This window comes from Lactuca virosa, chromosome 4, assembly GCF_052849685.1.
Source record: "Lactuca virosa cultivar CGN04683 chromosome 4, Lactuca_virosa_CGN04683_v6, whole genome shotgun sequence".
NCBI classification, from domain to species: Eukaryota; Viridiplantae; Streptophyta; class Magnoliopsida; order Asterales; family Asteraceae; genus Lactuca; species Lactuca virosa.
Window position 1 is genome coordinate 443,742,742 of NC_136429.1, and position 72,089 is coordinate 443,814,830.

The 72,089-nt window shown below is 35.2% G+C and overlaps 3 protein-coding genes across 3 annotated transcripts; 2 read left to right on the plus strand and 1 right to left on the minus strand.

Moving 5' to 3' along the window:
- The first annotated feature begins 13,635 nt into the window (after positions 1-13,635).
- Positions 13,636-18,089, plus strand: LOC145106696 (DUF21 domain-containing protein At2g14520-like). The gene is made up of 11 exons (XM_079043637.1): positions 13,636-13,810; positions 13,911-13,987; positions 14,076-14,159; positions 14,427-14,540; positions 14,624-14,710; positions 15,105-15,244; positions 15,675-15,762; positions 16,159-16,232; positions 16,307-16,434; positions 17,709-17,962; positions 18,051-18,089. The coding sequence occupies exons 1-11, from the start codon at positions 13,636-13,638 to the stop codon at positions 18,087-18,089; spliced, it is 1,260 nt and encodes a 419-aa protein (XP_078899763.1).
- A 237-nt stretch (positions 18,090-18,326) lies between these two features.
- Positions 18,327-21,020, plus strand: LOC145109086 (Tetratricopeptide repeat (TPR)-like superfamily protein). Its single transcript, XM_079046195.1, has one exon. It carries the CDS (start codon positions 18,739-18,741, stop codon positions 20,890-20,892), a length of 2,154 nt encoding a protein of 717 aa, XP_078902321.1. The 5' UTR covers positions 18,327-18,738; the 3' UTR covers positions 20,893-21,020.
- Positions 21,021-22,571: 1,551 nt separating this feature from the next.
- On the minus strand, positions 22,572-28,659 carry LOC145109087 (P-loop containing nucleoside triphosphate hydrolases superfamily protein). The gene is made up of 13 exons (XM_079046196.1): positions 28,394-28,659; positions 28,143-28,307; positions 27,879-27,968; positions 27,647-27,775; positions 27,473-27,573; positions 27,263-27,377; positions 27,005-27,136; positions 26,858-26,923; positions 26,557-26,736; positions 25,326-25,421; positions 25,116-25,253; positions 23,862-24,206; positions 22,572-22,773 (listed from the first exon to the last, which is right to left on the minus strand). Exons 1-13 carry the CDS (start codon positions 28,562-28,564, stop codon positions 22,702-22,704), a joined length of 1,800 nt encoding a protein of 599 aa, XP_078902322.1. The 5' UTR covers positions 28,565-28,659; the 3' UTR covers positions 22,572-22,701.
- Between the last annotated feature and the right edge of the window lie 43,430 nt (positions 28,660-72,089).

Sequence of the window (72,089 nt, forward strand, 5' to 3'; positions counted from 1 at the left end):
CATTCCTAACTCTGGTGGAACGCCTCAGAGGTATAGATTCTTCAGTCGGCTCAACAGGAGTTTCCTCCTCAGGTTGAGGGCTAGGGTTTGAGGTTCCTTCACCACTTGACTCTTGAATTTCCTCAAGGTCAATTTGCCTCCCACTGTCTCCTTGGCTCATGAATTCTCTCTCTCGAAAGAATCCTCTTCTTGCTACAAAGACCACATTATCACTGGGTCTGTAGAAGATGTAACCAAAGGATTTTTGTGGGTAGCCGATGAAAATACACCTTTTGCTTCGGGGTTCGAGCTTATCGTGAGTCTCGCGTCTCACGAAAGCCTCGCAACCCCAAATCTTGATGTGGTCTAGATTGGGAACTTTTCCAGTCCACACCTCGTGAGGTGTTTTGGCAACCTTCTTTGTAGGGACTAGATTAAGGTTATGGGCGGCAGTCTCTAAGGCATACCCCCAAAATGAGATTGGTAGCGAAGCTCGACTCATCATGGAACGAACCATGTCCAACAAGGTCCGATTGCGCCTCTCAGCTACACCATTCAACTGTGGTGTCCTAGGAGGCTACGAACCTTGTAAACATATCTTCCAACTCCGATTTCTTTTCTTGCACCGGCTCCTCCTTTTGATAAAAACCTCTTGCTTTTTGCTTATACCTTTCCTCATTCGCCTTCTTGTACTCATCATAAGGTAGCCATTCTTTCATGGGTTTTCGCCAATTATCATCATATCTATCACCACTTGAATAACACACTTGGGCTTTCCGATTCCCGTTCTCATCAAGATCACAGCCTTTAGTAAGGTGAGGCCCTCTACAATTATCACATCCCACTCTAATGGCATGGATGGATTGGTCCATCTTAGTCATTCTTCGATCCATGTTCTCCAATTTTGCCATCATTGCCGCCATGTCATCGGAAATAGAGTTCACCACCCCTCGACTTGGGTCATTCCTTGGGTTATGATATTCTATAGAGTGCTTAGAGAATTCTTCAATTAGTTATTTTATAGTCACGGATGCTTTCTTCGTGAGTGGTCCTTGCGAGTCAAGGAGCTGCCTAGTTGTCACATTCACTCCATAATAGAAAATGGAGACTTATTGCTGCCACTTTAGATCATTGTGTGGACAGTTCCTCAACAAGCTTTTGTATCTTTCCCACGCCTCATAGAGTGACTCGCCTGGTTGTTGCTCAAAATTTGCAATGGCTTTCTTTAACTTTGCTATTTTTGAGGGAGGGCAAAATTGATCAATAAATTCTTCTCGCATCTTAGCCCAAGTGGTGATGGATCCTGGAGGGAGTGATTTCAGCCAATCTTTCGTGGATCCCTTAAATGTGACTGGTAGCATACGAAGCAGAACAGTCTCCCGAGGCACATTAGGGGTGTTGAAGTAGTCGGCTATGTCGTTTACCTCGTCAAGATGCTTGTACACGTCTTCATGTTCCTTCCCATAGAATGGGATGTCCCTGAGTTGGGTGAGGATGTGACCCTTCAGCTCAAAGTTAGCAGTTGCTGGAATCACAGGTTGCACGAGTCCTGGGCCAGTATCGTCACGCATCCTTTTCTTCCATTCTCCCATGGGCATTTCATCGATGTTAGCCATGGTGTTTCTGAGTTCGCCTTCTATGTCGCTTCCTTCTTCAGTTTCTGTTTCTGATTCGTATTCGGTTTCTTTTAGATTGGGGTTATATCCAAAGCATTCTATCTTGCTTTCTTCGCTCTTTTGGCTGCTAGACTCACCCACTTTCTTGCTTTTCTTCTTTCCAAAAACCGATTTAAGGTCCTTGAAAGGTGATTTCTTTGGCGGGTTAGTCTCTTCAACAGTCTTCTCCTTGTCCTTCCTCAAAGTTGATTCCGGGTTTTCGAGTGGCGGGATCAAGGGTGTGCATGATCCTCAGGTCATAAACACACTGCAAGAAATAGAACAAACACGCGTAAAAAGAACAAAACTAAACTAAAAACGGAATTGAAATATTGCAATGGACTCGTCGAGTAGCTGCGACTGTACTAGACGAGTCAAAGGTAAAACAAAAAAAATAGATCAAAAATCCTAAAAACAGAAAACTATAACTCAAACCTAATAACTAATTTACTAAAACAGTAACTTTGTGCAAGATGGATCTCACACAAAGGATCGATAACACTAGCAATTAAATTTTATTTTAGAACAGATCCCCGGCAACGGCGCCAAAAACTTGATGTGTGTTTATTGCACTAGTTTTAATCCTACTTTTTAAATATAATTTAGACACACAAAAGGCATTGTACCTGTCAGTTGGTGGTATAGTTAAGCAAGCAGGGTATCGAACACAGGGAACGGTAAATAAACTAACTACTATAATTATCTAAAAAACAAATAATAAAAGAAAAGATGTTTTCTCTAGTTTTGCAAGACTAGAAACTTAAGCACTTATCTAACACTCAAACAAAGTAATTAATAGCCAGAACAAATAAAAATCAACTAACTTCAATAATAAAGGAGGCTTCTGTTCAGGTTCGACTTACTTATTCCTAAGGTTGATTTTATGGCACGTGCAATGGATTAATTTGTCATTGGCTACTGATTAATGTGATTAGGTTCATGTTCACTATTACTAATCTTTAGAAAACAAATCAATTCAAACAGTGGCCAATTGATTAAACTAATGAGTTTCCTAGTTTATTAATTCGGGTTTAGTAAGACTTGTAGTTAGATAATTAAATTACTAATTCAATTAACTTCTTGTATGGTTGTTCGTCACACAAGCTCACACATTGACTTACCTATTTTCCAATTAACCCCTAGTTTCATGTTCACTATTCCTAGGCATATAATATTGTTTTCACATAAATTATATGAGACAAGCAATTAAGAGATGTTCATGCAACTTAATAGACTTGATAATTAACAGAAAATAGTTATTGTCAACACATAAGGGTCTTTAACAAGCTTAACAAAACAAAATTTTCGTATATCACTTAAGGGTCTTTAACAAGCTTAACAAAATAGTTATATAGTTTTCTGAAAATAGGGGCGACTCGTCGAGTCCATCACTTAAAATCTGTGTGCGGTAAGGTGCTCGATGGTTCGCAAATTTTCGTATCTACTCATCGAGTAGGTGTCCGACTCGCCGAGTTCTTCAGAATTTTGACTCTTTTTCTTCTTTCTTCAATTCCCGAGCTTCCTTTTGCTATTCCCGCTTCCTTTTGCTTCCGAGCATGTCTTTTAGGCTGAAAATACAATTTAAACATAATTAAGCATATTTTGTTCATTAATTGCAATAAAATAGCCAAAAATTATTAAGATTCTACATAAAATATATAACTAAATATCACATATCATTAATCACATGATGGTTATAGGAAGTTGAGTTGGAGTTGCGCGATGGGACTTATCTGATCCTAACTTATCAGTTCAGCATTATTGAGAGGTGAGCCTCCTCACCATACCAATGGGTCGAAGGTGTTGGATTAGGTGTCTAAGCCCATAACTATAATTGGTATGTACTTGACCCGAGAGTAGCATGGTCCATTTGGGTTGCCTTTACCAGAACAATCTGATAGGATGGATATTTGAGAAAGAGGTTATTTATGATTTACTAATATATTATAAGTATAATATATTAATTGAGAAATCATAATATTTAATTTGTATTGATCAAGAATTAATTTAGTGATCAAAAGAGACTAATTAAATTAACGGGGACTGATTATGTAAATCAGTGACATATATATATTGTTTGGGCTATTGATCCATGATGGGCTAATTTTTTGTAAGTATCCATGAAGAGTTAGCCCACATGAGATATGGATCATAACCTAAGTGTGTGGATTAGGGTTTACCCATGACTCTTGGAATCCTACACTATATAAATGTTACCCCTTAGCCAAAATCGGTTACCCTGAGTATTCTAAGAGAATCATAACCGATTTTAGAGTGCCAAGCCTCTCTCTCAAAGTCCTCCTTTGTTCATGGTGTTTGTGAACCATTTGAGGCATCACACTTGAGGTGCTAAGCTCTTGAAAGGCCAAAACTACAAGCTACAATAAAGAGGTATTCTTCTAACTTGATTTTATGATTTATATGTCAAAATTGTATGCTAGTTGTAGGCTTCATGCTTTGGAAATTTTATTGCATGTATAACTAGAGAAAACTTAGATCCAAAGCTATTATGTGCACCATAGGAGTGTTATAGTACACAAAATCCAACAGTGGGATCAGAGCCATGGGTAGTGTTCTGTTATATAGTTGCATAGTTCATTGTTCAAAGTTGAAGCAAACTGAAAAAGGCCTTCTACCAGGCTGAACTCGCCGAGTCCATTGATGAACTCGACGAGTCCAAAGCCTGGCTCGACGAATTGCACTAGCAGATGGCAAATTTTCGGGATTTTTGTCATGGATTGGATCGGAATCACTACCACAAACTGTTTTGTATCATAAAATCTATTTTTTCTGATTTGGTAGTGATCATACTCATCTAATCAAAAGATAATTGTCAAAGTTTTAAGATAATTGTTGGTTTATATGATAAACAAAGTTACTTGTAAATTTTTGATTTGATATTATCTTGCTTTATGAGTTTAGTTAGATCAATCATGAATTATATGATAATTTTATTTGTTGAAATTGATCTAAATGTTTTTAATGAGTTCCATAACTTGTCCTCAAGTTATGGAACATGAAAAGTCTCATCCATTAAAATAACATTAAACTCATAAGTTATGGAAATGATGAGTTTTGAAGAGTTTCAAAACTTGCCCTCAAGTTTTAGAATTTGAAAAGTTTAATTAAAAAGTTTTAATTTGAAATATTGAATTCTAAAACATCTAGTAATTGAAAGGTTTCAAAAATGCAACTCTTGGGTTCATAACTTAAAAACTAATTAAATAGTTTTAATTTTGAATTTTTAATAACCTAGATGCTTTGAATAGTTCAATTACACCTTATGGACTTTATTAAATTGATTAAAGTGTTTAATTAAAAGAGAACTAATAATTCCATAATGACATGGTTTAAGTTTAATTAAATTAAGAGTATAATTTATTAATAGATTAAACCATCTAGTATTTTAAAAGTTTAAAATACACCCTTATACTATATAAAATTAAAAGTTTAATATATTATATATGTATAAGTAAAAGGTCAGTCTTACCATTAGTAGGCCTCATTCACAAAGCCGGACTATAAGGGGGATTACTGCCTGTAAAATGGTGGTTTAATGGGTGTTCACTCTCACCCACCGCTTCATTGACTGGTGGAGGGTCGTTAGCCGAACAGGTAGGATAGGACATTAATTCTCATTAAAAGTATAATGAAATACCAAGTAACTAAATACTTTTATAAATTCCTAATCTTAGTTACTTAGGAAAAATGTGAATTTGATGCTAACCCATGAAATTGCACATTGCACCTTATTAGTCGTTAGTGGAGCGTGTGTGGTTAACCGGCACACTAATATGGGACTAATAAAGGATGGAAATGGGTAGCTCATAGTTTGTCATAGATCAATGGAGCGTGTGTGGTTAACCGACAGATTGATTAGGTGATAAATGACTTTGAGAGTACCAAGCTAATTTGCATGGTTATTCACACCTTGTTTTTGATCATCGGCATCCCAGTCACAAACTTGAAGGGCATAATCGAGATTAAACATGTCATTGAAAAAGTTCAATGAATCTCAAAGAATCTAGGAATTTTAATTCATTTAAAACTTAATACTCCTTTTCGTTTTTCATGGTGGAAATTGGTAAATCGTCATTTACCTACCTTCAAATATTTTACAATTGGATTACGACATCCCTCTTCCGAATTGTAGAATATTGTGTTGGGTCCTAGCCTTAATATTTCATTTTGGGTGTTATATTAAGGACTTAAATCAACTAACTTGAATTTTTGCCTTGTAGATGTCTAGTTTTGACAACTATGGTCTACCTTATCCTTTTGGAAAAAGCTTTCTTTATAAAGATGATATTCCACAAGACAATCAAGGTGAAAGATTAATCCCTTCTTCGTGTTGTAGTGGAACTTCACTTCCTCCACATCCTCCAATAATTCTCCCTAACCCACAAGTTCAAAGACTTGAAAAGTTCAAGTTCACTCAAACCTTATTGGCTAGCAAAGACCAAGATGGAAGGTCTGTGTGTGCACATGTCTTGGAGATGAATTCACACATTGACAGGCTGGGAATGTTAGGAGTCGTTGTGTCGAGGAAGTTGGTTGTTGACTGGGTTCTTCAATCACTTCCTGAGTCATATGGTGAGTTCATTAAAGATTACTATATGACAGACCGCGACATGTCCTTTATCGATCTTACGTATTTTCTAATTGTTGCTGAATCAGCAATGATTTGGCGCACTGGTAATGTAAATTTGATTGGAAGATCTACTTCCCAAAGTTTCATGGACATTGACAATGGAAACATTGGAAGTCCAGAAAAGATTTCTCTTTCCAAGGAAAAGGGAAAGGCTAAGTCTGAGATTGTCCCGTGTATCATTCCAAAAGAGTCTGTTTGTTTCTATTGCCAAGAGAATGGGCATTGGTTGCGAAGCTGCCCTGACTACCTGAGAGATCTAAGAGATGGTAAAGTCAAAATGTATGACTCTCCTTCAGGTAAGTTCACTATCTAACTCTATTAAGTTCCTACTTAAAGATTCTAAATACATGATGTGATAAAATTGCATTTTGATGTTTTGTAGGATCAAAGAAGAGAAAGGAAGCTTGAAAGAAGAGTAAGTTGATTCTGATCGTGAAGAGATGGATTTCGATAGCATAGTTTGATGTTGAGAATTTTGAGTTGCTACTTAGGAGTTATGATAGATTGCTTAGAGATATGTAGCGACATAGTTTTTATATGTACTTGCATTGTAAGGACAAGATTTTCCGTGTTTTATAAATAAAGAAAGAATTTTGATTTTATCTTATTTATATTTCCTTGCAATGGCATTTGTGAAAATTTATGTTTGTATGTTTCTATTTTTAGCGATATGGATTTGATTCTTTCGTGTGTGGTAGTGTCTAAATTTACCAAATAAGAAAAGATTCTCATCACCAAGTCTCAATTGGATAGAAACTTGGAATCATGCAACTTGTACTGTATGATGAATGAGAACCTTCGTCTTTGGGAAATTAAGACTAATTCCTTGTTCACATGTATATGTGAGTCAAGGGAAGGACTAGGGGATCGGGTACACTTGGTTGTGCGCTGGTCAGGTCCACCACAAAGAACGATAAGACTATTCGTCATGATTTACTAAAGTTTAGTAAATATGGTTATGCTTACAAGATTAAGTATAATTCTGAGTCATTGGAAAAGTTTCAATGTATAGCAGAACGAATAAGAAGAATCAAATTAGGCAGAAAGATAAAAGTTTCTCCAATCTGAAAGGAAGGGAGACTACTTTAGTATCGTGTTTTATGATCATCTTAATGATTATGAAAACCATATTGCAATTGATCCTCTAAGAACACCTTAGTGCACTTGTATGGCTAAGAAGAGGAATCGTGAATTGTTGAAATGGTTAAATCAATTAAGGTGAGTCATACTTCGTTCCAAAATCGAATCTTAGAGTCATAATCCAAGATTATGACTTGAGTGACATATCTTAAGTAGGTTATAACACATTCAAATTGGTAGTTGTGATGTTTTGGATAAGACAAAGACCAACTAAGACCAATTATGTGAAGTGCTATTCTTGATAAGAATCCACACTAACTCATGAATATTTATTTGTCAAGAAAAGTTTCTTGACAGAAAATCTTATATGTCAAGAGGTCAGTAGGAGTCTTAAAAGATCTTGAAAAGTTCAAGAACTAATCAAGAGTAAACCTATTGTTAATCACTAGCACATGACATGAAGTTTGTAACCTATCGTGTTGACATATTCTTATTTTTTGTGCCCTTTCCAGTTGGTTGACTATGCATGTGAGTTCTATGAGTACTCAATTGTTTGCATAACAACTTGGAAGCAATGGTAGGCCTTCGTGTTACCAAGTGGCAAGAAATTAAGATTGAACAAGTTCAGTCCATATGAGTTTAGATTTGTCACTAACATTGTCTTATGATTATGGTTATGACAAATTCACATGGATAGGAACACATACACCATAAAATCTAAGTGTCATAAGGTTTCTCTCCGCTTCACGAAAATGATTGTGAGGAAACACTTTCACTAAATAGATTTTAAAGAGTTAGCAATTGTGATATTTGCATTCTCAAATTCGATTATGATTACGGCATCCCTCTTCATAGTTCGAATTGTAAGAAATGGAAAAAGGTCTAAACATTTGGGACTTATTACTGTAAGTTCTAAAATTGTTTAGACATACATGTGAGCTATCTAAGGAAAGGTGTATGAGTTTGAGAAGCCTAGATAAAGTCTTATCGAAGCGTCTTGTATCAGAAATCTGAAATTTGGTAAGAAAGTCAACAAGTATTGATTTCTAGAAGTCCAGCTTATTTCTGGGTACATGTCAAATCTAGTGGTAGCATAAGTGTTATGCTAGTAAGATAATAATTGTCATGCTAGTGGGAGCATAATTATTATGGTAAGTGTTGCGAGTTAGCAATGTTAATTATAGAAAACAAAGGTTTCAATTCGCAAAGTTGCAGGGTTTGAAAAGTTGTTTTGCTATAATTAAGGGAGAGGAACTTATACTTCATTTCAATTCTAAAAGTTTAGATTGAGATTTTAATCAAATTTAGTCAAGGACATATATGAATGTTATGATGAAAAGATTCGATATAAGGAAATTCTATATATGGAAATGTTATAGCAAGAGACTGGTAAAGTATCGCGTCTTTATGTAAAACATTATGTATCGTATCCCATATGCTTCGGGTATAGGATCGATTGCATGTGCTATAATATTTATGTGTTCTGGATTTTCCAAATGCCTTGGGCATTAAGTGGGAAAATGGATCAGAACTGTATATGACTAAAGTTATTAAACAACTGTCAATGACGATTTGAGGTTCCCTAATGATTGGTTGCTTAAGGACAGTTGGAAGTATAGTAATGAATGGACCATATTGATATGATTTTGAATAGATATAATTCTATTAAGAATGGATAGTCATATGGAAATTATGGAAAAGTTTCCATAATGTGAGTTGGATATCAAGAATCTATGAGTAAGTTAGAAACTTTTATGTAAGAAGGATGTTCAAAGGAATGTGCTTTGAATATGAGACTTCGTATCTATGGAATTTTTTTGTAACAATCTCCAATGGAAAGTTTTGTAATTGGCAAAGTCTCTGTGACTTGTGTACATAGTCATTACAAAAGGATCACTGCATATAAGCTTAGAATCTAACAGATTAAAGTAAGTGGCAAGGACTTGGTGTTCTCACACTTATGATAAGGATTTGGAATTGTGAAATGAGTGTCATTGGAAATGTTTAAAATTGATTTATTTCACAAAGTAAGGACCATAGGTAAACATAGTGTGCATGCTTGGAGCATGGGATAACTATTGTTTTAATTCAAGTATAAAGTTGATAAATCGAAACATTATACAATGAATAATGTGTAATCAATATGGTGATTAAATAAAAGGTGTTTTATTTATATTCAAAAGTTTTGAGACCATATTGGATTCGATTATTCTCGTGTTTCACTTTGCATGTTTTGACTTCCCGAATTACTAGATTATTCAAATTATCCACAGTCGATCATACTTTGGAAGTAGGTATTGAAGCTAGACTGTCATGAATCCGTCTGTAGATTGTCTAAAGTGTTAGACATAGCATAAGTTTGCTGCAGTATTCATGAGTACTCATGAAATAAGATTTGAGTATTGGATTAAACCCACGCTCATCTGAATCACTTCATGGATTTCATAACGAGTGATTGTGAGACGATAATATCTTATATTCTTGAAACAGAGAGATATGAGTTGCAATTTACAAGTCGGTTGCACATTGATGATATGAAAACGCGCCAGTAACTTGGTGTTATAAAACGTATTGTTGTGTGTGATTTGATGAGTAAATAGAGCAAGCATATGAGTCGAAGTTTATCCGTTCCTTTTACCCTAAGAGGGATAAAAGCGATATTTGTGCGCCCTCGATGATTTATTAATGACAACCCTAAGCGCTTGGCAAAGCTTCGACTGATTTGATTTGTTCAATTATTCGGTCGTCATAAATCGGAAATCGGGAAGCAACACATGAACAGAGAGAATAATTATAATCCATGTCTCAGTTCATACGATATCTAGAATGGAGGAATATATGATCCCTTATCTAATGGACGCATCATTGACTAGGTCAGAGTTCGACAACGGCTTTTAAGAGCTACGATTGCTAGTCGGGTTTTGAAGTCGTACCTGCAATTATAGTTATTAGACTTATCCAAGTGGGAAACTGTTAGATTAGGTGTCTAAGCTCATAACTATAATTGGTATGTACTTGACCCGAGAGTAGCATGGTCCATTTGGGTTGCCTTTACCAGAACAATCTGATAGGATGGATATTTGAGAAAGAGGTTATTTATGATTTACTAATATATTATAAGTATAATATATTAATTAAGAAATCATAATATTTAATTAGTATTGATCAAGAATTAATTTGGAATTAATTTAGTGATTAAAAGAGACTAATTAAATTAACGGGGACTGATTATGTAAATCAGTGACATATATATTGTTTGGGCTATTGATCTATGATGGGCTAAGTTTATGTAAGTATCCATGAAGAGTTAGCCCATTTGAGATATGGATCATAACCTAAGTGTGTGGATTAGGGTTTACCCATGACTCTTGGAATCCTACACTATATAAATGTTACCCCTTAGCCAAAATCGGTTACCCTAAGTATTCTAAGAGAATCATAATCGATTTTAGAGTGCCTAGCCTCTCTCTCAAAGTCCTCCATTGTTCATGGTGTTTGTGAACCATTTGAGGCATCACAATTGAGGTGTTAAGCTCTTGAAAGGCCAAAACTACAAGCTACACTAAAGAGGTATTCTTCTAACTTGATTTTATGATTTATATGTCAAATTTGTATGCTAGTTGTAGGCTTCATGCTTTGGAAATTTTATTGCATGTATAACTAGAGAAAACTTAGATCCAAAGCTATTATGGTTGTATGTGCACCATAGGAGTGTTATAGTACACAAAACCAAACAGAAGGCACCAAGGCCGACCCATTATTTGTTATGTGACATGCTAGTTGGTTATGGGATGTGTGGTATGCTAGTTGTAATTGCAGTACTTGCATGAAAGACCTCGGGGGGTTCCCGAGGCACTTGGGTGTAAGACCTTGGAGGGTTTCCATGGCATCCTTAGTAAAGACCTCGGGGGGTTCCCGAGACACTTGGGTGTAAGACCTTGGAGGGTTTCCATGGCATCCTTGGGCTAAGACCATGTGGGGGTTCCCATGGCTCCCGGAGTAAGACCCTGGAGGGTTTCCAGGGCATCCTTATATGTTTGTATGTCTGATTTATATGGTAGTGGGCTAAGACCATGTGGGGGTTCCCATGGCACCCGGAGTAAGACCCTGGAGGGTTTCCAGGGGATCCATATATGTTGTATGCATGGCTTATATGGTTTATGTAGCTTTTATAGCTAATATGGATTGTGTGATTATGTGGATTGTGTAGGGTATGCTCTGGGGAACTCACTAAGCATTAGCTTACAGTTTGTTGATTTGTTTCAGGTACTTCTGAGCCTAAGGGCAAGGGCAAGGCTTGATGGTGCGGCATGCACTCTCTGACATTTGATTTAATGGGACACTCTGATGTTTGAAATAAAATGTTAATGTTATGAATTTTGAAAACAATGGTCAATGTTACTTCATATTTTATGGGAATGTTTGGTTAATTAAAAATGAAAATTTTATTTGAAAATTTAGGTCGTTACATATTGATTTATTATATGAGTAATTGTCACACCCCGTTAAAAGCGGAAATACAAAGGGTGACATGCTAAGGTCTCATAACACAAGGTAAATAGGAGTACCAACCATAATCCTTGATCATTTTAAGTTTACATCATATTCGAAACAGTATTACATTTTAGTTTAATACTACATAGTCTAATACAAATCATAACATCAAGCATAAATCATTGTGGCGTCTTAAATTGGCGCACTGATCGTTTCCCGAAATGCATGCAAAAATGAGGGTCAACTATAAAATAGTTGGTGAGTTCACATTTCATGAAAATAGTTTTGTTCAATGAAAAGTTCGAACTCGTAAAAATAATGAATGCCAATGCATTCCTGTTCACAACCAAGCCTAACGACCGCTCTTTCCCCGTCCTATCATGTCCATGGTTTTCATGATATTTGTTCACGAAAATATGCACTCGCAGTTCTCAGCGAGTGGGGGTTGTCTACCCCAAATAGTGTTATCTATATGCACTCTTCGGCATTTGATTTGATGGGACACTCTGTCGTTTGAAATAAAATGTTAATGTTATGAATTTTGAAAACAATGATCAATGTTACTTCATATTTTATGGGAATGTTTGGTATTTATGGTTATAAAGGTTAAGATTTTCTGAAAATTTTGGGCTGTTACAATATTCCCCCAAGTACAATACACTAAAAAAAATTCAAACAACTAAGTTGGCTTCGGTATCGCTTCACTTAGCTCCATCTTCATGTTGGATTCAATAGTCAAGTCACATTCTTCACTTAGCTCCATCTTCATGTTGGATTCAATAGTCAAGTCACATTTATTTTCATGGAAATATCATGAGAATCCATTTGTATATTAAGTTGTTATGATCAAAAGAATATATATAGATAAATATGAGGTGCGTGTAGATCAAACGAAGAGGCCTAATTAATATTTTTAGTTTTGCACACTTTTTATTGTTTAAAAAATAACCAAACATGTGAAAATTAATAATCTTTATACTTTATAATTAGAGATTAATATCGATATATTCATACAAAACAAAGTTCTATTATAGTATTCATAGTTTAATCATCATATTTTTTATTAAATAGTGGTTGCTGTAATATAGTATTTTGTCTGAAAAAATAGATTGATGTTGATGTGAAACTATTAAGATTACAAAATTAATAAATTTTATGTATTTTTAGATAATAGACAAGTGCTAAAAACTAAAAAAAAAATGATTATCAAATGAAAAAGGTATGAAAAGGATCGAACTTTGTATAGTGTTTTAAAAATACCATTGAACTAAAAAGATATAAAAATATAATAATGTATAACTTTTGTTTTTAAAATATTATTATGACCGTTAGAAAAAACTATTCTAGGTCACAATGGTATTTGAAAAACAAATATTAAAGTTTGTTTTTTTTAGTTTAAAGGTATCTATAAAACACTTTATATAGTTGTTGGCCTATTATAACATTAACCCTAAAATTTATGGGATCAAATTTTTGTTTTTCATTGACTTCCATAACAAAACATCCAAACTTAACTCATTTGGAATATTAAAACATCCAAGTCAGCCGGCATAAGTTTATCATCACAATTCCTTCCAAAGTTTTGCACTTGGAAAAAAACAAATCATAACACAAATGACAAAACCTTTGATGAAAAAGAGTGTAATTCCCTTTGGAATATGCTCAAAATCCGATTACTTTGTTGGCAACCTTCTAGTAGCCTTCCTTACAAGCCCAAATCTATATAAAAACATACGATGAAAGATCAAAAAAAGGGTTATCGACTTCAAAACAGGAATGAAGTACTTATCATGTTGCAGCCCAGACTTCTTCTTTCATGTAGCAGTCATCTCCATGATCGTCTTGTTTGCAGGCATGATGTCTGGACTCACACTTGGACTCATGTCAATGAGCCTCGTTGACCTTGAAGTTCTTGCAAAATCAGGAAAACCCATGGATCGTGTTCGTGCATGTAGCCATTTAATCTTTATTTTTTTATTTTTATTTTCCCAAATTAATCTAAAATCTTATAAAACTTATGGAAATTTAGCATAAATCTTGTCTCACTGCAGCAAAGATTTTGTCGGTTGTGAAAAGGCATCATTTAGTTCTTTGCACACTCTTAATTAGCAATGCCACGGCCATGGAGGTATATAATTAATTACACATGAACTAAAAAAAAATCATAATTTTTATGATTTTTTAAACGTTGTTAAAATGTGGTATTATTATTTCAGGCACTTCCTATATTCTTGAACAATTTGGTCCCAGAATCGGGTGCTATTATTATTTCCGTGACGTTGATTCTTCTGTTTGGTGAGGTTAGCATTTTATCTGTAGTAATAGTCAAGGGCTCAATTATCAAAAGTTGCAGTGTGAAAGTTTCAGTTTCAAAGTGAATTTGGACTTTCTTTTGGACACTGGGCATTTATGTCAGCTCCTTAATAGGACAGTGTGGGCTTTTATGTCAGCTCCTAGGACAGTGTGGGTCAGCTCAAAGTTGTTAAAAGAATACATATTGTATTTTAACAAAGTCAAAATATAAAAAAAAATGGTCAATTGAAGTGTTGGTTTCCACGTTTGAGCAGATAATACCACAGTCTATTTGCACGCGTTATGGCCTAGCGATCGGTGCAGCCGTGACTCCACTAGTTCGTGTTCTAGTTTGGATTTGGTTTCCAGTTGCATATCCGATAAGCAAGGTGAGTTTTTTTTTCTTATTAAGCCATTATACTTTGAATAATTACAGTTTAGCCCCGATTGATAATTTTTACTATTGAATTAGGTGCTAGATTGCATATTGGGGAAGGGACACGTGAGTCTTTTTCGTCGAGCTGAGTTAAAGACGTTAGTTGATTTTCATGGTAATAAGGTAAAATATTTACTTTTTTTAATAGTTAAATACAAGGAACGGCAACGTACCTTCATTTATTTTTTGTATTTCTTTATGTTATAACAATATAATTCCAATCTTCTTTTATTAACGTGTTCTATTTTAAGAAATCTACTCGATCACAACGTTGTGGTTTTAATTTTTTAACTTTTTATTATTATAACGTTATTCTTTGAAAAAACTTTACCCAATTATAGCAGTGGAAATTGTTATGTACTTGGATGACATTTATATAACTGCATAGATTTTTCATAATACAATGTTGTAATACGATGAAACGAAAGTAGAATCTTATAATTAACAAATCACCAAAAATACATTGCTATTTCTTGAAGATTAATATATATGATGAAAATTCATGGTGTTTATAAAGGCGGGGAAAGGTGGAAGTTTGTCACTTCATGAGACAACAATCATTGGAGGAGCACTTGAACTTACCGCAAAAACAGCACGTGATGCAATGACTCCTTTATCTCAAAATTTTTCGGTTGATATCAATGCCAAACTTGATAGGTACCACACATTAACCATTAACACCTCAAGCCCAAAGCTACAAAGTTACAAAGTTACAACTAGTCCAATAACCTCTAATCATATTAAGGTCATCTTTGCATGTAAATGTGAATTTCTCAACAAAAAAATATATGGTATTTATTATTACATTTAAACATAATGGTAAAGTGGTCATGTTATCATTGAGTACAATCATTCAGATAACTAAATAAACAACATGTTTTTTGTCAGAGGCAAATTTTTCAAAGTCTCTATCTAATTCATACATTGATTCAAATTCTGCGAAACAACCCCTAGACCTTGGTAGAAGTTATTGGACCCACAACTTAATTATCACTTTTTATCCATGTGGGACGAGTCATTAAGTATCAATAATGTAACGAGATCTAGTTTCATTTTCAATTATATTAAATAATTTGTTATGTCTCAGGAATTTGATGAATAAGATAATCGAGAAGGGGTATAGCAGAGTGCCAGTATATTATGATCAACCGGGAAACATAATCGGAGCCCTTTTGGTAATTAGTGGGTTAAAGTAAATATTAGGGATAATCGCATAAAAGATCAACATATGATATATATGAGATGTAATAAATTAACCAACTTTTTTATAAATACTTCAAATTACCACCAATTTTATAGATTTTGAGTCACGAAACTCTAAAAATAGATTTGTGAAATTGTATTTTGCTGACGAAAAAAAAAATTGCTAACAATATTGTAACTTTATTGCAAAATATGAATATATTTTTCTAATAGAATAATTTCACAACCGATCAATTGCAAATTGGTAGTCCTTTTGTGTTATTGGTTAAAAAGATGGTTAATAGTTTATGATTATTATCTTCGGGTAATTACTGGAATTATTTTCTTGAGGTTATCTATGAATAAATTTGTTCATCATGAACTTGTAGGTGAAGAATCTAATGACTATAAATCCAGCCGATTGTGTACCAATAAAAAATATCACTCTTCGCCTGATTCCAAGGTATATTTCAATATTGAGTTTAATAGCTTATGCAATGTAACAAAATATTATACATTTTTGTTGGTGTTTTATAGAGTTTCAGACACAATGCCATTATATGACATTTTAAACGAGTTCCAAAAGGGGCTTAGTCATATAGCTGTAGTCATAAAACTGCCAAGTGGAAGAATCGAGCAACTAACCAACAAGGGCCCGAGTGAAGGTATTGTCTAGATAAATGATGTTTAAAAACTATTTAAGAAAACAATAATTCTTTTCGAAAAACATAAGGAAATATTAAATAATAGTTAGAACTTAATTGGAAAAACAATTTCCCTGAATTTCTCTATTAAAATAGACAGACGTTTTTTCTTTCGTGTATATTATTTCGTATGAACTAACGTAAATGGTCATTTTACCCTTGAAACATATTTAATCAATTAAAAATATCAAACATCAATAACCAAGAAAATCACTTTTTTCTTGAATATGTCATCATTAAATCCATTATGTAGAACAAATTGTTTCTTTATTGAACCGAATAAACCCTATAAACAAATGTAAATCACCATTTTACACTTAGAACATTCTTAACTGATCAAAAAGATCATACATCGATAACCCTAACCCAAAAAAATTCACTTTTTCTTGAACATGTACTCACTAAACCCATTAAGTTGAATAAAGATTGTCTCTTCATTGGACCGAATAAACCATATGAACGAACGTTAATGACCATTTTACCCCTTGGAACATTCTTAACCGATCAAAAAAACCAAACATCAATAACCCAGTAAAATTCGCTTTTTTTTCTTGAAAATGTACTCATTAAATCCATTAAGTTGAACAAAAATTGTCTCTTTATTGGACCGAATAAACCATATGAACGAACGTAAATGACCATTTTACCCTTTGAAACATTCTTAACCGATCAAAAAGATCAGACATCAATAACCTAGTAAAATTCACTTTTTTCTTGAACATGTCCTCATTAAATCCATTAAGTTGAACAAAAATTGTCTCTCTATTGGACCGAATAAACCATATGAACGAACGTAAATGACCATTTTACCCCTTGAAACATTCTCAACAGATCAAAAAGATCAAACATCGATAACCTAGTAAAATTCACTTTTTTCTTGAACATGTCCTTATTAAATCCATTAAGTAGAACAAAGATTGTTTCTTTAGTGGATGAGTAAACCGTATTAAGGAACGTAAATGACCATTTTACCCCTTGGAACATTCTCAACAGATCAAAATAATCAAACATCAATAACCTAGTAAAATTCACTTTTTCCTTGAACATGTCCTCATTAAATCCATTAAGTAGAACAAAGATCGTTTCTTTATTGGACGAGTAAACCATATTAAGGAATGTAAATGACCATTTTACCCCTTGGAAGATCTTTAACCGATCAAAAAGATCAAAACTCCATTAAGATACAATCTTCTTTCCTTCATATAGCCAAGTATTGAAAGGGAATATATTTGCAGTGAGAGTAGATATTTTGAACGAAAGGTGTCAAAGCTATGGAGGTTCAAGAAGCAGGAGAGCATTTAACAAATTTAAGACGATTTCTGGTAGTGGTAATGTGTCAAGGGCAGAATCGTCAAAGAGCAGAAGGTGGTCTGATAAGTTCCTTCCTGAAGTACTTAATATAATGGAAAAACCATTTTCTTCTTTTAGACAAGAAGGGGAAGTCGTAGGCATCATTACAATGGAAGATGTTATGGAGGAGCTTCTAAATGTATGATCACTTTAATCTTTTCAAAGATTCTAACCACTTTGAATATTGATTTTTATTTTTTAATTTTGGGTTTTGATTTATTGTGTAGGATGAGATATTCGATGAAACAGATCATCATAAGGAGTAATAAGGTGGAAACAAGGCCATATAGAGGAAACTTGGTGATCTTGCAACTGTATAATTGTAGTTGCAAATGAATCTTTGATGAAAATAGTATTGAATTTGTTTAATTTATATTAATAAAATGATTGCCTTCTTCACATAAATTACACAACAGTAAATCAGAAGCCTTTTTTATACGAGTACATTGTATTTTGATCTCGAATAGTGAAGGAGCTACAATGTAATTGAAAACCCGTAAACACAATGCTCACTTAAGCATTTCATCGAACACCTACACTGCGTTGTTTTCCATTGTAGCAAGATGAAACCTTTGTCATTAATGCAACAAACAATGTGCGATTAGAAGTGGGTTCTCTCTCCTCATTCCCTCGATAAGCGTTCATTGTCTCATTTTCCAAAAATTTTCTAATCGTGGATTTGTGCACCTCATGACAACGGATTCTTGCGAAACAAGTTTCAATTTTAACACCTCTGAATGTAATTTCCTTAAACTCCTGTAAGTCTTTACATCATCACAAGGAAGTTCATTGTAGGGTGGATGATTGGAGCGTCGGCGACATCAAGAAACATGGGTTTGATGTAAATGATTCTACAATAGTGAAATTCCAGTGGGTGTTTCTTCTGAAAATCGGATCTTTGACATAAGAACGTAAATGAACAGTGAACTCATCAAGGTGAACTGCTTGCTTGCTAAGCTCACCAAATCACAACAATACACAAAAACCCTTCAATTGTTCCACAAAATTCAGTCTTCCCACTATCTAAAACCAGATCAATATACCCTCTCTACAACCCTCACCGCTAGCGCCAATCTCCGTGATGACGCCGCCGGAAACCAGGTCCACGCGCACGTTATCAAAACCGGCTATAAAATCTACTCACACGTAGCCAACACTCTGCTCTTCCTCTACTCAAAATCAGAAGACTTGGCTTCAGTAAAACGAGTTTTCGCAGAGATTAAAGTCCCGGATGTGTATTCATGGACAACACTATTGTCTGCGTGCACAAACCTCGGGGAAGTTGATTATGCATGCCACCTGCTCAATCAAATACCCCACAGAAACGAAGCTGTCTGGAACGCCGTAATCACAGGTTGCGCAGATAATGGGTATCCATCCATCGCATTGGACATGTTTAATCGAATGCACTTGTTGGGAATTAGACATGATAACTATAGTTACGCTAGCGTTTTGAGCATGTGTTCTTCAGAATTAATCGACTATGGTGTACAAGTTCACTCACTGGTTATCAAGACTGGTTTTTTAGTCAAACCTTCAGTTACAAATGCTCTTATCACAATGTATTTCAACTTCGGAAACGCTAATGACGCACACCAAGTGTTTGATGAAACAGAACATGATCAGATCACTTATAATGCAATGATTTCCGGTTTAGTAAGTCTCGGAAAAGACGAAAATGCCCTCATGATGTTCAAAAACATGCAAGAAATCGGTCTCAACCCAACTGAACGAACTTACGTGAGTCTTATGAGCTCAAGTCCTTGTAAAAACTCATCTACACAACTACACGCCCATTCCATCAAGACCGGATTCCACGATTCCAATTCCGTAAATAACGCAGCAATCACCATGTATTCCAATAACTCCGACTTTCATTCCGCGGAATTGGTGTTCATGGAATTGGAACAAAAAGATCGTGTCTCATGGAACACCATGATAACAATCCATGCTCAATCCAATTCCAATTCCGGAGACGCGATTCCGACCTACTTACAAATGCAACACCACGGAATCAAACCAGATGAATTCACGATCGGAAGCTTGCTTTCAACTATGGAATCCATACAAAGCATCATGACAATTCTCGCGATTGTGATTAAAAACAATCTTATTTCAAAAACCGAAGTATCAAACGCATTGATTTCAAATCTTTCCAAACGGAATGGAATCAAAGAGGCTTACATTATCTTTAACGAAACGAATTCCAAGAATTTTATATCATGGAATTCAATGATTTCCGGGTTTCATTCAAACGAGTATTCCTTACACGCGTTAAATCTATTCTCCATCATGATCGTATCACGTTTGACTCCCGATGTCTACACGTTGACCATGGTTTTAAACATATGTGCCACCATTTCATCCTTAACATATGGAAAAGGAATCCATGGATACATAATCAAATCTAGTTATTTCCACGACACATCATTAGGGAATTCCCTAATCGCTTTATATTCAAAATGTGGGGATTTAAATTGGTCTTCTAGGGTTTTCGATTCGATAATCCACAAAGATGTAATCTCATGGAATTCAATGATTTCCGCATACGGTCAACACGGGAAAGGGGAAAAGGCAATCTCATGTTTCGAATCAATGCAAGATTCAGATTCAGTCAAAGTCAAACCAGATCATACGACTTTTATTGTGATTCTCACGGCATGTAGCCATGCAGGACTTGTTGAAGATGGGGTCAAGATTTTCAAGTCAATGGTCAACGAGTATGGTTTAGAGCCGGGAGTTGACCATTTTTCTTGTGTGGTTGACCTTTTGGGACGTGCGGGGTATCTTGATGAGGTGGAGAAGATGGTGAAGAGTGATTGGTGTAATGTGGATTGTAGTGTGTGGTGGAGTTTGTTTAGTTCATGTGCTTCTCATGGGGATTTGAGACTTGGGAGGATTGTTGGTGGGATTCTTTTGGAAATGGAAGAAGATAAGTCGAGTGTTTATGTGGTTTTGGCGAATATGCTTGCGGATGGTGGATTTTGGGAAGAGGCGGAGGGTGTGAGGAAGATGATGAGGGGTCATGGGGTTGTGAAGCAACCGGGGTATAGTTGGATTAGATTATAGAACCATAGAAACTTAGGGGTTAATTCTTTTTGACTTGATGATAGAATGACTTAATGTGTTCAGCCAAAAGCATGGCTTAATGTATTACGACATCAAGCATTTACTGTCTTTCTTTTTGTTTGCTCCGAACTCGCATTAAAATTAATAAATATTGTTAAAAGTGACGAAAAAGAAACAAATGTTGTGTATAAAACACTTTATCCATACAATTATATGAAGGGCTATCTTTGGCATGTTATAGTCATATGTTTTTGAACTTTCTTATGTTGTCATGCCAAACCAAAAAGTAGCTTATACACTTTTTAAAACCTACTCAAACTAACATTTCAATGAGCTTATTTAGTTTTTTTAAATTCTCTTATATATATATATATATATATATATATATATATATATATATATATATATATACTAATAATTAAAAAAACTCAATTTTCTACATGCCCATATGCTATTTTCTATCGGTTTATATTATCTTAACTAACTTATCAGTTGGTTTTATAAAATGTCATTTTTATCAGCTTTTCAGATAACTTTTAAGCTAATTTGCATAGTCTATTTCAGCCCTTTTACTAACACAAAACTTTATGGGGAAAACATAAACAACTCCTTAGGCTGGTGGGAGTGGTGTCATATTTGTTATGATCCACGTAGGCGTCACGTCAGCTTTGTCACACTCTTTACAATTTTTGTCATTTTCATGATATGGATTGTCACACTTGCCATGGTATTTTGTTTTAATTAATTAATTTAAAAAACTAAACATTTCAAAAATACTATCTTTTTTAAAACTAAAATTTCATTAACTTCAAAAAAAAAGCACACACTTACACTTAAAAAACAAAACACATTTAAAATTAAAATAATACACACTTAAACTTAAAAAAACATAACATGCTTAAAATTAAACTAAACTTAAAAAACATATCACACTAGGGAAAAAAAAAAGACGAGTTTAAATTTGAGCAAATTTTGGGGACTGCATCACAATTTTGCCAAAACTCAACAAGCCGAAAATGTTTGTTAGCTTCAACATGGTAAGCCTCAAGAGCATTCGCTAGCAAAATATTTTCATTTTCGGCTTCATGCATCACCCTACGAAACGCATCAAAATGAGTTGCAAGTGCATTTGCATGTCTTCATTTGGAGAAGAGTTGATTTAACTTCGAGGAACATGGGCTTGACTATTGTATGTTTCGGCAACTCTCCCCCAAAAACTACGTGGATTGTCGTTAATGTGGATTGAATCTTCTATTACATCAATCCATAAACAAACAAGTAACATCTCTTCTTCACGACACCAAACACGAACAATTTTTAGTGATGATGTTTAGAAGATGAAAAATAAGAAAGTTAAAAGGATTGAATTAAGAATATTTGAATCGGAAGAAGAATAAATAAGGATAATGGTATTTATAGATGAAGATTGATGGTTTAAATTTTGAAAGAAAAAAAAAAGCAGTTATATTTTTGTAAAGAAGTTATTTTTTGAAAAAAGGAATGAGTTAATTGGTAAAAAAATAAAAAAATCTTCCCTCTCATCAGTGAAATATCACCGAGTTGCAGAGCTGATTGTTTGCCGAGAATGCCACTCCAAGTGGCCTTATGTGCATTAATTTTGTATTTTTGGTTTGATTCACTTTCAATTCATTCAACAAAATCAAATAAGTAAAATGAAATGTACAACAAAACCATGGTTTAAAATCTCATATCTTGTAATAAACAAATTATCCCTCAAAACAAAAAAATCATGATTAATAATGCTACAAAACTGTTGTGTGGCTTCAACACCAATCTTTACAATTCCCATTACACATCTTGCTTCTTTTTCTGTTTTGGCCCAAACTCCTTCGCTTTTGCTTTCCTCTTCATCCCTTTACCCTAAAATCACATAAAAAATCACAAACACATAAACCAACAAATTATGAAATAACAATCCCCAAAAAAATAGGTTATCATAAATGATAACTAACCATTTCCTTTTTCACAAATGGAATTTTGTGAAAATTAAAAAAAGGTTATTATCATAATTGTCTCATTATTTTGTCCTAGTTTATGGAAAAGTCTCGCCTTTTATTTTTTTTAACAGAAAAGTCTCAATTACTTAATTTTACATGATAATCTGTCATTCTCTCTTTAAAAAAATGACTTTCCCGTTAATTTGGGCAAAATATTAAATAATCGGGATTTTTCTATTCAAAAAATAAAAGTTGAGACTTTTCCATAAACTATGACAAAATAATTGAACTTTTCTAACAATAACCCAAAAAAAAACCACTTATAACATTAACCCAAAAAAACAAAAGCAAAATCTCTTATAAAGTCTCAATATTTTGGGTCAGTATACAGTTTAATCCCAACTTTTATTTTTCGAACAAAAAAGTCCCAAATTAACGAAACAATCTTTTTTTTTTCAACAGATTATCGTATAAATTAGATAATCAGGACTTTTCTATTCAAAAAAATAAATATTGGGATTAAAAACCGTAAACTGACCCAAAACATTAGGATTTTATCAGAGATTTCCCAAAATAAAAGAGTAAATTACACGAATGGTCCCTATGGTTTAGGGTAATTTGCGCGTTTGGTCCCTAACTTATTTTTTTAACTCGGAAGGTCCCTACTGTTTGTTTTTGTTACGCGCTTGGTCCCTATCTTACCTAAAAATACTATTTTGCCCTTCATTTTTTAATTTATTTAAATAAACATACCCCAAACCCCACCCTCCTCACCTTACCTTATCTATCCCACCATTTTTCCCTATTCAAATAATAGTCTTTTTAGGTAAGATAGGAACCAAATGCGTAACAAAAACAAACTGTAGGGACCAAGTGCGTAACAAAAACAAACATTAGGGACCTTCCGAGTTAAAAAAATAAGTTAGGGACCAAACGCGCAAATTACCCCAAACCATAGGGTCCATTCGTGTAATTTACTCAAAATAAAAAGACAAATAAAATTTTACATACTTGTGAAGAAAAAGTCTTGAGAGGATCTCCAGCCTTTTTATTAACTCTCCCCCCCTTAAACCCTCTACTACTTCCATTGTTGTTATTTCTTCCGAAAGCAGCTCTTGTGAGTTTAACAAATTTGGAAGCTTGTAGGGTTGTGGGGTCCACCAGGTATTCAGGGACATCGCGTAGGTGAGGAGCAGGTGGTTTTTTGCTTAGAAGTTTATCATGTTTCAAAAGATCTAAATCCCTTGGATTTTCTTGAAAATGAGCTTTTAATTTTTCTGAATTTAGGATTTCATTGCGTAGATCTTGTGCTCTTGCTTCTTTTACAGCAATTTTTGTCACACTCCTTGCAACATCCTGTTTTGTTTTTTCAGATATGTAAATAATTAGCTGGAAGCTGGTATTTGTTATATGAGTACTTAAAATTACATGAAAGTACAATTGTTTAATATATATATATATATATATATATATATATATATATATATATATATATACACACACACACAAGGGTTAAATCCCATAGAAGAAGACCTTATGTTTTTTTTTCCGGATTAAGCCTAAGATTTATTTTTTGCGAAAAAAAAAAACTTCAACTTTGTAATTTTTCCCGAAAAAACGCTTCAACCTTCTAAATGCGTCCAAATAAACCATCAACTTTTTTAGTTTTTCTCAAAAAAAAAACACATTTTACAACTTTTTTAAAAAAGATTGACTAAAAGGGCCAGATCGGAAAAAAAAAAAAAAAAAATACAAGGTCTTTTTCAGACAAAATAAACTTGAGGTTTAATCTGGAAAAAACACAAAATATAAGGTCTTTTTTGAGATTAACCCTTTTTCTGGGGAAAAAAATGACTACAAGGGCCAGATTGGAAAAAAAAACACAAAAAATAAATTTGAGGTTTGGCAAAAGGTACTTTTTATTTATCATACAAGTGTTTGGCAAAAGGTAGCTGGAAGCTTTTGAAATGTGTAAAATTACATAAAAGTACAACTGTTTAAAAAAGATAAATATATAAATATATTTTTGAAGACAATTCTGGAAATTGATTTAAAAAGCTCAATACCTTTTTCTTAAACCCTACATGGATGAGTAGCTTTTAGATTTGGAATTTTTTGTTTAAACAAAAAAAAAAGTACAATGGATGGATTTTTAAAAGTACAATGCTATAAAATAGAGTTTTGATATTTCTTGCATTTAGGCATGTTATAAAATATAAATATTAAATAATAACAATAAAGAAAAAATGGATTTAGGTGAATTACCTCAGCCCTATATCTAAGAAACTCCACAGCATTCTTTTCAAGAAGTGGAAAAGGAGCAATATATGTCAAGTCTTTATCTTCATTTTCTCCCAAAAACAATCTAATTTCTTCAAATATCTCCATTTCTTCAGGGGAAACCTATCCAAAAATCACAAAAGTCAATTAAAAAAGAATCAAGAAAAAGAAAAAAGAAATAAAAAAATTACTTACAATTGAGACAGATTGACCCGTATTATACGCTCTTCCTGTACGCCCAATTCGATGTACATATCCAGCAGCAGTTGTAGGCATATCAAAATTTATCACCTGTTACAAAAAAAAAATTATAAAACTTTACTTTTATTATTTGTATAATAATATTCTATAGGGTTAATCTCTCATAAATGACCTTATATTTTATGTTTTTTTTCCAGATTAAATTTCAACTTTATTTTTTTTCTGAAAAAGGCCTTGTGATTTTTCATTTTTTCGATCTGGCCCTTTTAGTTATTTCTTTTTCCAAAAAAAATTGTAAAATGTGAGTTTTTTCGAGAAAAACTTAGAAAGTAGAGGGTTTATTTGGAAGCATTTAGAAGGTTGAGGGTTTTTTTCGGAAAAAAAAAATACAAAGTTGAGAGCTTTTTTGGAAAAAAATGAAAAAATATAAGGTCCTTTTTAGGGAAAAAATAAATTTGAGGTTTAATCCGGAAAAAAAAAATAATATAAGGTCTTTTAAGAGATTAACCCTCCAAAAAACTTGTGAATGTGAGGGCTTTTTTGGAAAAAACTAAAAAAGTTGAGGTTTTTTTCGGAAACAGTTAGAAGGGTGAGGGGTCTTTTACGGAAAATAAAAAAAATAAATAAATAAAAAAAAGACAAAGTTGAGGGTTTTTTCAGAAAAAATGAAAAATACAAGATTTTTTTCATGAAAAAAATAAAATTGAGGTTAAATCCGGGAAAAACACAAAATATAATAAGGCCTTTTATGAGATTAACACTTTTATATGTAATATGGTTATTCATGATGTTAAATTATATATTACATTCATATTAATTTATTATGTAGAATAAATTCAAATACTATGTTTCAAAATTATATAAAAAATATCTCATGTTTTTTATCTTTTTATGTTTCAAACTTATTTACATGCTTGTTTTAATATTACCATAATATAATTATATACAAATTCTTTCTTTCGTTCATAATTGTCTGAAAATATAACTTATTAACTTCTTTTAATAAAAAACTGCTGCTCAAATTTGTCAAAAGGATAACAAATACAAGGATTTTTTTAATCTATAAAAGATAGAAAAAAAAAGGAATCAAACAAAAAGTAAAAAACTTTAATCAAGACAATTTTAAGTTGGATATATACTCTATAACTTATAAGATAATCAAACAAAAAGTATATATATATATATATATATATATATATATAAAATTAAGAAATGTTTTTTTTACCGTGTGAACATTTTTGAAGTCTATGCCTCTAACAACACCAAATTCCAAATCCACCTTTCTTTTCTTATTTTTCTTGAATTTTTTCTTCACAATTTGCTTATTTTCATCAGTTTGATCCTTCTCTTTTGAATCACTATCATCAGTTGCAATCAAATAATCAAAAAGTCCCGCATTAAATCCCTGAAAAAAATACATAAAAATCCCATGAAACTTGTTTTCTTTATCCATTTAAGAACCAAAACCCTAAAAAAACATTATATAGAATTATAAAAACTTCAAGAAAAGTCAAAGGGAATAATACCTCAAGAATATGTAGACGTGAATTCACAGGCAATTCAGCATTTAACACAGCAGATTTTATACCAAACTGTAAAAATATATAAAAAAGTTTTATAAAAATCTATAATAGGTACAAAAAAAAAGATTAATTTAATGGGAAAAATAATACCTGTTCAAGATAAAGTTTTAATCTAAAACTTGTGTCAATTGTATTTGTAAATATCAAAACTTTCTTTTGAACAAGATCCAGCTTCAAAATTGCAAGAATGTAAAGAAGCTTATCTCGGTAGCTGCATTGTATCTAAATACACAAATAAAAAATAATAACAATAAATAAAGATTCAAGAAACTATAAAATGTATGAAAGAAATACCCTAAAAGAAGTTTGTTAATAAAGTATACAAGATTTTAGCTCTTAAGCTCTTACCCAAAATTGCTGAACATTTTTGGGGACAATTTCGTCCTTTCCATCACCAACTTCTGGTAAAGTAAGAATATAGGGATTGTGTAGATAAAGCTTCTTCAAACTTTCAACATCATCACTACAAAATTTTTATCAGAATTAATTGAATGAAGAAATTGCAGGGGTAGAATTGGAAATAGCATCTTATAAGAAGTGATAATGACACAAACAAACCTTGAGGTAGCAGACATGAGAAGGCATTGACATTTTTTAGGAATGTGAGTTTTGAGATCTTTGAGATTCTTTTCATATCCATATGTAAAAAGAAGATCTGCCTGATTTACTAACATGAATCAGTAATTTAAACAAAGACTATTATAAATTTTATAGAAAGAAAAGAATCCATACCTCATCAAGAATAAGAATTGAAAGAGAATCATGAACAGATTTTGCTTGAAGAACACCTGATGAAAGACATCTTTGGACACAAGCTGGAGTAGAAACAAAGATATGAGGAGGCCCTGACAATGCTGTCGCCTGTAAATTGGAAAACAAAAGCAAAAATTACCAATTTACCATTGAACTTTATCAAATTGAAGAACAGAATTGGATTTTATATAAAGGATTTACAAAAACTAACCATTTCTGAGAAACTTGGTTCACCCGTTAACTGAACTACTTTCAGCTGCACTCTGCATAACTCAATTAGCGATAACACCTCTGAATAAACCTGTTAATACCAAATAAAGATTAAAAACGTCAAAAAAAGAAATAGCCTATGAAACGCATTGTTGCAAAATTTTAGTTGGGGTTCTTGTTGGCGATGTTTATAATCGATTGAAAAGTTTAACCCATTTGAAATTTAAAGTAAAATTTTACAGATTTTTGGAATAAGGGTTTATACTTGTTGGCAGAGTTCTCGTGAGGGAACAAGAATCATAGCTGTGGGAGGTAGGGCTTTTGAGGGTGAAGTATTGTTATCGGATAAGAGCTTCTGAAGCAATGGAAGCAAGTAAGCGAATGTTTTTCCGGAACCAGTCTTCGCTCGAGCGACGACATCCTTCCCCTCCTGATGTTTTACACAGAGATATTAATTACTCGATTGAAAGAAACTGTGTTTGTTTAATGGGGAATAATGTCAGGAAACGAACTTACGAGGATTAGTGGGATTCCAGTTTGCTGGATTGGAGTGGGTTTTTCGATGTTTTTCTTCGTGAGGGCACGAATTAGACGAGGGTCTAATCCTAGCTCTTCGAAGCTAAGTTCTTGCACTTCTTCTCCTTCTTGATTTTCTTCATGGAGATCATTTTCGTCGACATTCGACATTTTTGTATGCAGGGTGAAGCTTTTGGAAGAAGAAGACGGCGGCGGGAGAGGGTATCGGTGGTTTTAGTTTCAACTGAACATGCGATGCGAGGAGGCGGAGGTAAATTTGATTTGCGGTCTCTTCGCCCTATAACAGGAATTGAGTTTTCCTTTTAAGTTATTTGCACTTGAGTCCCTATGTTAGTATTTTATTTCATTTCAGTCCCTTGAAAGTTGAAAATAATATGCCATTTTTTGTAATTTGTGGTCTTGTAGAAAGTTGGTTGTTATGGTTATTGAATGATTTTAACATAATTTTTTTGGTAATTCTGATCGGGGTTTATATCAATATGACCATCAAAGTAGAATTAACTGTTTGGTCAAAGTTTCTTAGGAAGCACAAGTCACTTAAGTTAACAGTCTATATCTTTTAAATTATTGTAATCAGTATCGTTAGTTTATCAGGATTTGTCTTGATATTACACCGACACTATGTGGCATCTTATATGGTAGCCTATGTAAATTAAAAAAATATTTAGAAAATTAGTTATGTTGATATAAATAGTGTTGTATAATTACAAATTTAGAATTAATCTAATATTTTAACCTATACCAAGGATTTAAAGAAGATGCACAAGGGAAAAATGAAACAACGATCAACAAGTACAACATCATCTTCTTACCATTTCATACGCCAAATTGAAGGTCGTTATAAGATAAGCTCCTCGTTTAGATATGATTGTCGTATGGCATCAAAAATAGGAATCGTGGATTTGATTGAACCCTGAAAGACACTATCTGTTAGATGTCATTTTATGCATCTTTTAGTGTAGTTTTATTATCATTTAATATCATATTTTGTATATTTGCATGTCATTTGTTTAAATAATGTTCAGCTCATGTTTTTTTATCTGAATCCACGTATTGCTAGCATTTTTGTGTCATTTTTAGATATTTCGAGTGGAGCAGTACTTCGGGAGCAGCTGTATGTATATCTGGAGCTTAAATGGGGCTGGAATTGAAGAATGATGCTAAGGAATAACATGGAGTGCTTACACAAATATCGCGTCCGAAACGAGCCAGAAATCAATATCTGCGATCGCATTTTTTATTTCTGCGATCACATAAATGGGACAAAGTTTTCCAGGGTCGAAATAAGTCATTTGAAAGCCATCTGAGAAGAAAAAGTTAAAATATGCGATCACATATAGCCATTCTGCGATCGCATTTTTGACACGCAACCCTAGAAACTTCAGATATGGCATTGTACTTCATTTAAACGCAATTCTGGAAAAAAACTGAAAAACTGCGATCGCATGATCCTTATATGTGATTGCATTTTAGACGGTTCCAGACGACGGAAAGCACTTCTGAAGGCGATTTTTGATCCCTTTCAGCGATTTTTGAAGATCTGAAGGTTGTGAATCATCTCACACACTTAGTTTAGAATATTATTTGTTTAATGTTTCTTTTTACTAGTTTAGATTCGTTTTTAGCCATGTCTTGCTAAAACCATAGTTTTAGTTCTGCATAGACTAGTATTAATCATGTGATTAGATTTCATATATGGTTTTCTTTTTGTGTTTCTATCTAGATTTTTTAGTTTTGAACTTAATGAATGTTTGATTTTAATTCTTGTTAGTCTGATCACCTAGCCAGGGTTTTATCATTCCAGTTAATCAGTTAATTGAATCCGTAATTGTTCTTGTCAATTGGTAAGTAATAAGTATTAGATTGGTTCCGTGGTTGGGATTTAACTCTGATATAAACTAGAAAAATCATATATTTATACTTTCGAGCTTGTGAGAAGTATTGGGTATTGTTGGGAATTTTACACAGATCATAAAGCTACTTTTCTGATTTAATTAAGAACTTGTTTAATTAGACAATAAAAATTTAGGGTTAATTCAAAGAGCTTGTTTTGGTTAACTAATTAAGGTAAAAGAGATCATACCAGAGCTTATTAGTTTTTCTTAGTACCAGCTTAGATAGAACACATTCTGAATAATCAGATCTGGATTGATTACATTATTAGGAAAGTCGCAGCAGAACTGAAATCGTTTTTATTATTGAGTTTCGTTTAATTTATTTTCACTGCAATTTTTAGTTTTAGTTTTTATTCAAAAACCCATTTTTTATCATTTCTGTTTTATTGACTAGAATGTGTCTGATGCAAAAAGGTATTAACTGTTAGATTGTGTCTCTAAAGATTCGACCCTGTTTCTTTTCGTTATATTATTAGTGCAACCAGCAGTGAAATTTTATTTGCTTAATACGCCCGCGGCAACATGTTAACACTATAATACATGCCTAATTATTTAATAAAAATTGTGTTGATGTTGTATGATAATAGTATCATGTTAACCTAATTAATTATATGAAGAAAGGGGAGATGTAAATTATTTCGATGTATTGATCATGATCTGTCTATTAAAGAGTATAAAACCATCATGTACGATGTGCACATGAAGTTGAAGTTAACAAAAAAAAAACTAATAGCTTGGAACTTGGGAATCAATAAAAAAAAATGAACGAGATAATATAAATGTGAGGTTAATGATGTAACATCTTCAATTTGGGCTTAGAACTTTTTTCTTTTTTGGTATATGTTTGATTTATGTTGAAATTGAGTTTGTACCCTTTGAGTACCATTGGTAGTGAGTTAGAAACAACAAAGAATGAAGCAAATTGATTTGTAACATCCTGTTTATTAAATAAATAAATAGATAAAATTGATGAACGAATAGTCGCCCTAAATCCTTATTATTTAGTGGGGTGTTGGTTTTGGGGAGCCAAATGTTATAAATCGGATTATTCAGGGGTTAAAAAGTAATTTTGGGATTTATTTTGAAAAGATTTTGGAGGCTAAGGGGATACTTGGTAAACTAGGGATCGAATTTGAGAGGAATTATGGAAGCATGGGCTGATTGGTAAGATTCGGACTTGATTTGTAAGGGTTTTCAGAAGGAGGGGTTAAAAGGGTAAATTTAGGACTCGTTTTGAAAGAAAATAGAGAAGGGAGGACCATTGTTGTTATTATGGGGAGAACTTTCATGGGGATCGGGGTATAAGACCCTAACCCTAGTAGCATTGCAGCCGCCACCTCCTTCCTCCATTCTCCAGCCGCTGTTACCACTCCAACTCCCTATTGTCTTTTCGATCGGTCGAAGTCCCAAGCCACCAGACGAACATCTCGTGTCCATCTTGCTGCCGGATGTCGTGGACGGTCGAGAGAGAACCGTTGAAGACCGTTTGGAGCTGTGAACGCCGACGTCGGACGCCACGACTGCCATTTCCGGAGCCTTCTCGGTCGCCTCCTTACCAGTAGATGATCAGAGACGCCACCCCGTTGCGGAGGTCGAAACCACCAGCCATTGCCGCCGCGGGTGCTGCTGTTGGAGACGAGGACCACCAGCGGGTCCGTTCCTCTGCTATTGTTGCTATCGTTCAAGGTAGCCATCGATGTGGGGGGGAGTTTTGCCGCCTTTAGCCACTACTGTTGCTACTAGAGCTACTGCCGCCATGTTACCCCTTTGTTGTCGCCACCAACCACCGTGGGAGGTGGCTGTGTGCGTGTTGCGATGTTTGTGCACGAGTGTTGTGATGGTTTAAAGCTGCAGAAGCGTTTCTTGGTCGGAGAACCGAAGAAAACCCCACCGCCACCATCATTAGGTGGTGGCTGCCACTCTCTACCGCCGCCTGCCGCCACAAGTTCGGGAATCTGTCAACCAGCCGCTAGAGTTTTATCCGCGGGACTTTAGCAGTGTCAGGTGAGTCTCATCACCATATCAATGGGTCTAAGGCACTAAGGTCGGCCCATTTAATGATATGTGATATGCTAGTTGATTATTTGTTATGTTAGTATGACATTTACATGGAAGACCTCGGGGGGTTCCCGAGGTAGTAGACTAAGACCATGTGGGGGTTCCCATGGCAATTAGTTATATGTGTTATGCGGTATGCTAGCTATTATGTGATATGTGGTATGCTAGATATTTCTGTGATATGCGGTGTGGTAGTTGACTCCGTGTTGCTTGCATGGAAGACCTCGGGGGTCCCGAGGCAGTGGGATATAAGACCATGTAGGGGTTCCCATGGCATCCCAGGCCAAGACCATGTGGGGGGTTCCTATGGCAGTGATCTAAGACCATGTGGGGGTTCCCATGGCTTTCCTAGTTAAGACCATGCGGGGGTTCCCATAGCAGTGGGCTAAGACCACGTGGGGGTTTCAGTGGCACCCGGTGTAAGACCTTAGAGGGTTTCCATGGCTTCCCTATATGTTTACATGCATGGCTTGTGTAGCTGATATGATTTATGTGAGTATGTGAATAAGACCTTGGAGGGTTTCCATGGCATCTTCATATGTGTATATGCATGCTTATGCAATTGTTATGGTTTATGTAGCTGTTATAGTTGATATGGATTATGTGGTTATGTGGATTGTGTGGGGTATGCTCTGGGGAACTCACTAAGCTTCGTGCTTACGGTTTACAATTTTGGTTTCAGGTATCATTGATTTGGAAAGGAAGGGCTCGGATTGATCGCAGTGCACACACCTATGATTTCCGCAATGAATGATTTTGGGATGAACTCTGATAAATGTTTTACTTAATGATGATTTGAAATGTTTGAAATAAATAGTATCAATGTTTTAGCTATATTAAAAATGAAATTTTTACCCTTAATTTTTCGGTCGTTACACGTTGGTTGGTTTGAGGGGTTCGGACATACTTTCGGGTGTGTCTGAACTCAAACTGAGGATCTGCTAAGTTTTCAAAAGGAAAATGTTTTAAGGAAAGAATTTATAAGACAAGAAAGGGTGTGGTGCATGCAATCAACCGAGCTCAAGTAAATTTCCCCAGAATACCCACATTTGTTATATGTTATGATTTGATTATGAATCTGTGAATCGCATGCTAGTTGGGGGGTGTTGTTAAACACACCCGATTTAGAGATAAATACCACTCTAAAGGTCAATACCATATTGACTTGGTTAAATAACCCGAATTGATAGGACTTGAGGTAATAATTCCTTATTAACATAATTCTTACAATTTTTTTATTTACGATGTTATTTAATGGGAACAATCATTTTATCAAATACTCTGTATTAAATAACTTTTACAACATTAACCCTTCTAGTTATAATTTATTTTCAATTTATATCCTTTTTTATTTTGAAAAATTACTTTCAATCCATGTTATTCAATTGAATATATATATATATATATATATATATATATATATATATATATAGGTAAAAGTTCATTTGAGACAAATATAATTTTGTAAGACCGTGAGACCAAATTTTTCTAATGAAATATTCTAATATTTTGTTGATCGTAAAAATATAATATGTAATATACTCAAACATTATATACAACAATGAGCAAGACAAACACCAAATGCTAGCTTGATTTCGGCCGAGAAGTGATTTCGGTTCTTCAAAACCGAAATCTCTATGTTTTTGGGTTTCAAAACCGAAACTCCAAATGCAAAGGTGTAAAATGTTTTGCTTTAACTATTTGACTTTTGTTGATTTAATTGACTTTTGTTGACTCAAAATTTACAATTGTCACAGGAACTTACTAAGTTTTATGTTTATCCGTAGTTTACAAATGTTTTTCAGGTTGTTCTAGTGATCGAGGCAAGAGCGCGACATGAATATACACTCGTATCAATGGGTTTTGAAATATATTTAAGATTATCGGTTTAAACTTATCCAATATAAATTTTAAGATTATCGACATATATTTATATTTATATATTTCAAATAAATAATCAAGTTGTTGGATTTAGAAATGAAAATAAAAACTAAGAGGATGTGTTTTAAAACTTATATATAAGTTAAAGGAGTTAAAATAAAATATAAAAAAGGTGTAGGAAGTATTGAAATCGTAAGCAACGCATAAAGGTGATTGATTGTTACGATATCAAATCAATTTTTTAATAATTGTTTATATATGAAAGAGTCACAGATTCTATGTCATAATAATTAAAGGTGGTTTTGACTTATATGGTGCAATTAAAATCCTCCTAGTTGGGGCTAGGAAAGATGTCTTTATATGTTATATGAGCTGGTAGACTTGCATGCTAGTGCTGAGTAGTCAGTGATAGATTTGACATGATATGTGATGCTTGCAGCCTTGGAGATATTGGATGCCATGCGGGAATGAGAATGATTATTGGTATTAGTAACTGCTACGTGTATGCTTTTAAAATTGTATACGGTTAGGATCTTATAGCCTTAGAATAATTGATTTGGCCTTATTTCCTGTTCCTTGTCTGGTTGTGATCCTAGGGTAGAGTCTATTATTCAACAGTCTATTAGATCATGTTCTGTGTATAATTTGCATGCATAAGGCAGCCGACAGTGAGGATGGATGGATGTGGATAGCGCGAGTTGTGATATGTGGGCTGAATGTTCTATGATAGTCCTTTGGATCGGAGTGCAACTGCACGAATGTTGCTTGCTTTGTGCTTTGTGGAACTCCTGAGTGATGGGAGTCAGCTACTAAGTGGATATGACGATATCTAGAAGGTGGATGGCTGCCATCATGGGGAGTTCTTCAGAAGTTGATGGCAGGGCGAGGTTGGAAACCTAGGAAAGCCTAGGATATGCTCCAGTGAGTTAGTTGTTGGATTAGGTGTCTAGCCCATAACTATTTTGGTATGTACTTGACCCGATTACGAGCATGGTCCTTTTGGGTTGCCTTCACCATAGCAATTGATAGGAAGAATTAAGGAGAAAGATGATTAGTTATGATTTATTATATGAATAATATATTAAAAGAGAAATCATATTGTTTAATTAATATTAGTCAAGAATTAATTAAGAATTAATTTTGTGGCTAAAAGAGATTGATTAAATAAATGAAACGGATACTGTAATTATAAGATAGTTGCATAAATTGGGCTAATGGACTCCATAGAAGTTGGAGTGGACGAAATCTATGGGGAAACCCATTAGAATTCGTCCAAGGCCTCTAAGGAGGAAGTCCATGGGCTGCTTAAGGCCTAAGCAGTCAGATTAGGGTTTCCTGGTTGAAAACCCTAATAGCCTAACTATATAAGGAACCCCTAAGGCCCCAAAAACATGTGGAAGTAATCCTTAAGGGTTCTTAGACATTTTTGTGCCTCCTTCTCCTTCTCCTTGTTCATCTTGTTGCTCATGGTGTTTGTGACTCCATTAGAGGTGCAACATTTGAGGCACTAAGCTTTCAGAATTCAAGATCAAGAAGGTTTTGAGATTGTTATTGCTATATAACAATCAAGGTAAGATCTAACCCTAATCATATGTCAATTTCAGATTTGTATGCTAGTCAATTAGGGTTTATTGCTTTGGTATTCAATGTTGTATGTTTACTTAGAAAAACCTAGATCAAAGCAATTATGGTTGCATGAACACCTTAGGAATGATGTTATGCTAATAATCCATTAGTGGTATCAGAGACTATGTCGTTTTTCTAGTGAATAGATGCAAAAGTGAGCTGCCAAATGATAAAAAAAAATTGAATTTTTTTGTTGTCTGCGACGCCGAATCGGCGAGTCCGTCAGTGGACTCGGCGAGTAGCCTGAACTCGGCGAGTCCGTCAGTGGACTCGGCGAGTCCAGTGTCCTGTTGCCAGGATTTTCGATTTTTTGAGCAGATTTTGTTAAGGATAATTACCAAAACTCGTTTTTATTGTCTAAAATCGTTTTTTTATGTTTGGAATGATTATCCTTATCAAAAAAATTTGGATTTGGTTAAATATAGATAATATAGGATTATTATGAGTCGAATATTTGACCTACTAAGGTTTACACCCTTTAGGTTTTATAGTTTAAATTTGAACTTAAAAGTTTTAGTTTTTGAAATTTAATTAGTTAAACCCTAATGTTTTGAAAGGTTTCAAAACTTGTCCTCAAGTTTTGGAATTTAATTTTAACTAGATGGAATTAGATGCGCCTTTGGCGCTGTGTACCTTTTTTTTCGTTATTTGAAACTGTAGCAGATAAGATTCACAAATATTGTGAATTCATTTTTCCGGTATTTTTAATTTTATGACCAACATGCCCTAAACCCAACGGAATTAAAGCATCGGATGGCCTTAAATACTCCACTTGATCCACTAATGATCTCGATCGTTGATGCCTAAACAACCAATGGGAATATGATTAGGCCAAAGTGAAGGAAATAACAACATACCTTACTCTTTCTACCAATATATAGACAACATACTTTATTTTTCTATCATAATAACAATGTACTTATATTTTTACCAATAACAATGTGTTTAGTATTTACATTGTGCTATTACATGAAATTATGGGTCATATTTAGTAGATGTAAGAGAAAAACTTACCAATCTCGATAGCACTTGAAGCACAAAGAATGGTTGCAATCCGGCAACACAACTCTACTATTTGTTTCCATGCAGATCCCGCATTCTATTTCTCTTTCTACATCAACATCCAAGAGTTTTCCTTTGTCAAAACCTTCTTTTCGTGAATATGTTTTTGACTATATTTCTTTTTGTTACACAATTAACAATAGACCCGACCTCCTAATACTAATACGGGTTGTATCGGCGTCCTCCTCGACCTCCACTGTCGCTACCCCGCCTATGACCACCACCCCACCTGCCTCCACCACTCCGACCACCACCACAACCACCATCTCTTGGATAGAGGATATGAGGATAGTTACTTATCGATGCTATCTTTTTTGAAAAAAAATTAACTTTTTGCCCCTGAGAGAAAGTACGCATTATTGTCCCTGATATTAGCTCTATTTTCAAACATCAGGTAATTATCAGACATGAAAGGAACAGTTGGTTTAAGTAAAAAAAAATTAATGTAACAAATAACAATGTATTTTTTTTGTGAATTATGACATACTAAACATATATACTTTCCTTACCTAAAACCTTGAAATTTTTGTCCACCTACTGAGAAGAAAAAAAAAACCCTGCATAATGATAAAAGTAAAATAATAAAATATAAGAAAATATTGTGCATTAGTAAAATAGAGTTTTAGATATAAGTTTGTAAAAAAATGAAAGTAGGATGCATAAATAAATACAAATAGATGAAAAAAAATTGTGGAATTTACCGACCTTATAAAAACATGCTACAACTTTAAATTAATGGAAACTGATAACGACCGAATTTCAGTACTTTATGATTCACAACAAACGTAGCTGATTTTTTGTTAGGTTAAAATATAAGCAATTTTAGATAATAACTAATTTTATTCATCCAAACTTGTAGCACATTGTTATATTGTAATTTTGTGAGAATATTGTTTTATTTTCAACAAAATAAAAATAATTTGAATTAAAAAGCATTTGCAGATTGATTTGTAATATTAAAAGAGGTACTTACATTGTCAAAATGGTTTATAAAAGTATCAAAAAGGAGGTAAAGCTAAAACATTACGTGTTTGTGATTATACCTGTTTGTAACACATATTCCTATATCTCTTTCTAAAAAAAACGTATATCCCTATATAGGCCTCATCCCAAATCTCCATTCGCTGGCAAATAAAGCTAAATGCAAAATAAATAAATAAATAAATAAATAAATTTTAAAAAATTTAAAAATAAATAAATGAATGATCATTTCCATAGTAAACTATGATATTCTTATATATTCCAATATGCTTATCAAAATGTAGGTGTATAATTCAATAATGCCTATATATGCAAAGAAAACATTACATCAATTTGGTGAAATGGTAACTTGGAAAAAGCAACTTACATCATCTGCCACTATCTTATTCTTTGTAAGTTTCAACCACCAATCTTTCTTCCAATAAGAAATTATAGTCCTTATATAACATGAAAAAACAAAAATATTTATATAATTACATCAGCATAGCCCTTCAGGTAACAGTTCATAAAGGTTAAAATAAACGTTTATGCTTAAAATTCCTAGTAATTGAAATAAGCATTTAACATGAACACATGGAAGTATGTTAATCCATAATTACCCAAACCTAAACAAAACCATTGGAAAAACCCAATGATAGCATGAATCTAGTCAAGTAAGTAATGAACACATCATTAGAGATGGGTCCAAATACCGGTAATTGACGATTAATAAATAAAAAAATAAAAAACAGAATTTTTTTAGACATGCATTCAACATAGAGATAGTATTGCACTTCAGCTTTTAAAGTGAAATAGTTGATAATTTAAGTTAAAGTATGAGCTAAAAACTAAACAGTAAAACAACTACAAGAACATAAAAAATAATGAATTCAAGTGCAAAAGAAACTGCATATTAGTTTGGCAATTCAAAGATATTGCTTTTGAAAGAACAAAAATCAAATCAATAATCCTTTAGTTATAATCACAGAAGAATATAATTTCAATTAAGTAGAAGAGACCTCACCCTCGTAGATTGAGAGGTTAACACCATCAAGAAGCGTCAGTGGTCAACCTTCCATGTCAGTTTAATACGCTAAACTATCTTTGAGGCGTTCTATCAAACACTTGGGGTGCATCAGTTGACCGAAACTTAAATAGGGCAAGAAAGTGACCATCTTAAGGTAGATTCTATCGACAACGAGATAGAAATAGTTTTGTGGGTTGTAGTATAGACAACATGATTCATCCCAAATGACACAGAAACTTAATAATAATAATAATAATAAAAGGCCTTGTTTTTATACCTGAAGAAGCTTTAACATTGGCAGTGAAGATGGCCATAAGAGCAGATCCAATTTTGAGTCGGTGAGATGAACAGATATCGGTCAAGGGTTCAACCACTGGAGTGATGGCGGTGCAGACGTGATCTGATCCCTGAACATTGGTTTCAGAATTCTCTGTTTGAGAAGAGTCGATGGAGGAATAAGGCGGTGGAGCAGAAACTGACCTCCGACCGCCGCCACTAATAAAACGTCTCCGTCCTTCAGCGACTCCAACGTCGTATCTGCTTGGATTGTCGACTCCATGAAATAAAATTGATTGTAGAAACTGTATTGGAAGGTGAAGTCGGTACTGAAAGCAGATATAAAACGAAAAAGAAGAAGGTGCCCTTAAAATGAGGAAGAAAACTTTGGTGACAAAATAGGAAAGAGAAAAAAGTATACTGTTCCCCAACTTTTTAAGCTTTTATGTATATATAAATTAAAAAGTATTAATTTTGAAATATTAAATTCTAAAACCTTATAGTTTTGAAAAATTCAAATTACACCCTTATGGTTTTATTAACTTAATTAAGTGTATAATTAAAAGATGGTTAATAATTCCATAATGATTTGGTTTATATTTAATTAAATTAAAAGTATAATTTATTAAATCAGACCACCTAGTATTTTAAAAGTATAAAATACACCTTATACTATATAACATTTAAAAGTTTAACATATTATATATGTATGAGAAAAAAGTCAGTCTTACCGTTAGTCGGCCTCATTCACGAAGTTGGTATCTAAGGAGTGTTTAAGGAAATTGCCTATAAAATGACGATTGAATGGGTATCCACTCTTACCCACCGCACTCTTGACTAGTGGAGGGTCGTTAGCCGAACGGATAGGATAGGACACAACCTTCCATTATAAGTATAATGAAATACGAAGTAACTAAACGCTTTTATAAATTCCCAAATCTTAGTTACTTTAGGAAAAAGTGAATTTGATGCAATTCCATGGAATTACACTTTGTACCCTTGCCTAGACAATTAGTGGAGCGTGTGTTGTTAACGGGCACACTAAGTTGGGATTGGCATTGGTGGCAAAGGGTGGCTCGATGTTTGTCATAGATCGATGGAGCGTGTGTGGTTAACCGGCACGTCGATTAGGTGACTGTAACATTGAGGGCACCACGTACATTCGCATGGTTACTCTCACCTTATTTGTGGTCCTCGGCATCCCAGTCACAAATGAAGGGCATAATCGAGATTAAACATGCCATTGAAAAGTTCAATGAATCTAAAAAGATCTAGGAATTTCAATTCATTTAAAACTTAAACCTTCAATTTTCGTTTTTCATGGTGGAAATTGGTAAATCGTCATTTACCTGCCTTCAAATGTTCTGCAATTTGAATTACGGCATCCCTCTTTCAAGTTGTAGAATATTGTGTTGGGTCCTAGCCTTAATATCTCATTTGGGTGTTTTATTAAGGACCCCATCAACTAACTTGAATTTCTCCCGTTTTGTAGATGTCAAAGTCTGACAACTCCCCTGAATCCGTTGGAAAAAGTTTTCCACATGAAGATGATGTTCCACGATTGGATTGTGGAAATGGAAATCATACTTCACTTCCTCCACCTCCTCCAATAATTCTCCCTAACCTACGTGTTCGAAGACTTGAAAAGTTCAAGGTCACTCAAGCCCTATTGGCAAAAATACACAAAGATGGAAAGTCTGTATGTGCTTATGTCTTGGATATGAAGTTGCATATTGATAAATTGGGTATGTTGGATGTCGATGTCTCAAGGAAGTTGGCTATTGACTTGGTTCTTCAGTCACTTCCCGAATCATATAGTAAGTTCATTAGAGAGTACTATGTGATGGACCACGACGTAACCCTCATTGATTTGACTTATTTGCTTGTTGCTGCTGAATCATAAATGATTTGGCGGACTGGTCAAACAGATTTGTCTGGTAAATCAATGTCCCAACCTTTTGTAGAAAATGGATACATTGGAAGTCCAGAAAAGTTTTCTCTACGCAAGAGAAAGGCTAAGTATGAGATATTCCCTTGTGCCATTCCCAAAGAATATGTATGTTTCTACTGCCAAGAGAAGGGGCATCGGTTGTGAAGCTGCCCTGACTACCTGAGAGACCTAAGAGATGGGAGAGTCAAGGTGTATGACTCTGCTTCAGGTAAAATCCACTATCTAACTATGTTAAGTTCCTTTTTAGATTCTTAATACATGATGTGATAAGATTACATTTGGTGTTTTGTAGGATCGAAGAAAAAGGAAGCTTAAAAGAAAGAAGTGAGTTGAATCTGGTCATGAAGAAATGGATTTCGATCGCATGATTCAAAGATCGGATTTTTGAGCTACTTCTTTAGAGTTAGGATAGATTGCTAAATAATATTTACATAGTTTTTATTTGTAATCACATTGTAAGGACAAGATTTTTCCGCAATAAAATAAATTTTGATTTTGTCTTATTTATGTTTCCTTGCGATGGATTTTTATGAAAATTGGTGTTTGAATATTTCTATTGTCAGTAATATTGTGAATGGATTTGATTATTAGTTATGTTATTTGTGGTAATGTCAGAAATTTACCAAATAAGAAAAGATTCTCATCGCCCAAGTTTCAATTGGACAGAAACCTGGAATCATGCAACTGGTATTGTATGATGAATGAGAAACTTCGTATTTGGAAAATTAAGACTAACTCCTTGTTCTCATAAGTATGTGAGTCAAATAAAGGACTAAAAGAGCTGGTACACAATGTTGTGCACTAGGTCAAGTCCACCACAAAGAACGACAAAATATTCGTCATGATTTGCTAAAAGATTAGTAAATGTGATTATACTTAAAAGATTAAGTGTGATTATGAATCATTGGAAAAGTTTCAATGAATAGCAGAACGAATAAGAAGAATCAATTAAGTAGAAAGATAAAAGTTTCTCCAATCTGAAAATATGGGAGAGTACTTAAGTATCTGTTTTATGATTAACTTAGTGATTATATAACCGTGTCACAAATTGATCCTCTAAGGACACCTTAGTACACTAGTATGGCTAAGAAGAGGAATCATAAATTATTGAAATGGTTAAATCAAAAGGTGAATCATACTTCGTTCCAAAATCAAGTCTTAGAGTCATACTCCAAGATTGTAACTTGAGTGACACATCTTAAAAAGTTTTAACACACTCATCAAATGTGGAGTAGAAGAAAATGTTTTTCTTAATCTTGCACGTTTGAAATTGGTAAGTTGTGATGTCTTGGATAAGACAAAGACCAACTAAGACCAATTGTGTGTAGTGTTTGCCTTGATAAGGACCTACACTAACTCTTGAATATTTGTTTTGTCAAGAAATGTTTCTTGACAAGAGAATCTTATATGTCAAGAGGTCAGTGGGAGTCTAAATGATCTTGAAAAGTTTCAAGAACTAATCAAGGGTAAACCTATTGTTAAACACTAGCACACGACTCGAGGTTTGTAACCTATCGTGTTGACACATTTTTGTTTCTGTGTCATTCCAGTTTAAGTCAAGTATGCATATGAGTTCTATGAGTTCTCAAGTGATTGCATAGAGGCAAGGAATCTTGATCAATGGAAAGTACATTGATAGGTAGGGGCGAGCTGCTAAAAGACTTGGAAGCAATGGTGGGACCCTTGATGGCAAGAAATAAAGAATGAACAAGTTCTGTCCATAAGAGTTTGGATTTGTCATAAACATTATCTTATGATTATGGTTATGACATATTCATGTGGATAGGAACACATACACCATAAAATCTAAGTGTCATAAGGTTTCTCTCCTTCATGAAAATGATTGTGAGGAAACGCTTTCACTAGGAAGATTTTAATGAGATAGCGATTATGTAAATTGCATTCTGAAATTCGATTATGAATACGGCATCCCTCTTCATAGTTCGAATTGTGAGATTTGGAAATTAGTTTGAACAGTCGAGACTTATTGCTATAAGTTCTAGAATTGTTTAGACACACATGTGAGCTATCTAAGGAAAGGTGTATGAGTTGTTTTCTAGAAGATTAGATAAAAGATTGTCGAAGCGTATCGTATTAGAAATATGATCTTTGGAAATCAATAAGTATTGTTTTCTAGAAATTTAGCAGATTTCTGAATACATGTCAAAGCTAGTGGGAGCATAAGTGTTATGCTGATAAGGATATAATCATCATGTTAGTGGGAGCATGATTATTATTTTAAGTATTGCAAGTTAGCAATATTAATTATAGAAAACAAAAGTTTCACTTTGCAAAGTTGCAGGGGTTGAAAATTTGTTTTGCTATAATTAAAGGAGAGAATATTATACTTCGTTTCAAAATCTAAAAGCTTAGATCGAGAATTTTAATCAAATTTAGTCAAAGGACATATATGGATGTTATGTTGAAAAGATTCAACATAAAGGAATTATATATATGGAAATATTATAGCAGAAGACTGGTAAAGTATCACGTTTTTCATTATGAATCGTGTCCCATACGCTTCGGGTATAGGTTCGATTGCATATGCTATAATATTTGACTGTTCTAAAATTTTCCAAATGCCTAGGGCATCAAGAGGGAAAAAGGACTACAACCGGATTTGACTAAAATAATTAAACAACTGTCAAGGACAATCTAAGGTTCGCTAAGGATTGGTCGTTTGTGAGCAGTTGGAAGTATAGTAATGAATGGACCATAATGAAATTTTTATGATTAGATATGATTCTAATAATGAGTTGTCATATGGAAAATATGGAAATGTTTCCATATTGGGAGTTGGACGTTAACAATTTATGTCTAGATTAGAAACTTTTATGCAAGAAGGATGTTCAAAGGAATGTACTTTGAATGTGAGACTTCATATCTATGGAATTGTCTTGTAACAATCTCCAATAGAACACCTTGTAATTTCATTGGCAAAAGTCTTGGTGACTTTTGTGCAATAAGATTACAAAAGGATAATTGCATAAAATGTTAGAATCTAACATATTCTAGTAGTGGCGAGAATTTTATGTTCTTACACTAACGATAGGGATTAGAAGTTGTGAAATGAGCATCATTGGAAATGTTTTCAATGGATCTATTTCACAAAGTATGGACCATAGGTAAACAGAGTGTGCATGTTTGGTACATGGGACAACTGCTGTTATAATTCAAGTAATAAGTTGATTATCCGAAACATTATACAATGAATAATGTGTAATCAATATGGTGACTAAATAAAAGGGGTTTTGTTTATACTCAAAAGTTTGGGGCCATATTGGATTCAATTATTATTGTGTTTCACTTTGCATGTTTTGACTTCCCAAATAATAAGATTATTCAAACCATCCACAATCGCTCATACTTTGGAAATAGGTATGAAAGAAGACTGTCATGAATTGGCTTGTAGATTGCCTAAAATGTATTAGACATAGAAAAAGTTTGCTACAAAGTTCATGAGTGCTTATGAATTAAGATTTGAGCATTGGATTAAACCCACGCTCACTTGGATCGCTTCATAGATTTTATCACGAGTGATTGGTGAGACGATAATATCTTACATTCTTGAAACCGAGACGTGTGAGTTGTAATTTACAAGTCGGTTGCACATTGATAATATGTAAACGCACCAGTAACTTGGTTTTATAAAACATATTGTTGTGTGTGATTTGATTAGTAGGTACAAGCGAGCATTGAGTCGAAGTTTATCCGTTCCTTTTACCCAATGTGGGATAAAAGCGATATATGTGAGCCCCTCGATGATTTAGTGATGACACCCTAAGTGCTTGGCCAAGCCTGGACTAAGTTGATGTGTTCAATGTAGTCTGTTGTCAGTCGTCATAAATTGGAAATCGGGAACAACACATGAAAAGATAGTATGATTAAAATCCATGTCTCAGTTCATACGATATCTAGAATGGAGGAATATATGATCCCTTATCTAAAGGACACGTTTCTGATAAGATCAGAGTTCGACATCGGCTTTTGAAAGCTACGATTGCTGATCAGGTTCTGAAATCATACGCAGAATAGTTATTAGACTTATCCAAGTGGGAGACTATTGAATTAGGTGTCTAAGCCTATAACTATTTTGGTATGTACTTGACCCGATTACGAGCATTGTCCTTTTGGGTTGCCTTCACCATAGCAACTGATAGGATGAATTAATGAGAAATATGATTAGTTATGATTTATTATATGAATAATATATTAAAAGAGAAATCATATTGTTTAATTAATATTAGTCAATAATTAATTAAGAATTAATTTTGTGGCTAAAAGAGATTAATTAAATAAAGGGGAATGATACTGTAATTATAAGATAATTGCATAAATTGGGCTAATGGACTCCATAGAAGTTGGAGTGGACGAAATCTATGGGGAAACCCATTAGAATTCGTCCAAGGCCTCTAAGGATGAATTCCATGGGCTGCTTAGGGCCTAAGCAGTCAAATTAGGGTTTCCTGGTTGAAAACCCTAATAGCCTAACTATATAAGGAACCCCTAAGGCCCCAAAAACGTGTAGAAGTAATCCCTAAGGGTTCTTAGACGTTTTTGTGCCTCCTTCTCCTTCTCCTTGTTCATCTTGTTGCTTATGGTGTTTGTGACTCCATTAGAGGTGCAACATTTGAGGCACTAAGCTTTCAGAAGTCAAGATCAAGAAGGTTTTGAGATTGTTATTGCTATATAACAATCAAGGTAAGATCTAAACCCTATTCTTATGTTAATATCGTTTATCATATGCTTGATCTAGGGTTTATGAGTTTTGGATAATTATTGCATGTTCATTAGACAAACTAGATCCAAAGCTTTAGGGTTTGCATGTACACCATAGGATTGATGTAGTGCTCAAAACCCATCATTAGTGGGGCGATTCATTGAGGTTGGGAACCTAGGGGGAGCCTAGGAAGTGCTTCGGTGGATATTGTGTCGATGTTTAGCAAACATTTAGTGCATCATGGGAGTAGGTGACTTAGAGGATTCGAGATGATTCCGGAGGAAAGTATGGATAGGTGTGGAAGGTAGTATTGGGCCCGTACTACTGAAAGCACAAGATCCATACTCGAATTAGGGAAAGTCTTGGAGAATCTAAGAAGCCTGGGAAGGAGAATTCTTGGTTATGATTGGACCGTGGGGATAGCTGCTGTGCAGAATGCGGATGAGCACGCAAAGGGAAGGACCAGGGTTTGGTCCCGACTCATGTGGAGAGCCAGTTAGCAGAAGGATTGCCAGGATTTTGAGTTCACATTGGATCTCTTGTATCAGGCGGCAAGGATTGATTGTGCGATCTATTGCACTTTCGGGATTAGAGACTATGTCTTGGGGGTTGTTTGTAGCTCGGTTTAGGGCAGAGATTGCTTCAGCTATTGCAGTTCAGCCATTGACGATTAAGCTGGTGAGTGTGTCAGGGTGCGAGACCCTGTATGATATGATGTCTAGAGTCAAGAGTTCGGGTCACCTTTTGAGAGGTCAGCAGGGCCGGATACAGTGCAGTACTTGCAGGAAACTACATGAGGGAGTTTTCCGTTTCAAGGGTTTCAGTAAGTGTATCTCTGGGTTTGTTTCCCCGCTTGTGTTTGGGCTATACCCTCGAACATTGTCATATGCCATTTGCATACCGTGAGTTACAGGGTGATTAGTGAAAAGTCGTTTCTCTCCTTGTTGGTTCGGAAGTGTTCGACTGATTATTAGGAGTTGTGTGGTCTTTTGGGGTTTGGGCCAGTAATAGAACACTAGCACGGGAAAGCAGCAGGTTGTCAACAGTTTGGTTATTTAAGAGTAAGAAGGATTCAGAATCCTTCAAATCTCACGTAGGGCAAAGACTTAGTCGAATCTAAGTGGGGGAGAATCGCGCAGGTATTCAGGACAGGGACAGGTATGAGACCGGTGTGACAACCGTCAAAATTCGAGTTAGTTCTAGATTTGAATAAACTTAGTTGCACATATAGGCACGACACATACTAGACTTAGTAACTAGAAGCTAAGTTATGACCTACTAGAAACTTGGAAACAATTAGAAACAATGGATAATGTGCTTAGATTTCACATTGATATGTGAATTCTGCATCTACTGAACGGTAGTGACTATCCTTATTCGGGCCACTCTTTGACTCGAACACCTTTTCATGAATCATATACACACATTATGCACTTGACCTAGTAGTAGAAATTAGGTCGGAGTCTCATAGAAACTTAAGTCAAAGTTGTAGACTAGGACTAGTATACTTGATTCCTCAATTTCGCTTGAATCTCGGAGTCACTACATAGAATGCCAATAAACCGATAAAAATAAATTACAAACATTATTTATAACTATAAAAGAGTTATAATACCATAAAATAATTTAAAGTCTCAAATATTCTATTTATTTTGATATTCAAAGTTTATTAAACTCCAAAACCCTAAAAGCCATAAAAACTCATATTTATAAACTTTAACCTTAAAAATTTCTATAAAAATAATTATGAAACTTATAATATGATCTTATAATAATAAAAATTATGAGAATGCATTTAAAAAAAAATAAAATTTAAGTCATTAGTATTTAACCTTATTTTCTATGCAAAAAAAAATCAAGGTTTTGTGAATGAAAATTAAAATAAGGTGCATATTTTATAAAAACTTGATATTTTTATAAAATAAAGTTATAATTTTATAAAATTTAAGAGAGGGAGACCCTCTCTCCACTCCAAAGTCGGACTCCCTCCTCCCAAGATGCCTCTCCTCTTCCCAACACAAAATGATTCTTCTTCTCTCTCACACTCCATATTCCCTCATTTTCTCTCATTTCTCTCTCACACTCTCACACACATTTTCTCTCTTCCTCCCACTATGAACCACAAAATTTTACAGCCAACTTGTCCAAGAACACTCAAGATACTCAAAATCTTCATCATCTAATGGTGTTCATTAAGGTAGAACACGATTTCCTTTCATTTTCCTTCAAGTTTTCATGGATTTTCTTGCATTTCTTTGTTCTTCTACACCATTCTAATGAAAGATCATGAACACATAAACATACACACACACAAACTCGTGGTTTTGATGATGATGGTGGTAGGATTTCAACCAAAAACAACATGCATGTTGTAAATGGTGAAATCCAAGGACCAAAACCTATGTCAAACACTAAAATACGGATTTTTACAAGTTTTGAAGGTTCATATACCTTATGCATTCAAGTATTTCCTTTGAAAACATCACTATGACCAACATATCTCCATGCATGGTCTTCAAACCGTGATGCATGTGATGAACACCAAGCTAAAGAGCTTGATGATTAAAGTACATTGTTAATAGTGCATGTAAATGATTTTATTTATAAAAAATATCTAAAAGTTCTTTCTGTTCGAAATAAAAATTTTCCCAGATTCCCATTAAGATAATATGAATATCTGGAAAATCCCAAGAGTTTTTACCATTTCTTTGATTTATTAAATTTGTTACAAGAAAACAAGGGCATAAATCACATAAAATACTTTCTGAGGTCTATAAATCCTAGAAAAATTCTTGGATGACCCTTATGGTGAATAATGACCCCTCATAAAATTTCATCGATTTTTGTTACTGTTTGATGTGTCTTTTCATTTTCTTTTTGTGTGGTTCCAATAAATCACAAAACCACTTTAGAAAGTGTGAAAATACCATCTAGCAATTTTCGCACCTCTTACCAGAGGTGGAAGACTCAGAAAAATAATTTCAAGATTTTTCATAATACATTTCTATTTTTCCCCAATTTTTGTAATTATAATGGCCTAAAAATAGAAAAAAATATTTCTGATCATCCAAAATTCATGCAAATTTACCAGAACACCTTGTAGTACATTAGGAGGCTACATAAAAATTTTGATGATTTTTCTCTTCTGTATACTATTTTTCCCCTATTTTCTAAGATTAACTACACTTAAATACACAAAATCGGATTTCAGTATATAAAAACCACATTTTGTATTTTTCCCAGATTATTTACTTTGAAAATGAAGTGTACAAAATTTTTGGTAATTTACTTTAACTGTTTAATAATTATTCTCCAATTAATGATTATTTAAGAGGATAAAACAAAGAAAAATAGAAAGACTAATTGAAAAATATCTTTTATATTTTTCACAGCTTCTAAATGTATAATAAAAGTGTTACAAAAATTTTGGGCAATTTTGGAAACTGTTTTCTATTTATTTCAATTTTTATTGGAATAAATGCTCAAAAATCATAAAATTGGGTTAAACAGTTTAGAAATCAATTTTTATATTTTTCCCAGCTTAATAATGTTTAATAACAGTAATACAAAAAGTTTGGGTAATTTTGGAAACTGATTTCTATTTTTCATGAATTTGTATCTATTTAGAGAATTAAATATATGAAAAATGGTTATACATATTCATACTCCATGAAAATTTATCTAGAAGTCTTTTAGTACATTTAGAACCATAATCTGAAGTTTGGTAATTTTTATTAACTGTTTAGTATTTTTCAAGATTTTATGGTTATTCAAGAAACTAAAATCGTGAAAAATAGTCAGACAAATCAAAAATTCAGGAAAATTTATCTTGAGGTCTTTCACTTCAATTAAAACTGAAATGCGGCTTTGGGAAATTTTAGAACTAAATTAATTTAGTTTTTGAATATTTAATCATTGGAACACCTCTTAAATTGTTAAATATTAGCATTTCAATAATGGGAAATTTCCACTTAAATTGTTATATAACAATTGATTCATTGAAATTTAATTTTCACAGAAAAATGTTTGTAACTTATCAATATTAAATTTTGACACAATATTGGCATAATTCTATTGTAGTAGTAAGTATACTAGTGTTAGATTTCGATTAGAGACTCACTAGCGAATACCATTATTGTAGGAATCGATAGTGGTACAAGTGGAACTTAGCTCAAGGCATCATTTGCATCATCTCAATGCATATTGTGAGTATTCACGCACTCCCCTATTTTCAGTTTTTATGTTTTGGGGTGGAAAAGCATGTCCCGAAAAACTATTATTTGAATGTTGTATTTAAATTGATTTGTATCAAACATGATTGCTATTTTATTGCTATGTCTCTCTATGTATGTCTATGCAACACGGAACATGAGAACTTATCGTACTAAGGCCCTTCCCTTATCTCTAACCATTAACTCTTTGAGCCAATGGTCATTATGGATAGCGCTATTAGGAATTGACAACTCCTCACTCGCCCTATTGCTGGAGTGCATGATACCATATTCATCTATGGAACGATAAGCATAGATCTTGATAGGGCTTCAGTCATAGGTTTGGTTGAGACTCATTGTTTGCTCATACACATACAAACTCGTTTCTCGTTATAGCAATAAACTTGTTTATTAATTATAGCAATGAACTTTGTTTCTCATTACAACAACGAACTTTTATTACTGAAAACTTATATACATGTTTCAGCAATGAAATTGTTTGCTCCTTGTAGCAACAAAATTGATTGCTCATTTTAGCAATGAAACTTGTTTACTCATTTGAGTAACGAACTTTATCTTCCATGAGAATATGAATGTTGCATCTTATTCGGGCAACATACTTTATCTCTCATGATGACAAAGAACTTTGTTTTTACAAACTTATTTACTCCTTTTAGCAATATACTTTTATTATTGGAAACTTTTATCAAAACTTTGATTTCAATTCATGAACCAATATTATTTTGTTAAACTTGTGAGTACTCACCAACTATTTTTATAGTTGACGCTCGTTTTACATGCTTTTTCAGGAATCATCGAGTAAGTGGCACTTAGGGACACTTCACTTTTAGGAGCATTCGCATGTGTTGTATTTCAATTTACATTGTAATTTCTTTTAAAAGTTGTTCAAACCCATTGTGAATTTGTAATGATTTTTAATACTATGGTTGGTGTTGTCTTTTAACTTTTGTGATGAAACCCTTTGTACTGCCACGCCCTGTGTTTCTGCTTTAGCGGGGTGTGACAACCGGGATGGGTTTCTCGTCCTCATCGAGGAAAATGGTGGCCCAAGTGGTTATTTGGTTTGAGGGTTGTGTGAGTTTGGAGTTCAGTAAAACTTCCCGTCATATGGATCGCGTCTTCTTGGGGGCTTAATAACAGAATTTGGGAAAGCAGGTCGGAACTCCAGTTATGAATTGAGTTCAGTTCGGGTGTTCATTCGAGTGTGTGATTGATTCTGCATGCGTTTCGAATTAATAGATTAGGGGTAAGGTATTGGGGTACGGTTGTGTTAGGGCAAAAGTGTTGTAAGACTACGGGGGAGTCGTAGCATTCACTCATGGTCAGTTGGGATGAAAGTGTTGTAAGACTGTGGGGGAGTCGTAACATTCACTAATGGTCAGTGGGAGTGAAAGTGTTGTAAGACTACGGGGGAGCCGTAGCATTCACTAATGGTTAGTTATGATGAAAGTGTTGTAAGATTACGGGGGAGCCTTTGTTGGGTTTTGAGCATTCTAACACTCCTATGGTGTACATGCAACCCTAGAAACCTTGGATCTATGTTTTACTATGATACATGCAAATTTGATTTTTCCAAGGTTCTTAAGCTATCTAGCATAGTATGGGGAACTTTTAAACATAAATGCTAGAAGAAGAACATACCTTTTGTAGTTTGGATTTCTTGAGAACCTTGTGAGCCTAGCACCTCAAGTGTGATGCCTCAAATGTCTCACACAACACTACAACACTTGGAATAACCGTGAGAGAAGTTTCACTTAACCTCAAAATCGGATTGCCCTCTTGTACAAGTAGTAGTCATAGTGCCGATTTTGCTTGCATAGGGTTCTTTATATAGTTGTGACACAAGTAGGGTTACACCATGTAAACCCTAATTGTCACGACTTTCCATATTCCATGATCCATGGGTTTGTAACCTCCATGGATTATCCATGGAGCATCTTATGGGTTTTAACCCAGTTCATACAAACCATGGATCATTAGCCCACTATACAAGAATAGATGATTTACACAATCAACCCCATATATTTAATTAGTCTCCTTTTGATCACTTAATTAATTCCAAATTAATTCTTTGATCAATACTAATTAAATAATATTATTAATATATTAGAACTTATAATATATTAATAATCCTTAAGTGTCATTTTCTCTCATTTAGTCTATCCAAGTGTTGCAATGTCATGCAACCCAAATGGACCATGCCAACTGGGTCAAGTACATTCCAGGAATAGTTATGAACTTAGACACCTAATCCAACAGCCTTAGCATTCACTAGTAGTCAGATAGTGTGGAAAGTGTTGTAAGACTACGGGGGAGCCGTAACATTCACAACGGCCAGATAGTGTGGGAGATACAAACAGGCTGCAGGGTAGCTGTGGCATTCACGGATTCGTTCGGATGACTTAGGCCAGTATGGGCCAGTTCGCAAGGTTGTGAGTAGGTCACAATATAATTGGAATCAGGGAACGGTAGGTCGAAGGAGACCGGTTGTGATGTAATACTACAGTTATTCTGGTAGCATTCACCTTTTTGCGTCGGATTCAGTGGCGACGGATTGTCAGCCTATCATGATCGGATGGATCGAATGGATTGAAGGAGTCACGAGTGGCTGTATAGATAGTGCAGTTATCGTTAGACAATGTATCCTTCGGAGGTCGCATGGGACTGCTATGTGTGTTTTTGGCCCAACAATCGGTTATGTGTCTGACGTCTCCAGTAGTTGATAGATAAGGTAAGATTAGAGAGGTCTCGGCTGCTTTCAAAAAGCAGCAAGTGGCAGCAAGATAAGTTGGAGTGATTTCAGTGATTTGGGGTCCGTGTGTGGAGTTGCCTGTCATTCGGGGCATATACTGAGTTGGTTACAGTTGGACTAAATAATGTCAAAAGTTGAACACCAGTTGGGAGACCAGTGCAGTGAACTTGACAATGATTCGATATGGGCGATCCATCAAGGAGGAAGACCATCTCGAGACTACAGATGTTAGACGAAGTAGAAGTGACCATGCTGCAACGAATTCATTCATCTTCGAGTTTTAGAACCCTGCGAGGTCGGTTTGGGTTGCCTTGGAGAGGCTATGGTATGCATGTGGTTGTGACCATGTCATCCAAGTTGTCGGGCATGTAAGGGATGGTAAGGGATGATTTCGAGGACGAAATTTAATTTAAGTGGGGAGAGTTGTAACATCCTGTTTATTAAATAAATAAATAGATAAAACTGATGAACGAATAGTCGCCCTAAATCCATATTATTTAGTGGGGTGTTGGTTTTGGGGAGCCAAATGTTATAAATCGAATTATTCGGGGGTTAAAAAGTAATTTTGGGATTTATTTTGAAACGATTTTGGAGGCTAAGGGGCTATTGTTGGGTTATGAGCATTCTAACACTCCTAAGTGTACATGCAACCCTAAATACCTTGGATCTATGTTTTCTCTATTATACATACAATTATGAACATCCAAGGTATTATTCTAATCTAGCATACAAAATAATAAATATAACAAGATAGAATACATACCTCTTTGATGTAGAATGTCTTCATGAAGCTTGAGTGTCTAGTGCCCCAAGTGTGACACCTCAAATGGTTCACACAACACCAAATACACTTGGAATAACTTGAGAGAAACTTGAACACTCCTTGAAATCGTCTAGCCCTCACACTCACACATTAGTGCACGATTTCTTGAGCCATGGGATTCTTTTATATGGTGGCTATTAGGGTTACACCATGTAACTCATAACTTTACCCATTCCTTATGCTCCATGGATTTTAACCTCCATGGAGTATCCATGGGTCACCCCATGGACTTAGTCCAACATAAGGAATCTTGGATCACAAGCCCACATATATAAGAATGAATGATTTACACAATCAACCCATATATTTAATTAGTCTCCTTTTGATCACTTAATTAGTTCTTGATCAATACTAATTAAATAACCTTATTAATATATTAGAACTTATAATATATTAACCAACCTTAAGTGTTATTTCTCTCATTATAGTCTATCCAAATGCATGATGCCATGCAACCCAAATGGACCATGTCGGGTCGGGTCAAGTCTTACCAATTATAGTTATGGACTTAGACATTAATCCAACAGTCTCCCACTTGGATAAGTCTAAAACTATTATTGCGTATGACTTCAGGAACCGATCAGCAATCGTAGCTCTCAAAAGCTTCTGTCGAACTCTGACCTTTGTCAATGACTTGTCCATTAGATAAGGGATCATATATTCCTCCATTCTAGATATCATATGGACTGAGACATGGATTATCAATCATTCTCTCTGTCCATTTGTTGTTTCCCGATTTCCGATTCATGATGACTGACTGATTGAACAAATCAAATCAGTACTGGCTTGGCCAAGCACTCACATGTATCATCTTTAAATCATCGAGGGGCCCACATATATCGCTTTTATCCCGAAGGTAAAAGGAATGGATAAACTTCGACTCATATGGCTTGTTCTACTACTTGTTGAATCATACACAAAGGCACGTTTTATAACATCGAGTTACCAATGCGTTTTCGTGCAATCAATGTATAACCAACTCATAGTAACAACTCATATCTCTAGGTTTGAAGAATATAAGATATTATCGTCTCATGATCACTCGTGATAAAATCCATGAAGTGATTCAAATGAGCGCGGGTTGAATCCAATACTCAGAACTTATGAGCACTCATGAGTGTTGTAGCACCACTTTGTCCACCAACTTGGACCTCTACAAACCAACCCATGACAGTCTTGATTCATATCTACTTCCAACATATGACCGACTGTGGATGGTTTGAATAACTTAATCATTCAGGAAGAGCGACTTAGTTATTCTGGAAGTCAAAACATGCAAAGTGAAACACAAGAATAAATGAATCAAATATGGTATCAAACCCTATGAATATAAATAAACACTTTTATTTATCACCATACTGATTACTCATTATTCATTGTTTCGGTTTTATCAACTTTATACTTGAATTTAAAACAACAGTTGTCCCATGCTCCAAGCATGTACACTATGTTTTCTAAACACTAGTCATGCCATACACCAAGTATGCATACTATGTTTGTCTATGATCTTTACTTTGTAAAATAGATCAATTGAACATCACTCCAATGATCCTCTTTTCACAGTCCCAAATCCTTACTGCAAATGCAAGAATTCCAAATTCATGCCATTTACTGAAATCTGTTAGATTCTAAACTTATATGCATTGATCCTCTTAATGATTATGCACGAAGTCAGAAAGACTTGACAACAATCATTACAGAGCATTCCAAAGGAGATCAGCTCCTTGGAAACATCCTTCTTTCATTAAGTTTCCTAATCTTACACAGATTGAATAATTTCTAACTTTGAAACATTTCCATATTCCATTTTGACTATCACTTCTGAACAAGAGTTGCCTCCTTACAGATTATGTCAATATGGTCCTTCCAGAATTAACATTATACTTCCAACTGTCCTTGAGCAACCAATCTTTGGTAAACCTTAGATTGTCCTTGACAATTGCTTAATCATTTTAGTCATATCCAATTCTAGACCTTTTCCCTTCATAATGCCCCAGGCATTTGGAAAATTTTAGAAAGGATGAATATAGCACATGTAATCGATCCTATATCCGAAGCATATGGGACACGATTCATGATGTCTCACATAAAGACTAAACCAGTCTTTTGCTATAATATTTCCATTTCAATTTGCCAAGTTCTCAAAATTCAGATTATGAAAAGGGATGCCGTAATCATAATCGAATTTTAGAACGCAAATAATGGACCCATATATAGAATTTCCTTATGTTGAGCCATTCCAACATGAAATTCATATATATATATATCCTTGATTAAATACGATTAAAATCTCAATCTAAGCTTTTAGAATTGAAATGAAGTATAATTTCCTCTCCCTTAATTATAGCAAAACAACTTTTTCAACCCCTGTAACCGCAAGAATTGAAACTTTTGTTTTCTATAATTAACATTGCTAACTTTCAACCTTTGTCATAATTATCATGCTCCCACTAACATGATGATTATTAGCATAACACTTATGCTCCCACTAGCTTTGACATGTACTCAGAAATCAGCTGACTTTCTTACCAAAGTTCAGATTTCTGATACTAGAATGTTTTGATAAAACTTTATCAAAATCATACACCTCTCTTAGATAGCTCACATGTGTGTCTAAACAATTTTAGAACTATGAAAAGGGATGTCGTAATCATAGTCTCAATTGTTTAGACCTTTGCCACTTCTCACAAGTCCATGTTAGTGTGCCGGTAAACCACACACGCTCCACTAACGACTTTGAGAATGCAAATATCACAATTGCTATCTAGCTAAAATCTACTTAGTGAAAGTGTTTCCTCACCATCATTTTCATGAATCGGAGAGAAACCTTATGACACTTAGATTTAATAGTGTATGTGTTCTTATCCATGTGAATTTGTCAAAACCATAATCACAAGACAAGGTTAGTGACAAATCCAAACTCATATTGATTAAACTTGTGCAATCTTAAATTCTTGCCATTTGGCAGCTCAGGTGCCTGCCATTGCTTCCAAGTAGTTGTGCAACCAATTGAGAACTCTCAGAACTCCTATGCAAAGCCAACTTGAATAGGCACAAAAATTTCAACACGATAGGTTATAAACCTCAAGTCGTGTGCTAGTGAAGGACTTTAGGTTTTATTCTTGATTAAGTCTTGAAACTTTCAAGAGCTTTAAGACTCCCACTGTCCTCTTGACATATAAGACTCCCTTGTCAAATATTCAAGAGATAGTGCGGATTCTTTATCAAGACTAACACTTTACACAATTGGCCTAAGTTGGTCTCTGTTTTATCCAAAACATCACAACTTACCAATTTCAAATGTACAAGAGTAGATAACCTTTTACTCTTACATTTGACTAGTGTTAACAAACCCTCTTTAAGATATGTCACTCAAGTTACAATCTTGGAGTATGACTCTAAGAATTGTTTTGGAACGAAGTATGACTCATCTTTTTGATTTAACCATTTCAACAATTCATGACTCCTCTTCTTAGTCATAAGAATGCACTAAGATGACTTTAGAGGACCAATTGTGATATGCTATCTTAATCATTAAGATGATCATAAACATGATACTAAAGTACTCTCCCATCTTTTCAGATTTAAGAAACTTTTATCTTTCTGCCATACTTTGATTCTTCTTATTCGTTCTGTCTCACATTGAAACTTCTCCAATGCTACAGACTTATACTTAAACTTATAAGTATAACCATATTTACTGAACTTAAGTAAATCATGACGAATAGTCTTCTTGATCTTTTGTGGTGGACTTGACCAGTGCACAAGAATGTGTACTCGATCCCTTAGTCCTTTCCTTATTCACATAAAGAATTAGTCTTAATTTTCCAAGCTGAAAGTTCTCATTCATCATACTATACAAATTGCATGATTCCAAGTTTCGGTCCAATTGAACCTTGGGTGATGAAAATCTTTCCTAATTTGGTAATATTAGACACTACCACAACCGAAAGAATCAAATCCATTTTTCCAATATTGCTATCAATGGAATCTTATAAGCAACAACTTTTCACAAATGCCATTTGTAAGGATACTTAAAATAAATAAAATCAAAACCTTTTTCTTTTATTTTAAAACTTTGCGGAAAAACTTATCCTTACAATCCATATGAAAACCTTGTTGTTATCTATTCCTAAGCAATATAAATATCATTACTCTTAAGTAATAGCCCAAAATTCTGATCACCGAACCATGCAATTGAAATCCATCTTCGCGATCAGAATCAGCATGTACTTAATAGAGTTAGACAATGGACTTTACCTGAAGTAGAGTCAAACTTATTGACTTTAACATCCTTAGGTAAATTTGGCAACTTCGTAACCAATGCCCCTTCCTTTGGCAATAGTTACCTATGGACCCTTGATAATGAGACTATCTCAGACTTCGCCTCTCTCTTTACCATTGGGTCAACCGAGTTGACTATGGCCGATCCCTTTCCATTGGGAAGAGAGAGCTTTACTGGATATCCAATGTCATCATTGTCAATGTCCATAACGTTTTAGGAAGTTGATCTTAGCAAATAGATAAGATCATTAAGGGTCTTGTCTTAGTCTGTTTCATAGGATTCCCAAAAGAACTCACTATGTGACTTAGAAAGTAGTTGAGCCACCAACTTTCTCAAGACTTTGACACCCAACTCTCCCGGCTTGTCAATATGTGACTACATCTCCAAGATGTGATCACACCTAGACCTTGCCTTGCCAATAGGGCTTGAGTGACCTTAAACTTTTTAGGAACTTGCGGGTTAGGGAGAATAATTGGAGGAGGTGAAAGAAGTATGATATCCATGGGACATCATCTTCATTTAGGAAAGCTTGTTTCAAGAGATTTGGGAAGATCATAAATGTCTAGACCAGACATCATTTTGGGAGATATTCAATATAGTTGATTTAAAGTCCTTAATATGACACCCGATATGAAATATTAAGGCTAGGACCCAACAAACTATTTTATAACTTAGAAGAGGGATGCCGTAATCCAAGCTATAAAATATTTGAAGGTAGGTGAATGATGATTCACCAATTTCCACCATGAAAAACGAAATAATTTATTAGGTTTTAATTGGATTTGAAAGTCCTAGATCTTTGAGATTCATTGAACTGTTCAAAGGCATGTTTCAATCTCGAGTGTGCCCTTCAGGTTTTGTGACTGGGATGCCGAGGATCACAAAACAAGGTGTGAATAACCATGCAAATATACTTGGTACCCTTAATATTTACCCCTCAATCGATGTGCCGGTTAACCACACGAGCTCCACCGATACTATGATAAATATTAAGTTACCCTTTGCCTACTTTGTTAAATCCAGGTTAGTGTGCCGGTTAACCACACACGCTCCACTAACGACTTAAGCAAAGTGCAAAGTGTAATTTCATGGGTTAGCACCAAATTCACATTTTCCTAAGTAACTAAGATTGGGTATTAATAAGAGTTTAGTTACTTAGTATTTATCATTAATACTTTTAATGAAAGGAGAATTATAGTCCTTGTCCTACCCGTTCGGCTAACGACCCTCCACCAGTCAAGGAAGCGGTGGGTGAGAGTGGACACCCATTAAACTGCCATTTTATAGGCAGTAACCTTATACCCCCCTTATAGACCGGCTTCGTGAATGAGGCCTACTAACGGTAAGACTGACTTTACTCTTATACATATATATATAAATATTATTAACTTATAATATTATAAAGTATAAGGGTTGAATTTTAACTTTTAAAATTCTAAGGGCTAACTTGGAATTAAAGTATTCAGAAGTGAAAACTTTTCAAATTCCAAAACTTGAGGGCAAGTTTTGAAACTATTCAAAACTAATTAATTTCATAACTTATGAGTTTAAAGTAGTTTTAATTAAAAAAAAAAAAAAAAAAAACTCTTCAAGTTCCATAACTTGAGGACAAGTTATGGAAGACTTTAAACTAATTAATAAAAAAAAATAACTTTTTTTATTGTAACTTATGGAACTAATTAAGGTTGCACTTTTTTTTTAATTTAATGAAGAGACTCTTGAACCTCCATAACTTGAGGACAAGTTATGGAGTCATAAAACCATTTAATTAGAACTAGACTCTTCATTTTGTAACCTTTGCCAACTTTTATGAGTTTTATGATTCTTAAATGTGACTTTTCATATAACTTGAGGACAAGTTACAAAAACACATTTTGGAATCAACTCTTAGATTAAAATGGATTGAAAACAACTATTTCACACAACTTTTTTATTAATCTAAGAACCTCATAAGAACAAGATAATTCAAATCATCAATCTTCAAGAAATTAGCATGAACATACAAACTAATACAAATCTTGAAATTATGACAATTATCTTAGAAATTGGATTAGCATGAACATTACCACATCAAAAACAAGTTTATAAGTCCAAAAACATCTTAGGGTAATGTTCCTAGTCCAATTCCAGCCAAAACAATCGAATATATGCATCCAACTCGATTTTTCAGCTACTTTTGCAAGTATAACAAGAAAACAAGCCTAGGCTCTGATACCACTGTTGGGTTATGAGCATTCTAACACTCCTAAGTGTACATGCAACCCTAAATACCTTGGATCTATGTTTTCTCTATTATACATACAATTATGAACATCCAAGGTATTATCTTAATCTAGCATACAAAATAATAAATATAACAAGATAGAATACATACCTCTTTGATGTAGAATGTCTTCATGAAGCTTGAGTGTCTAGTGCCCCAAGTGTGACACCTCAAATGGTTCACACAACACCAAATACACTTGGAATAACTTGAGAGAAACTTGAACACTCCTTGAAATCGTCTAGCCCTCACACTCACACATTAGTGCACGATTTCTTGAGCCATGGGATTCTTTTATATGGTGGCTATTAGGGTTACACCATGTAACTCATAACTTTAACCATTCCTTATGCTCCATGGATTTTAACCTCCATGGAGTATACATGGGTCACCCCATGGACTTAGTCCAACATAAGGAATCTTGGATCACAAGCCCACATATATAAGAATGAATGATTTACACAATCAACCCATATATTTAATTAGTCTCCTTTTGATCACTTAATTAATTCCAAATTAATTCTTGATCAATACTAATTAAATAACCTTATTAATATATTAGAACTTATAATATATTAACCAACCTTAAGTGTTATTTCTCTCATTATAGTCTATCAAAATGCATGATGCCATGCAACCCAAATGGACCATGCCGGGTCGGGTCAAGTCTTACCAATTATAGTTATGGACTTAGACATTAATCCAACAGTTATTTGATAAATTAGGGATCGAATTTGAGAGGAATTATGGAAGCAGGGGCCGATTGGTAAGATTCAGACTTGATTTGTAAGGGTTTTCAGAAAAAGGGGTTAAAAGGGTAAATTTAGGACCCGTTTTGAAAGAAAATAGAGAAGGGAGGACCATTGTTGTTATTATGGGGAGAACTTTCATGGGGCTCGGGGTATAAGACCCGTCACCCCAGTAAACCCTAACCCTAGTAGCATTGCAGCCGCCACCTCCTTCCTCCATTCTCCAGCCGCCGTTACCACTCCAACTCCCTCTTGTCTTTCCGATCGGTCGAAGTCCCAAGCCACCAAACGACCATATCGTGTCCATATTGCTGCCGGACGTCGTGGACGGTCGAGAGAGAACCGCCGAAGACCGTTTGGAGCTGTGAACGTCGACGCCGGACGCCATGACTGCCATTTACAGAGCCTTCTCAGTCGCCTCCTTACCAGTAGATAATTGGAGACACCACCCCATTGCGGAGGTCGAAACCACCAGCCATTGCCGCCGTGGGTGCTGCTGTTGGAGACGAGGACCACCAGCGGGTCTGTTCCTCCGCTGTTGCTGCTATCGTTCGAGGTAGCCATCGACGTGGGGGGAGTTCCGCCGCCTTTAGCCACTACTGTTGCTGCTAGAGCTGTTGTCGCCATGTTACCTCTTTGTTGCCGCCACCATCCACCGTGGGAGGTGGCTGTGTGCGTGTTGCGATGTTTGTGCATGAGTGTTGTGATGGTTTAGAGCTGCAGAAGCGTTTCTTGGCTGGAGATCCGAAGAAAACCCCACCACCACCACCATGATGTGGTGGCTGTCACTCTCTACCGCCGCCTGCCGCCACAAGTTCGGGAATCTGCCAACCAGCAGCTAGAGTTTTATCCGCACGGCTTCAACAGTGTCAGGTGAGTCTCCTCACCATACCAATGGGTCTAAGGCACGAAGGCCGACCCATTTTATGATATGTGATATGCTAGCTGATTATGTGTTATGTTAGTATGACATTTGCATGGAAGACCTCGGGGGGGGGGGGGGGTCCCGAAGCAGTGGGATATAAGACCATGTGGGGGTTCCCATGACAATGATCTAAGACCATGTGGGGGCTCCCATGGCTTTCCTAGTTAAGACCATGCGAGGGTTCCCATGGCAGTGGGCTAAGACCACGTGGGGGTTCCAGTGGCACCAGGTGTAAGACCTTGGAGGGTTTCCATGGCTTCCCTATATGTTTATATACATGGCTTATGTAGTTGATATGATTTATGTGGGTATGTGAATAAGAACTTGGAGGGTTTCCATGGCATCTTCATATGTGTATATGCATGCTTATGCGATTGTTATGGTTTATGTAGCTGTTATAGCTGATATGGATTATGTGGTTATGTGGATTATGTGGGGTATGCTCTGGGGAACTCACTAAGCTTCGTGCTTGCGGTTTACAGTTTTGGTTTCAGGTATCATTGATTTGGAAAGGAAGGGCTCGGATTGATCGCAGTGCACACACCTATGATTTCCGCAATGAATGATTTTGGGATGAACTCTGATAAATGTTTTACTTAATGATGATTTGAAATGTTTCAAATAAATGGTATCATTGTTTTAGCTATATTAAAAATGAAATTTTTACCCTTGATTTTTGGGTCGTTACAAGTTGGTTGGTTTGAGGGATTCGGACATACTTCCGGGTGTGTCTGAACTCAAACTGAGGATCTACTAAGTTTTCAAAAGGAAAATGTTTTAAGGAAAGAATTTATAAGACAAGAAAGGGTGTGGTGCATGCAATCAGCCGAGCTCAAGTAAGTTTCCCCAGAATACCCACATTTGTTATATGTTATGATTTGATTATGAATCTGTGAATCACATGCTAGTTAGGGCTAGGAGAGATGACTTTATATGTTATATGAGCTGGTAGACTTGCATGCTAGTGCTGAGTAGTCAGCGATAGATTTGACCTGATATGTGATGCTTGCAGCCTTGGAGATACTGGATGCCATGCGGGAATGAGAATGATTATTGGTATTAGTAACTGCTACGTGTATGCTTTTAAAATTATATACGGTTAGGATCTTATAGCCTTAGAATAATTGATTTGGCCTTATTTCCTGTTCCTTGCTGGTTGTGATCGTAGGGTAGAGTCTATTATTCGACAGTCTATTAGATCCTGTTCTGTGTATAATTTGCATGCATAAGGCAGCCGACAGTGAGGATGGATGGATGTGGATAACGCGAATTGCGATATGTGGGCTGAATGTTCTATGATAGTCCTTTGGATCGGAGTGCAACGTCACGAATGTTGCTTGCTTTGTGCATTGTGGAACTCTTGAGTGATGGGAGTCAGCTACTAAGTGGATTTGACGATATCAAGGAGGTGGATGGCTGGCATCATGGGGAGTTCTGTTGGGTTTTAGTATACTACAACATCCTATGGTGCACATACAACCCTAGAAGCTTTGGATCTATGTTTTCACTAATTATACATGCAAAAGGTTTCCAAAGCTTTAAGCCTATTACTAGCATGAAATTGATATAAACAATATGTAATGTTAGTTAGGGTGACATAACTTTTATGTAGCTTGAAACCTTGATGAATTTTGCCTTAAAGAGCTTAGCCCCAATAGTGTGGAAGCCTCAAATGGAATCACAACACATCATGGACAAAGGTAGAAATTGAGAGAGAATTCCATGCACCCAAAACACCCATGAACTCCAAGAACAAGCATGTAGGCGTTTTTTAGGTTAAGAACATGTATTTATATGTTGGATTTCAAAGGTCATGGGTATAACCCAAATCCATACCCATGGGTTTATGATCCATGGTTCATGTGGCCCAACTCTTTATGTATCCATACATAAACTTGGTCCAACATGGATCATAAGCCCAACACATATAAATATAACTAATTACCATAATTAGTCCTCATAGATTTAATTAGTCTCTTTTGATCACTAAATTAATTCCAAATTAATTATTGATCAATACTAATTAAAACATATGATTTCATATTAATATATTATAACTTATAATATATTAATAAATCATATATAACATCTTCTCTCAAAAGTCCATCCTAACAAATTGTCCTGATGATATGCAACCCAAATGGACCATGCTACTCTCGGGTCGAGTACATACCAATAATAGTTATGGGCTTAGACATCTAATCCAACAAGTTCTTCAGCAGCTAATGGCAGGGCGAGGTTGGGAACCTAGGAAAGCCTAGGATATGCTCCAGTGAGTTAGTGGGGCGATTCAGTGAGGTTGGGAACCTAGGGGGAGCCTAGGAGGTGCTTCGTTGGATATTGTGTTGCTGTTTAGCAAACATTTAGTGCATCATGGGAGTAGGTGACTTAGAGGATTCAGGATGATTCCGGAGGAAAGTATGGATAGGTGTGGAATGTAGTATTGGGCCCGTACTACTGAAAGCACAGGATCCATACTCGAATCGGGGAAAGTCTTGGAGAATCTAAGAAGCCTGGGAAGGAGAATTCTTGGTGATGATTGGACCGTGGGGATAGCTGCTGTGCAGAATGCGGATGAGCACGCAAGGGGAAGGACCAGGGTTTGGTCCTGACTCCGGTGGAGAGCCAGTTAGCGGAAGGATTGACAGGATTTTGAGTTCGCCTTGGATCTCTTGTATCAGGCGGCAAGGATTGATTGCGCGATCTATTGCACTTTCAGGATTAGAGACTATGTCTTGGGGTTGTTTGTAGCCCGGTTTAGGGAAGAGATTGCCTCAGCTATTGAAGTTCATTCATTGACGATTGAGCTGGTGAGTATGTCAGGTAGGGGTGAGCAAAAACCGAACCGCAAACCGAAAAACCGCAAAAAAACGACAAAACCGAGACCGAAAAACCGAAGCCGAAATAAAAACCGACGGTACGGTTTCTACCTTTGCAAAAACCGAAAGTTTTCGGTGCGGTGCGGTTTCTAGTTTTGAAAAAACCGCAAAAAAACCGAACCGCACCGATATATATATATATATATATATATATATATATATATATATTTATATATGTATATATATGTGTGTGTGTAAAAGAATAAATTTTGTGAAATCATATGTGTTTAAACTAAGAGATCATAAATGTTGTTGTATGTAAAAAGAATACAATAAATTAATTATATATAGTGGATTTAAAATAATATATATGTGTTGTGTGTGCAAAATAATAAAAGAAAATGTGTAAAAAAAATGCAACAAACCAATTTATTTTTCGGTTAAAAAACCGAAACCGCACCGAAAGAACCGCAAGAAAAACCGCAAAACCGCACCGAAACAAAACCGCAAAGTTCGGGTTTTCATTATGAATAACCGCAACTTGCGGTTTGCGGTTCGGTTAGGTCCAAAAACCGCACCGAACCGCACCATGCTCACCCCTAGTGTTAGGGTGCGAGACCCTGGATGATATGATGTCTAGAGTCAAGAGTTCGGGTCATCTTTTGAGAGGTTAGCAGGGCCGGATACAGTGCAGTACTTGCGGGAAACTACATGAGGGAGTTTTTTGTTTCATGGGTTTCAATAAGTGTATCTCTGGGTTTGTTTCCCCGCTTGTGTTTGGGCTATACCCTCGAACATTGTCATATGCCATTTGCATACCGTGAGTTATAGGGTGATTAGTGAAAAGTCGTTTCTCTCCTTGTTGGTTCGGAAGTGTTCGACTGATCTTTAGGAATTGTGTGGTCTTTTGGGGTTTGGGCCAGTAATAGAACACTAGCACGGGAAAGCAGCAGGTTGTCAACATTTTGGTTATTTAAGAGTAAGAAGGATTGGGAATCCTTCAAATCTCACGTAGGGCAAAGACTTAGTCTAATCTAAGTGGGGGAGAATCGCACAGGTATTCAGGACAGGGACAGGTATGATACCGGGATGGGTTTCTCGTCCTCATCGAGGAAAATGGCGGCCCAAGTGGCTATTTGGTTTGAGGGTTGTGTGAGTTTGGAGTTCGGTAAAACTTTCCGTCATATGGATCGCGTCTTCTTGGGGGCTTAATAACAGAATTTGGGAAAGCAGGTCGGAACTCCAATTATGAATTGAGTTCAGTTCGAGTGTTCGTTCGGGTGTGTGATTGATTCTGCATGCATTTCGAATCAATAGATTAGGGGTAAGGTATTGGGCTACGGTTGTGTTAGGGAAAAAGTGTTGTAAGACTACGGGGGAGCCGTATCATTCACTCATGGTCAGTTGGGATGAAAGTGTTGTAAGACTACGGGGGAGCCGTAGCATTCACTAATGGTCAGTGGGAGTGAAAGTGTTGTAAGACTACGGGGGAGCCGTAGCATTCACTAATGGTTAGTTATGATGAAAGTGTTGTAAGATTACGGGGGAGTCGTAGCATTCACTAGTAGTCAGATAGTGTGGAAAGTGTTGTAAGACTATGGGGGAGCCGTAGCATTCACAACGGCCAGATAGTGTGGGAGATACAGACAGGCTGCAGGGTAGTTGTGGCATTCACGGATTCGTTCGGATGAATTAAAAAGAGACATAATTGACTTTTGGTAAAAGTCTAAAATGGGACAATAACTCAAACTCTAAATTTATGATTAAGAAATTTAGTTGAAGTTGGTAATTTGGGACGAGCTTATGTTACAACATATGTATGATAACTTCAAGCTACAAGCAATTTTGACTGAGAAAAGAATGGCATGGAATCATGAATTCCATCCTTAGATGAAAGAAATATTGGGGTGTGATTGACAACACTGGAAGGTGACCTAATGACATAATTAGAGAAATGCAGATATGATGATGAAAACAAGGTAGTACAAGAAAGCGTGAACGAGACAACTTGGGAAGGAACACAATATTGTTGAATTAATAAGACCTGTTGTATCCTATGGAGTTAGCAACCAGATGAAAACATTATCAAGTGTCAAGTGTGATGGTAGCTGTGTAAGAAGGATATCCTTGTGACACTAGGACACTAGTAAAAGACGAGCGATGGTTCATTAACCTAATACACTAGACTTGCAACTGAAGTCATCATAAGGAAAGAAGAGTAGTGAGAGATACCTGAAGGTATTTCTCAAGCCTGATAGGAAGACAGCCAATATGAAGACTGTCTCAAATCATACAAATAATAAAACTAAAAAGTGACGATGATAAGTCCATGCGAGTTCCTTACCCTAAGGTACCAGACTACCGCGCTGAATAGTTTAGCAGGAGGAACTTTGTAAGCCCTACTTACAAGTTTCGTGATTGGCGATGAAAAGTTAAGATTACATGGAGAACATGATGAGGGCGTAAGAAGGAATAAGATTTAAAGATGTGATAACTTGATGATGAAAGAGTAGTATTTCAGAGATGTTCTATGATCAATCAAGGAGGAAGATGAATTCACATTATAGAATATCGAATAATGAAAATTAAACATCAAAATATTTTTATAGTAATAAAAAGGTGTGGACAAGAATGAACACCTGAAGTTTGTTAAAAATGGTTGTCAAGAAGACGATGACGAGCAAAGGAATTTTTTGAAATTTCGATGAACAAGTCACAGAAACGAACTACTACAACGTAAGAATCATATGGTGACTTGGACCTTAAAAGAAATACCCTCATTTCTTTTAAGGGGTATATGGTAAGAAAGATACAAAAGTGTGATGAGGCAATGCACAAGATCTCATAACACTCTTTAGGCCGAGTAAGAACAATACGTAATGCTTGGAGTTATGAGCGACACAAACGAACCAAGGATACAAGACTCGAAACTTCCAAGTTGTGCAAAACCGATGACACGGACCAAGCACACCCAAGTACAATGGGTACTAGATTTGATTATTTCTTATGATATGGATTAGATAACCAGAAAAATAGCGGGCCGACTTCTGATAATGAGATCTCCTATTATGAGTTCATATAGAGGATAGAACTTTGACTCAGAGCATTATGGGTTACTTGACTGTGACGAAAGGACACAAAAATCAATTAATATAAAAGTTGGTTATGTATATACAAGGAAGGGACAATAAATAGAAAGAAGTAAAGTATCATGATACTTAAGAAGTTAAATTGACGGCGTGTTGAAAGGAAGAGTTGAGTACTCGAGTAGCAATGTTTAAAGGCACACGAATGTTGAAATTTGAAATTGTATATGTGATCAATGGTGAAAGACAAAAGGTAGGAGTCGAGGTCCATAAGGAGTATATGTGAGACAACGAGTTTCCATGAAGAAATAAATGAAACATTTAGCTACGTGATGAGGATCATCTTGTGATTTACCCTTAAAAGAAATGCCCTCATTTCTTTTAAGGGGTATATAACTAGGAAGAATCAAGTTACAAGCGACAAGATAATTTGGACCCAACAATATTTTTATGTTAAGTTGAAACAACACCATGTGCTTTAGAGCTTCTTGTCATGGTATGCTTAAGCTTATAGGCCTAAGAAATGTGTTAACTCATGAAATGAGATTTTAGGCTTGACACAACAGTTAAAGTGAATGAAAGGGGATATGGAAAAAGTCGTGAAGCATACATGAACTTAGATGGTATGGTACAGGTTGGTACAAAAGTATAAGATTCTAAGCAACATACATGGTTGAGTTATATTATGAGTAAATGTAGAAGTGGGACATCATTAGTATAAATGAACTAGTAAGATATCTTCAAGGTAAAGTGTTATTATGACTTGGAGATCAAGACCTATAAAAAATATAGAAATGGACAAATCATGAACAGTGATTAGACTTTCAATATAAAATCCAGTAATAGATTAATTATGAATATAGAAATAGAAATGAAATAGTATTTGTACCATAGTATGTTTTGGCATGTAAGCTATATGAGATGTTAGTATATAGACCATGCAAATCCTGTTTACGCATGCATTCAACCCAAGTTGGATATACTATGATATGTTTGATACTTTAACACTGAAGGAAGTCGAAAATGGCAAGATGAAAAGATATATCGGAAGCTAAGTCTTTGCAATAACTTACAAATAAGAGTAGTAAAGAATGGAATGTTGGTGACGTGCTTGAGTACAAAGGGACATGCTTAGGCAAATTAGAACCCCAAGTAAGGAAATAAACAAATGATGGCTTAAAGGTTTAAAAGGATCCGATAAGACTTCTTACATGCCTTAACTTTGTTGGAACATGATGAGACTATATGTCTTAAAATGATTGATATCATTTTCAGAGTAATTTGTTAAAAGCTAAAAAATGGGGGACAAAAGGTAAAAGTGTCTAAGAGGGTTAATAAACCCAAATTATGTGTTATTGATTATTAGGAGGACTTCAGTTGTGACAAATTACCAAAGTGATGTGACCATTGAGAGAATTGAAAAGTGACGGGATGAAATTCTAATGAGATGGCTCACGATGAAATTCCAATGAGGGAATCCTTTTAAGGGGTAGATATTTGTAACATCCTAAAATTTTAGATAAGGTTCTTAAATTAATTAAGTAATTAAATAAAGGATGATTTAAATAATTAAATAATTTAAATGATAATCATATCATTAGTCGATATGAAGCTTAGAAAGTTAAATGTTGAATTGTTAACATTTCAAAGTTAAAGGACGAAAAGTGTCAATTTGGAAAAAGATGTTGGACCAAGGGTTGACTCACCAAGGTTAAATGGATGAGGAAAGTTAAGAATATGATGGAAAAGGACTAAATATGTCAAACCTTAAGTTAAAATAGAAAATAATAGGAATTGGCAAGTTTTGACCATAAAATACAACTAGATGGACTAAAGGTGACAAGTCTTGAAAAAGGAAGCTTCCTCTCATCTCACCTAGATAGAAAATGTGTGGGATGATCTAGATATCTTCATCTAATGATTTTTTTTTCTTGATTGGAAACTGCCCCATGGTGTCTTATGAAGCTCTCAAGCTAGGGTTTTAACCTCCCTAATATTTAGCAAAATTGAGCAACAATTGAAAGAATCAAAGGCTTGTTAGGTATAAATTCTTATTCTCTTAGCTCTATTTTCAAGTTCATTTGTAACGACCCAAAAATCAAGGGTAAAAATTTCCTTTTTAATATAGCTAAAACATTGATACCATTTATTTCAAACATCTTAAATCATAATCAAGTAAAACATTTATCAGAGTTTATCCCAAAATCATTCATTGCGGAAATCATGGGTGTGTGCACTGCGATCAGTCTGAGCCCTTCATTTCCAAATCGATGATACCTGAAACCAAAACTGTAAACCGTAAGCACGAAGCTTAGTGAGTCCCACGGAGCATATCCCACACACAATCCACATAACACATATCCTGTTAGCTATAAAAGCTATCTCTACCACATAAGCCATGCATACATAAACCTATAAGGATGCCGTGGGCTCCCCCCAGGGTCTTATACCATTGTGCCATGAGCTACCCCACATGGTCTTAACCTCGGAATTCCATGGGCTACCCCACATGGTCTTATATCCAATTGTCACGGGCTCCCCCCGGGGTCTTCAATGCAATAACATACATAATCACATATCATATCATATATCACAGAAATATCTACACATAACACAAACATAAACCTGTAAGGATGTTGTGGGCTCCCCCAGGGTCTTATACCATTGTGACATGGGCTACCCCACATGGTCTTAACCTGGGAATGTCATGGGCTACCCCACATGGTCTTATATCCAACTGCCACGGGCTCCCCCCGAGGTCTTCCATGCAAGTATCACAAAGACAACTAACATATCATATATCACATAATCACTAGCATACTACTCAACATAAAGCTAACTATCATACCACATATCTCTACTACAACTAGTGTACCACATATCTCTTGAAGGTGAAGCCATTGCAACAAATAATTGAAGAGGGAGATTGGCTTGTAGATCTGAAGTTGTGTTGTGCCCTAGAAGCTCCAGAAGGTAAAAAGCTTCAAACTTTATGCTTGTAGGTCATAGATCTAGCCTTTCTAGCATTATGGAACCATTTCTTGTCCCAAAAACCCCAATATGGTGCATGATGCGTTTTGGACGAGATAAGCTGTCCTTTCTGGACCTTGAAGAGGTCTTAAGTGATAAAAATGAGGTCCCAATGGCTTAAGTTGTCCCATGCATGTAGTAGAAGGGTCTTAATGGATTAAGACCTTGGATTAAGAGCTTTCTGGACATCCAAAGTGATAAAGTTCGAGACTTTATAGTCCTATGGTACATTTGGTCGATGGATCTGGAGTTTGGGCTTAAGTGCTTAAGCCATTAAGCACTTATTAGGGTTTTGGTGAAACCCAGCGTACGCCCAACGTAAATCCAGTACGCCCAACGTACTGGGTCAACCACCCCGATGGTGGTCAACATCAGGATGAGTACGCCCCGCGTACGTCCTCTGTTGGGCCTTTGGAATTTGGGCTTCGGGTGTTGGACTGTTTGTGGACTAGTTGGATTTGGGCCTTTGTTGGACTTATGAATATTATGATTTGGGCCAAGTGTTGATAATGGATCTTGGAATTTGGCCCAATTAGGGAGTTGTGCCCAATTTGGTAAATTGGGCCAAGAATGGGCATTGCATAAAGACTTTCAAGGTTATGGAATTGGAATTTGGCCTTGGCCCAATAAAAGAGAATGGACATGATGGATTGTGTGGACCCCTTAGTCAAGATTGTTATGTTGTAATGACTTGGTATTTATTATGTGATATTTCGGGATTTCCGGTGAGATAGCGGTTCGGGAGTTCGTTTCTTCAGTTCGGATCGACATTGCGAGGTGAGTTATCCTCACTATATTAACAGGGTCTAAGGCACCAAGGCCGACCCTTTCTCGGATTGTATACTGGTTTTTTTTGATATGGTTATTGATCTGTTAGATCTGTATCCTGGTAGTTAGGATGGTATTATGTTTAGTGACGGGGTTAGGTCGGTATCCTGGTATATAGGATGATGCTATGTTAGTGACCGGTCAGGTCGGTATCCTGATTAGGATGTTACTATGCTATATGATCTGCTAGATCGGTTTGTTTGTCTATGGACTGTTATGTGCTTATCTGTTGTATGTGCACATGGTTGTTTGATTGGGGGTTGGGTTGAGGCGGGTCCTGCTTTGTGCTGTAGGCCAACATACCCAGGGCGAACCAGATAGGCTGCAGACCCGGGAGGGCACATAGCCAGGCCGAAGGCCCGACGAGCGGTCCGGATAGGCTGAAGGCCCCGAGAGGGCGGTCCAGATGTGCTGAGGCTCGGAGAGT

Coding starts and splice junctions, on each gene's coding strand:
- LOC145106696 (XM_079043637.1), top strand. CDS start 13,636: ATGAAGTACTTATCATGTTGCAGCCCAGACTTCTTCTTTCATGTAGCA. Junction 14,160..14,426: donor TGATTCTTCTGTTTGGTGAG/GTTAGCATTTTA, acceptor ACGTTTGAGCAG/ATAATACCACAGTCTATTTG. Junction 14,541..14,623: donor TTGCATATCCGATAAGCAAG/GTGAGTTTTTTT, acceptor CTATTGAATTAG/GTGCTAGATTGCATATTGGG.
- LOC145109086 (XM_079046195.1), top strand. CDS start 18,739: ATGAACAGTGAACTCATCAAGGTGAACTGCTTGCTTGCTAAGCTCACC.
- LOC145109087 (XM_079046196.1), bottom strand. CDS start 28,564: ATGTCGAATGTCGACGAAAATGATCTCCATGAAGAAAATCAAGAAGGA. Junction 25,254..25,325: donor CGGGTCAATCTGTCTCAATT/GTAAGTAATTTT, acceptor ATTTTTGGATAG/GTTTCCCCTGAAGAAATGGA. Junction 22,774..23,861: donor TCAAGACTTTTTCTTCACAA/GTATGTAAAATT, acceptor ATGTGATTTTAG/GGTAAAGGGATGAAGAGGAA.